General features: G+C 40.8%; 2 non-coding genes across 2 annotated transcripts; both read right to left on the bottom strand.

The window, feature by feature from the left end:
- Positions 1-22,259: 22,259 nt before the first annotated feature.
- Positions 22,260-22,422, bottom strand: LOC135045553 (U1 spliceosomal RNA). Its single transcript, XR_010237992.1, has one exon. It is a non-coding gene; the product is annotated as a U1 spliceosomal RNA (small nuclear RNA).
- Positions 22,423-22,574: 152 nt separating this feature from the next.
- LOC135045549 (U1 spliceosomal RNA) lies at positions 22,575-22,738 on the bottom strand. Its single transcript, XR_010237988.1, has one exon. It is a non-coding gene; the product is annotated as a U1 spliceosomal RNA (small nuclear RNA).
- Between the last annotated feature and the right edge of the window lie 30,562 nt (positions 22,739-53,300).

Here is a 53,300-nt window from a genome sequence, read left to right as displayed (position 1 = left end):
ATATTACATAGTGTCCAGTAATTCAGTATCAGACTAATTGATATAGTCAATTTGGATCAATAATAAAGACACAACACAGGTAGCGAACCTTGATATTAATAAATGTATTTCCATTTATTATATATGATAATTACATTATACAAACTTATTGTACTTTATTTCGTGTTTAGACAATTTTAACAAATTTATTAAAAGTTAATTTTTAAATCATCATTTGTGCGCCAGCAAAAGAGACATTCTTTTCTCTTCTCCTTTCCTGCATAACATTACTTGTCTCTGGTAGCACCCCCGAACGTCCTACAATTAATATTTAATATAACTGATGGACATTTATTGGGGCCTCTTCATACAAATATTTAGAATTTAATAGCTGGTGCAGAACACATCCCCTTCCCCCCATTACCTGTATATCTGGATTCACCAAGGAAATGCTGATGCTGACTCCAAGAAGAAAGGGAGTCTCTTCCCTATGAAGGTGAAGCCTTGTTTGGCGCCGGCCTAGTTAATTTGATCTCGGCAGCTCCCGCAGGTAAGTTAACCTTCTTGCACTATGTTCCCTCTCAACGGATAAAGACGCATCATTATCTGATGCAGTCATTTCGGCCCAATAGATATGCAAGAAGTTAAGATTCCCCTTTCTTTGCAGGTAGAGGAAGGAGAAGAGGGAAGAGGTCTGTAGCCTCTTCAAGATTGCAGGAGCAGAGATTGTCCTCTGCTTCTGCCAAATCCACTGCATGACGCTAGGGCTTTCTTGCAGGTGCCCGCACCAGTGGGGGCACGTCTAAAGCTCTTCAGTCAGTTCTGGATTCATTCGGACCTGGACTCATGGGTTTTACAAATAGTGTCCCAAGGGTACAAACTGGGGTTTCAAGACGTTCCCCCTCACCGATTGTTCAAATCAGCCTTAGTCAGCAGGGAGAAGGTTTTTATTCAAGCCTCTTCGTGGTCCCGAAGCCGGACGGCTCAATCAGACCAATCTGAAATCTGAAATCCCTCAATTTCTACCTAAAGAAATTCAATTTCAAGATGGAATCTCTCACGGTAGTGATCTCCAGTCCGGAGGAAGGAGATTTCATGGTTTTGGTAAACTTAAAGGATGCCTACTTACATGTTCCCATTTAGCCACTGCATCAAGCTACCTGAGGTTTGCAATTCAGGATTGTCATTACTAATTTCAGACGTTGCCATTTGGTCTGTCCACGGCTCCGAGGATTTTCACCAGGGTGATGGCGGAAATGATGGTTCTCCTTCGCAAACAAGGAGTCACAATTATCCCGTACTTGGATGTTCTCCTGATAAAGGCGAGATCCAGGGACCAGTTGGTGCAAAACATTGCACTCTCCCTGACAGTTCTTCAACAACATGGTTGGCTCCTAAACTTGCCAAAATCGCAGTTGGTCCCAATGACGCGGTTGTTGTTTTTGGGAGTGATACTGGACACAGAAGAGGTTTTCCTCCAGTGGAAAGGCTATGGAGATCCAGAGTCTGGTCAAACTAATTCTGAAACCAGCAAGAGTGTTAATCCATCAATGCATTCGGTTGCTGGGGAAGATGGTTGCGGCCTACGAGGCCATTCAGTTTGGCAGGTTCCATGCCAGAGTGTTCCAGTGGGACCTGTTGGACAAGTGGTCCGGATCCCACCTACACATGCACCGGAGGATAATCCTGTCTTCCAAGACCAGAATCTCACTCCATTGGTGGCTGCACAGTTCTCACCTCCTAGAGGGGCGATGGTTCGGGATCCAGGACTGGATCCTAGGGACCACGGATGCAACCCTTTCGAGGTGGGGAGCAGTCACACAGGGGGAAAACGTCCAAGGAAGATGGTCAAGTCAGGAAAGTTGTCTCCACATAAATATTCTGGAGTTAAGGGCCATTTAATAACAGCAGACACAGTACACACTGGGACGGGTGCCCAGCATCCTCTACGGACTAAGAGAAAAGGATTTACCGGTAGGTATTAAAATTCTAGTTTCTCTAATGTCCTAGAGTATGCTGGGGACTCCGTAAGGACCATGGGGATAGCAGGAGACATGGGCACTTTAAGAAAGACTCAAGTTCTGGGTGTGCACTGGCTCCTCCCTCTATGCCCCTCCTCCATACCTCAGTTTGATACTGTGCCCAGTGGAGACTGGGTGCTTTTCAGGAGCTCTCCTGAGCTTTCTGACAGAAAGTATTTTGTTAAGTTTTTAATTTTCAGGGAGCACTGCTGGCAACAGACTCCCTGCATCGAGGGACTGAGGGGAGAGAAGCAGCCCTACTCTCTGAGTTGCAAGGTCCTGCTTCTTAGGCTACTGGACACCATTAGCTCCAGAGGGATTGGTACGCAGGATCTCACCCTCGCCGTCCATCCCAGAGCCGCGCCGCCGTCCCCCTCGCAGATTCAGAAGATAGAAGCCGGGTGAGTATGAGAAGAAAAGAAGACTTCAGAGGCGGCAGAAGAGTTCATGATCTTCACTGAGGTAATGCACAGCACTGCAGCTGTGCACCATTGATCCCATACACCTCACATACTCCGGTCACTGTAAGGGTGCAGGGCGCAGGGGGGGCACCCTGGGCAGCAATATAAACCTCTTTTTGGCAAAAATATAACATATATACAGCTGGGCACTGTATATGTATGAGCCCCTGCCAATTTTACAGTTTAAGCGGGACAGAAGCCCGCAACCGAGGGGGCGGGGCTTCTCCCTCAGCACTCACCAGCGCCATTTTTTCTCCACAGCACCGCTGAGAGGAAGCTGCCCGGACTCTCCCCTGCTTATACCACGGTAGACAAGAGGGTTGAAAAGAGAGGGGGGGCACATGATTAGGCGCAAATTACATACAGCAGCGCTACTGGACAAACATTAAGTTACTGTGTTATTCCTGGGTTATATAGCGCTGGGGTGTGTGCTGGCATACTCTCTCTCTCTGTCTCTCCAATGGGCCTTGTGGGGAAACTGTCTTCAGAAAAAGCATTCCCTGTGTGTGTGGTGTGTCGGTACACGTGTGTCGACATGTCTGAGGAAGAAGGCTATATTAGAGAGGAGCAGGAGCAAATGAATGTGGTGTCTCCGCCGACACCTGATTGGATGGATATGTGGAATGTTTTAAATGCTAGTGTAAACTCATTGCACAAAAGATTAGACAAGGCTGAAGCTTTGGGACAGTCAGGGTCTCAACCCATGCCTGATCCTATGTCGCAGGGACTGTCAGGGTCTCATAAGCGCCCACTATCCCAGATTGTTGACACAGATACCGACACGGATTCTGACTCCAGTGTCGATTACGTTGATGCAAAGTTACAGCCAAAATTGGCAAAATCCATTCGATATAGGATTATGGCAATAAAAGATGTTTTGCACATCACAGAGGAACCCCCTGTCCCTGACAAGAGGGTACATATGTACAAGGGAAAGAAGCCTGAGGTAACCTTTCCCCCCTCACACGAGCTGAACGAGTTATGTGAAAAAGCTTGGGAATCTCCAGATAAAAGACTGCAGATTTCCAAAAAGATTCTTATGGCGTATCCTTTCCCATCAACGGATAGGTTACGATGGGAATCCTCCCCTAGGATGGACAAAGCATTAACACGCACAGCTACAGCTGGAAAATCAATTTTTTTACCTTATGTTCCCTCACAGCATAAGAAAGCTCCGCATTATCAAATGCAGTCCTTTCGGTCACAAAGAAACAAGAAAGTGCGAGGTGCGTCCTTTCTTGCCAGAGGTAGGGGCAGAGGAAAAAAGCTGCACAACACAGCTAGTTCCCAGGAACAGAAGTCCTCCCCGGCCTCTACAAAATCTACTGCATGTTGCTGGGGCTCCACTGGCGGAGTCCGGCCCATGTGATGTCATGCAGCCGCTCTGACCACGCCTCCTGTTTCTCCGTTGCCGACCCAATATTGAAACCCTGCCCCCGCACCTCTCCATCTCCGACTTGGAAATGGAGTGTTGTTGACCCCCCTCGCCCCCCCCCCCCCCTGCACCGATTGACAGGCAGAGGCGATCGCATTATCTGCAGGCGGATGCGTATGCTCTTAGCAAATTTTGCAGTTGGATTGCTTATTGCGATTGCAATCCAACCTGAATCATGCCCTATTACCTATCACAACGCACTGCGGGTAGTACAAAATGGGGTTAATATAGGAGAAAAACCCCCAGAGCCGTGCTCCTTAACTGTCCCTGGTGGCTAGTGGAGCAGCTGCCCAGTAATCAGTGTCCACGCCAGTGCGCACACGGCCCGCCCCCTACAGCCACGCTGGATCACGGTATAGTGTGGGCACAGAAGCCCCTTACCACCCTTTCATCAGCGGCCTCGTGATCCCGGAGGGCGGTGTGTGTGTGACTGACCTTAGGAAGAAACCGGAGCCTCCGCTGCAGTGACCCAGCAACCGGGGCACGGGAGTATACTGTGCCGCTGGGAGTGATGGAGCTGCTGTAAATATATCTATTAGACCTAGCCTGCTGCAGCCCTTGTAGATTCTTATTAAAAAAGTTCTTATTTTCTTGTCAAAACTAATAGCTAAGAATAGGATGCCTGAGGCAGCCCCCTGTTAAGTGGCCTGCTACTGAAGGCACCAACTACAAACTGAGCTCCCTGTTCATGGAAGCGAGGTTATAGAGGAGGGGGCGCTGAGTATCTTGGGAACAGTCAAAAGCTTTGAGCTTGTTGGTGCCTCAGATCAAGATCCTACTCTACACCCCAATGTGAATCCTTGTGGAGTCCAGTGTACCCCACAGAAGAAAAAAATGTGTCACAACCATTGGCAGCAACATTAGAATAGCTGCTGATGGGCACAATTGAGAAAGGAAGGGGAGAAAACATTTGAATCCAGCACATATATGTAATTCGAATATGTAATTTGTACCTTCCTACTTTAAAATGTAATGGATGAACCTCACCCTGTGAGAACTATCTTCATGATCAAGAGATCTCATATGCAAGATAAGTATGTGTTGGGATAGGGCTGTGGAGGGCGGCTGCTCGGGCACACCCCCGTCAAGTTAAGGAGATTCAACTGAGGAAGCACAAGGGAACTCTCATCTGGGGACAACAACTGCAGGGAGAACACATTTTCAGATGAATGTGGGAGGGCAGAAGGCTGCCTAATACTGAAGCACCCCCAAACAACAAACCAAATGCAACAACTAGTGCAAGCATTCCTGGGGGAAGGCCTGCAGCAGATGGATCCAGTAACAGCTCCAGAGTTGCTCTACAAGACAAGTAAAAGGGTGTGAGCCCTGCAGCACCACCTGTACTTTGCATACACACATATATAGGACAGCATCTCTTATATGCCCCAGGGTCAATAAAATAGTATCCTTATCTAGGGTATCAATCCCCTCAGATAAGGTATCCGTCCATGCTGCTACAACACTACACACCCAGGCCGACGCAATTGCCGGTCTGAGTAAGGTACCCGAATGTGTATAAATGGACTTCAGGGTTATCTCCTGTTTGCGGTCAGCAGACTCTTTGAGGGTAGCCGTATCCTGGGACGGGAGGGCTACCTTCTTGGATAAGCGTGTTAATGCTTTGTCCACCCTAGGGGAGGATTCCCATCTTAACCTATCCATTGATGGGAAAGGATACGCCATAAGAATCCTTTTGGAAATCTGCAGTCTTTTATCTGGAGATTCCCAAGCTTTTTCACATAACTCGTTCAGCTCGTGTGAGGGGGGAATGGTTACCTCAGGCTTCTTTCCCTTGTACATATGTACCCTCTTGTCAGGGACAGGGGGTTCCTCTGTGATGTGCAAAACATCTTTTATTGCCATAATCATATATCGAATGGATTTTGCCAATTTTGGCTGTAACTTTGCATCATCGTAATCGACACTGGAGTCAGAATCCGTGTCAGTATCTGTGTCAACAATCTGGGATAGTGGGCGCTTATGAGACCCTGACAGTCCCTGCGACATAGGATCAGGCATGGGTTGAGACCCTGACTGTCCCGAAGCTTCAGCCTTGTCTAATCTTTTGTGCAATGAGTTTACACTAGGGATGTGCACTTGAAATTTTTCAGATTTTGTGTTTTGGTTTTGGGTTCGGTTCCGCGGCCGTGTTTTGGGTTCGAACACGTTTTGGCAAAACCTCACCGAATTTTTTTTGTCGGATTCGGGTGTGTTTTGGATTCGGGTGTTTTTTTCAAAAAACCCTAAAAAACAGCTTAAATCATAGAATTTGGGGGTCATTTTGATCCCAAAGTATTATTAACCTCAAAAACCATAATTTCCACTCATTTTCAGTCTATTCTGAACACCTCACACCTCACAATATTATTTTTAGTCCTAAAATTTGCACCGAGGTCGCTGGATGACAAAGCTAAGCGACCCAAGTGGCCGACACAAACACCTGGCCCATCTAGGAGTGGCACTGCAGTGTCACGCAGGATGGCCCTTCCAAAAAACACTCCCCAAACAGCACATGACGCAAAGAAAAAAAGAGGCGCAATGAGGTAGCTGTGTGACTAAGCTCAATGACCCAAGTGGCCGACACAAACACCTGGCCCATCTAGGAGTGGCACTGCAGTGTCACGCAGGATGGCCCTTCCAAAAAACACCCCCCAAACATCACATGACGCAAAGAAAAAAGGAGGCGCAATGAGGTAGCTGTGTGAGTAAGCTAAGCGACCCTAGTGGCCGACACAAACACCTGGCCCATCTAGGAGTGGCACTGCAGTGTCACGCAGGCTGGCCCTTCAAAAAACTACTCCCCAAACAGCACATGACGCAAAGAAAAAAAGAGGCGCAATGAGGTAGCTGCGTGAGTAAGCTAAGCGACCCTAGTGGCCGACAAAAACACCTGGCCCATCTAGGAGTGGCACTGCAGTGTCACGCAGGATGGCCCTTCAAAAAACACTCCCCAAACAGCACATGACGCAAAGAAGAAAAAAAAGAGGCGCAATGAGGTAGCTGTGTGAGTAAGCTAAGCGACCCTAGTGGCCGACACAAAAACCTGGCCCATCTAGGAGTGGCACTGCAGTGTCACGCAGGATGGCCCTTCAAAACAATACTCCCCAAACAGCACATGACGCAAAGAAAAATTAAAGAAAAAAGAGGTGCAAGATGGAATTGTCCTTGGGGCCCTCCCACCCACCCTTATGTTGTATAAACAGGACATGCACACTTTAACCAACCCATCATTTCAGTGACAGGGTCTGCCACACGACTGTGACTGAAATGACGGGTTGGTTTGGACCCCCACCAAAAAAGAAGCAATTAATCTCTCCTTGCACAAACTGGCTCTACAGAGGCAAGATGTCCACCTCATCATCATCCTCCGATATATCACCGTGTACATCCCCCTCCTCACAGATTATCAATTCGTCCCCACTGGAATCCACCATCTCAGCTCCCTGTGTACTTTGTGGAGGCAATTGCTGCTGGTCAATGTCTCCACGGAGGAATTGATTATAATTCATTTTAATGAACATCATCTTCTCCACATTTTCTGGATGTAACCTCGTACGCCGATTGCTGACAAGGTGAGCGGCGGCACTAAACACTCTTTCGGAGTACACACTTGTGGGAGGGCAACTTAGGTAGAATAAAGCCAGTTTGTGCAAGGGCCTCCAAATTGCCTCTTTTTCCTGCCAGTATAAGTACGGACCGTCTGACGTGCCTACTTGGATGCGGTCACTCATATAATCCTCCACCATTCTTTCAATGGGGAGAGAATCATATGCAGTGCCAGTAGACGACATGTCCGTAATCGTTGGCAGGTCCTTCAGTCCGGACCAGATGTCAGCATCAGCAGTCGCTCCAGACTGCCCTGCATCACCGCCAGCAGGTGGGCTCGGAATTCTGAGCCTTTTCCTCGCACCCCCAGTTGCGGGAGAATGTGAAGGAGGAGATGTTGACAGGTCGCGTTCCGCTTGACTTGACAATTTTCTCACCAGCAGGTCTTTGAACCCCAGCAGACTTGTGTCTGCCGGAAAGAGAGATCCAAGGTAGGTTTTAAATCTAGGATCGAGCATGGTGGCCAAAATGTAGTGCTCTGATTTCAACAGATTGACCACCCGTGAATCCTTGTTAAGCGAATTAAGGGCTCCATCCACAAGTCCCACATGCCTAGTGGAATCGCTCTGTCTTAGCTCCTCCTTCAATGTCTCCAGCTTCTTCTGCAAAAGCCTGATGAGGGGAATGACCTGACTCAGGCTGGCAGTGTCTGAACTGACTTCACGTGTGGCAAGTTCAAAGGGCAGCAGAACCTTGCACAACGTTGAAATCATTCTCCACTGCGCTTGAGACAGGTGCATTCCACCTCCTATATCGTGCTCAATTGTATAGGCTTGAATGGCCTTTTGCTGCTCCTCCAACCTCTGAAGCATATAGAGGGTTGAATTCCACCTCGTTACCACTTCTTGCTTCAGATGATGGCAGGGCAGGTTCAGGCGTTTTTGGTGGTGCTCCAGTCTTCTGTACGTGGTGCCTGTACGCCGAAAGTGTCCCGCAATTCTTCTGGCCACCGACAGCATCTCTTGCACGCCCCTGTCGTTTTTTAAATAATTCTGCACCACCAAATTCAAGGTATGTGCAAAACATGGGACGTGCTGGAATTTGCCCAGATTTAATGCACACGCAATATTGCTGGCGTTGTCCGATGCCAAAAATCCACAGGAGAGTCCAATTGGGGTAAGCCATTCCGCGATGATCTTCCTCAGTTGCCTTAAGAGGTTTTCAGCTGTGTGCGTATTCTGGAAACCGGTGATACAAAGCGTAGCCTGCCTAGGAAAGAGTTGGCGTTTGCGAGATGCTGCTACTGGTGCCGCCGCTGCTGTTCTTGCGGCGGGAGTCCATACATCTACCCAGTGGGCTGTCACAGTCATATAGTCCTGACCCTGCCCTGCTCCACTTGTCCACATGTCCGTGGTTAAGTGGACATTGGGTACAGCTGCATTTTTTAGGACACTGGTGACTCTTTTTCTGAGGTCTGTGTACATTTTCGGTATCGCCTGCCTAGAGAAATGGAACCTAGATGGTATTTGGTACCGGGGACACAGTACCTCCAACAAGTCTCTAGTTGGCTCTGCAGTAATGATGGATACCGGAACCACGTTTCTCACCACCCAGGATGCCAAGGCCTCAGTTATCCGCTTTGCAGCAGGATGACTGCTGTGATATTTCATCTTCCTCGCAAAGGACTGTTGGACAGTCAATTGCTTGGTGGAAGTAGTAAAAGTGGTCTTACGACTTCCCCTCTGGGATGACCATCGACTCCCATCAGCAACAACAGCAGCGCCAGCAGCAGTAGGCGTTACACGCAAGGATGCATCGGAGGAATCCCAGGCAGGAGAGGACTCGTCAGAATTGCCAGTGACATGGCCTGCAGGACTATTGGCATTCCTGGGGAAGGAGGAAATTGACACTGAGGGAGTTGGTGGGGTGGTTTGCGTGAGCTTGGTTACAAGAGGAAGGGATTTACTGGTCAGTGGACTGCTTCCGCTGTCGCCCAAAGTTTTTGAACTTGTCACTGACTTATTATGAATGCGCTGCAGGTGACGTATAAGGGAGGATGTTCCGAGGTGGTTAACGTCCTTACCCCTACTTATTACAGCTTGACAAAGGCAACACACGGCTTGACAAATGTTGTCCGCATTTCTGTTGAAATACTTCCACACCGAAGAGCTGATTTTTTGGGTATTTTCACCAGGCATGTCAATGGCCATATTCCTCCCACGGACAACAGGTGTCTCCCCTGGTGCCTGACTTAAACAAACCACCTCACCATCAGAATCCTCCTTGTCAATTTCCTCCCCAGCGCCAGCAACACCCATATCCTCCTCATCCTGGTGTACTTCAACACTGACATCTTCAATCTGACTATCAGGAACTGGACTGCGGGTGCTCCTTCCAGCACTTGCAGGGGGCGTGCAAATGGTGGAAGGCACATGCTCTTCACGTCCAGTGTTGGGAAGGTCAGGCATCGCAACCGACACAATTGGACTCTCCTTGTGGATTTGGGATTTCGAAGAACGCACAGTTCTTTGCTGTGCTTTTGCCAGCTTGAGTCTTTTAATTTTTCTAGCGAGAGGCTGAGTGCTTCCATCCTCATGTGAAGCTGAACCACTAGCCATGAACATAGGCCAGGGCCTCAGCCGTTCCTTGCCACTCCATGTGGTAAATGGCATATTGGCAAGTTTACGCTTCTCCTCCGACAATTTTATTTTAGATTTTTGAGTCCTTTTTTTACTGATATTTGGTGTTTTGGATTTTACATGCTCTGTACTATGACATTGGGCATCGGCCTTGGCAGACGACGTCGATGGAATTTCATCGTCTCGGCCATGACTAGTGGCAGCAGCTTCAGCACGAGGTGGAAGTCGATCTTGATCTTTCCCTATTTTTGGAACCTCAACATTTTTGTTCTCCATATTTTAATAGGCACAACTAAAAGGCACCTCAGGTAAACAATGGAGATGGATGGATACTAGTATACTTATGGATGACGAGCGACTGCCGACACAGAGGTAGCTACAGCCGTGGACTACCGTACTGTGTCTGCTGCTAATATAGACTGGATGATAATGAGATAAAATTAAAATATATATATATATATCAGACTAGTACTGCAGCCGGACAGGTATATATTATGTAATGACGGACCTGCTGGACACTGTCTGTCAGCACTGCAGACTCCTAAAGTAAGCTACTAGTATCAAGAAGATAGGAAAAAAAAAAACCACGGGTAGGTGGTATACAATTATGGATGGATGAGCGACTGCCGACACAGAGGTAGCTACAGCCGTGGACTACCGTACTGTGTCTGCTGCTAATATAGACTGGATGATAATGAGATAAAATTAAAATATATATATATATATATCACACTAGTACTGCAGCCGGACAGGTATATATTATGTAATGACGGACCTGCTGGACACTGTCTGTCAGCACTGCAGACTCCTAAAGTAAGCTACTAGTATCAAGAAGATAGAAAAAAAAAAAACCACGGGTAGGTGGTATACAATTATGGATGGACGAGCGACTGCCGACACAGAGGTAGCTACAGCCGTGGACTACCGTACTGTGTCTGCTGCTAATATAGACTGGATGATAATGAGATAAAATTAATATATATATATATATATATATATCACACTAGTACTGCAGCCGGACAGGTATATATTATGTAATGACGGACCTGCTGGACACTGTCTGCAGAATGCGTTTATAAAAACACCACACGACGAGTGTTTAACTTTTTCAGGCAGACAATCACAATATACTGGTGGTCAGCAGACAATCACAATATACTGGTGGTCAGTGGTCACTGGTCAGTCAGACTGGCAGTGGCACTCTGGCAGCAAAAGTGTGCACTGTACTTAAAATATGTACTCCTGCTATAACTTCTCGCCAGTCTCCCCCACAATTAAGCTGTGTGAGCAGTGAGCACTCAGCACAGTCAGATAATGATATACAGTATTACATATGATGCAGCACACTGGGCTGAGCACAGATATGGTATGTGACTGTGTCACACTGTGTATCGTTTTTTTTCAGGCAGAGAACGGATTAATTAAACTGGTGGTGGTCACTGGTCACTGGTCACACTATCAGCAAGTAGTACTCCGTCCTAAGCAGGCAATCACAATATACTGGTGGTCAGTGTGGTCACTGGTCAGTCACACTGGCAGTGTGGCACTCTGGCAGCAAAAGTGTGCACTGTACTTAAAATATATTATTTATGTACTCCTGCTCTAACTGCTCCCCAGTCTCCCCCACAATTAAGCTGTGTGAGCAGTGAGCACTCAGCACAGTCAGATATACAGTACAGGTTGAGTATCCCATATCCATATATTCCGAAATACGGAATATTCCGAAATACGGACTTTTTTGAGTGAGACTGAGATAGTGAAATCTTTGTTTTTTGATGGCTCAATGTACACAAACTTTGTTTAATACACAAAGTTATTAATAATATTGTATTAAATGACCTTCAGGCTGTGTATATAAGGTGTATATGAAACATAAATGAATTGTGTGTATGTACACACACTTTGTTTAATGCACAAAGTTATAAAAAATATTGGCTAAAATTACCTTCAGGCTGTTTGTATAAGGTGTATATGATACATAAATGCATTCTGTGCTTAGATTTAGGTCCCATCACCATGATATCTCATTATGGTATCTAATTATTCCAAAATACGGAAAAATCCGATATCCAAAATACCTCTGGTCCCAAGCATTTTGGATAAGGGATACTCAACCTGTATTACATATGATGATGCAGCACACTGAGGCTGAGCACAGATATGGTATGTGACTGTGTCACACTGTGTATCGTTTTTTTTCAGGCAGAGAACGGATTAATTAAACTGGTGGTCAATGGTCACTGGTCACACTATCAGCAAGTAGTAGTACTCCAGTCCTAATATGCTCCCCAAAATTAGTAAATACTAAATAGTGTCTCTAACTCTCTACTCTCTTCTCTATAAACGGAGAGGACGCCAGCCACGTCCTCTCCCTATCAATCTCAATGCACGTGTGAAAATGGCGGCGACGTGCGGCTCCTTATATAGAATCCGAGTCTCGCGATAGAATCCGAGGCTCGCGAGAATCCGACAGCGGGATGATGACGTTCGGGCGCGCTCGGGTTAACCGAGCAAGGCGGGAGGATCCGAGCCTGCTCGGCCCCGTGTAAAAAAAGCTGAAGTTCGGCGGGTTCGGATTCCGAGAAACCGAACCCGCTCATCACTAGTTTACACTAGCATTTAAAACATTCCACATATCCATCCAATCAGCTGTCGGCGGAGACACCACATTAATTTGCTCCCGCTCCTATCTAATATAGCCTTCTTCCTCAGACATGTCGACACACGTGTACCGACACACCACACACACAGGGAATGCTTTTTCTGAAGACAGTTTCCCCACAAGGCCCTTTGGAGAGACAGAGAGAGAGAGTATGCCAGCACATGAGCACACACCCCAGCGCTATATAACCCAGGAATAACACAGTAACTTAATGTTTGCTCAGTGGTGCTGCTGTATGTAATTTGCGCCGAATTATGTGCCCCCCCCCCCTCTTTTCAACCCTCTTGTCTACCGTGGTTTCAGCAGGGGAGAGTCTGGGGAGCTTCCTCAGCGGTACTGTGGAGAAAAAATGGCGCTGGTGAGTACTGAGGGAGAAGCCCCGCCCCCTCGGCGGCGGGCTTCTGTCCCGCTTAAACTGTAAAATTGGCGGGGGCTCATACATATATACAGTGCCCAGCTGTATATTTGTTATATTTTTGGCAAAAAGAGGTTTATATTGCTGCCCAGGGCGCCCCCCCTGCGCCCTGCACCCTTACAGTGACCAGAGTATATGAGGTGTATGGGAGCAATGGCGCACAGCTGCAGTGCTGTGCGTTACTTCAGTGAAGATCATGAAATCTTCTGCCGCCGCTGAAGTCTTTCTTTTCTTCTCATACTCACCCGGCTTCTATCTTCCGGCTCTGCGAGGGGGACGGCGGCGCGGCTCTGGGACGGACGGCGAGGGTGAGATCCTGCGTACCAATCCCTCTGGAGCTAATGGTGTCCAGTAGCCTAAGAAGCAGGACCTTGCAACTCAGAGAGTAGGGCTGCTTCTCTCCCCTCAGTCCCTTGATGCAGGGTGTCTGTTGCCAGCAGTGCTCCCTGTAAATTAAAAACCTAACAAAATACTTTCTGTCAGAAAGCTCAGGAGAGCTCCTGAAAAGCACCCAGTTTCCACTGGGCACAGTATCAAACTGAGGTATGGAGAAGGGGCATAGAGGGAGGAGCCACTGCACACCCAGAACTAAAGTCTTTCTTAAAGTGCCCATGTCTCCTGCGGAGCCCGTCTATCCCCATGGTCCTTACGGAGTCCCCAGCATCCTCTAGGACGTTAGAGAAAATAGGATTTTAATACCTACCGGTAAATCCTTTTCTCTTAGTCCGTAGAAGATGCTGGGCACCCGTCCCAGTGCGTACTGTGTCTGCAGTTGTTAAATGGCCCTTAACTCCAGAACATTTATGTGAAGACAACTTTCCCGACTTGACATTCTTCCTTGGATGTTTTCCCCCTTTGTGACTGCTCCCCAGCCTCGGAGGGTTGCATCCGTGGTCCCTAGGATCCAGTCCTGGATCCCGAACCATCGCCCCTCTAGGAGGTGAGAACTGTGCAGCCGCCAATGGAGTGATATTCTGGTCTTGGAAGACAGGATTATCCTCCGGTGCATGTGTAGGTGGGATCCGGACCACTTGTCCAACAGGTCCCACTGGAACACTCTAGCATGGAACCTGCCAAACTGAATGGCCTCGTAGGCCGCAACCATCTTCCCCAGCAACCGAATGCATTGATGGATTAACACTCTTGCTGGTTTCAGAATTTGTTTGACCAGACTCTGGATCTCCATAGCCTTTCCACTGGAAGAAAACCTCTTCTGTGTCCAGTATCACTCCCAAAAACAACAACCGCGTCATTGGGACCAACTGCGATTTTGGCAAGTTTAGGAGCCAACCATGTTGTTGAAGAACTGTCAGGGAGAGTGCAATGTTTTGCAACAACTGGTCCCTGGATCTCGCCTTTATCAAGAGATCATCCAAGTACGGGATAAATGTGACTCCTTGCTTGCGAAGGAGAACCATCATTTCCGCCATCACCCTGGTGAAAATCCTCGGAGCCGTGGACAGACCAAACGGCAACGTCTGAAATTGGTAATGACAATCCTGAATTGCAAACCTCAGGTAGCTTGATGCAGTGGCTAAACGGGAACATGTAAGTAGGCATCCTTATGTTTACCAAAACCATGAAATCTCCTTCCTCCGGACTGGAGATCCCTACCCTGAGAGATTCCATCTTGAAATTGAATTTCTTTAGGTAGAAATTGAGGGATTTCAGATTTAAGATTGGTCTGACTGAGCCGTCCGGCTTCGGGACCGCGAAGAGGCTTGAATAAAAGCCTTCTCCCTGCTGACTAAGGCCGATTTGAACAATCGGTGAGGGGGAACGTCTTGAAACCCCAGTTTGTACCCTTGGGACACTATTTGTAAAACCCACGAGTCCAGGTCCAAATTAATCCAGAACTGACTGAAGTGTTTTAGACGTGCCCCCACTGGTGCGGGCTCCTGCAAGAGAGCCCCAGCGTCATGCAGTGGATTTGGCAGAAGCAGAGGACGATCTCTGCTCCTGCGATCTTGAAGAGGCTACAGACCTCTTCCCTCTTCTCCTTCCTCTACCTGCAAAGAAAGGAGAATCTTAACTTCTTGCATATCTATTGGGCCAAAATGACTGCGTTAGATAATGATGCGTCTTCATCCGTTGAGAGGGAACATAGGGCAAGAAGGTTGACTTACCTGCGGGAGCTGCCGAGATCAAATTAACTAGGCCGTCGCCAAACAAGGCTTCACCTTCATAGGGAAGAGACTCCCTTTCTTCTTGGAGTCAGCATCAGCATTCCCTTGGTGAATCCACAATGCCCTCCTATCCGAGACTGCCATGAAATTGGCCCGTGAACTCAAGAGTCCTATATCCCTTGCAGTCGTAAGTATGCTGCAGTGTCCTTGATATGATCCAACGTAAGGAGCATCCCATGTCTCCAGGATATCTATATCGGATGACAAGGTATTCGACCAATTCTTGAATACTACTACTCACCCATGCGCATGTAATGGCAGGTCTAAGTAATGTACCCGTGGTTACATAACTAGAAATAATGTAGCTTCCTGCATACGATCCGCTGGATTTGTGACAGGGCCCCGTGCAGAACAGGGGGTGACTCCCACTTTATTCTGTCCGCGGCAGGAAATGAATAAACAACCGGAAACCTTTTGGGGATTTGAAACCATCTTGTCGAGCTGGCCCAGACTTTCTCAAACAGAGATGGAGGAACGTTACATCAGCTTTCATTATATATCTATATATACATACATATAGACCCCTTTGTCAGGAACAGCAGGGTCCTCGGTGATGTTAATATGTCCTTAATATCCACAATCATGTACTGAATGCTCCTTGCCAATATTGGATCTAATCAGGAAATATTATGGTCGACATAGGAATCAGTATCCGAGTCAGTATCAGTGTGTAGTAACTGGGCAAAATAACATTTTTGCTGGGCCTGAGGGAAAAGAAGCATAGCCATGAACATCACATCTTTTCTCTACGTCTGTGTCTGGGACACAGATTTATCCAACCTCACTCTGATATTACTGAAACTTTCACCCAGTCAGTTATTGGTGGTGCCAACAGGGCCACCATCATATGTCTGCATTCCTAATATAGTTTCCTCTTGGGAAAAACATTCAGCCACCGACATGTTGACACACATGTACCAAGTACCCACAGACACATAGGCTTATGGGGGATAGACCTACAGTAAATCTGTCAGAGGGACAAATGGGATTTTTCAGCTCACAACCCAGCGTCAAAAGTACACAGTCTGGGAAATAATAAACTCTATAGTGATAGACTTGTAACGCTCTATAGATGTGCTGGTGAGGTGAGGAAGAAGCCCCGCCGCTGTAATGGCACGCTTCTGTCCCGCTCAGAAACAAATAATTAATTACGCTGGTGGGGTAAGGACAGTGCTCAGGTACTAATGTCCACTTTTGCCAGCCTTTTGTGAGGAATTTATGCTGCCCAGGGTGCCCCCCCCCACGCCCTGCACCCTGCAGTGCCTGTGTTTGTGTGGGAGCATGGCGCACAGCATTCCGCTCGCTGCGTGGTACCTCAGAATGCCATCTGTTCTTCTGCTACTCGCCTGTCTTCTGACTTCTGGCTCTGTAAGGGGGTGACGGCAGGCTACGGGAGTGGGCATCTAGGCGTACCCAGCGATCAGCACCCTCAGGAGCTAATGGTGTCCTGTCAGCCAGAAGTAGAGCCATTGAACTCACTAGAAGTTGGTCATACTTCTCTCCCCTAAGTCCCACGAAGCAGGGAGACTGTTGCCAGCAGCCTCCCTGAAAATAAGAAAAACTAACATAAGTCTTTTCAGAGAAACTCAGTAGAGCTCCCCTGTAGTGCATCCAGTCTCACTGGGCACAATTCTAAAACTGGAGTCTGGAGGAGGGGCATAGAGGGAGGAGACAGTTCACACCCTTTGAAAGTCTTAAAGTGCCCATGTCTCCTGCGGATCCCGTCTATACCCCATGGTTCTTAATGTGATCCCAGCATCCTCTAGGACGTATGAGAAAACAAATAACGCACACACGAGGAGGAGAGAACAAAGGAAGTAATAAGGAGGGGAGGGGAGGGGGGGGAGGTAAGGTAAGGTAGTAAAGGCATATTGGATAAACTACAACCTTATACATATTCATTAATGGCCCTCATTCCGAGTTGATCGCTCGCAAGGCGATTTTAGCAGAGTTACACACGCTAAGCCGCCGCCTACTGGGAGTGAATCTTAGCTTCTTAAAATTGCGAACGATGTATTCGCAATATTGCGATTACAAACTACTTAGCAGTTTCAGAGTAGCTTCAGACTTACTCGGCATCTGCGATCAGTTCAGTGCTTGTCGTTCCTGGTTTGACGTCACAAACACACCCAGCGTTCGCCCAGACACTCCCCCGTTTCTCCGGCCACTCCTGCGTTTTTTCCGGAAATGGTAGCGTTTTGATCCACACGCCCATAAAACGCTGTGTTTCCGCCCAGTAACACCCATTTCCTGTCAATCACACTACGATCGCCGGAGCGAAGAAAAAGCCGTGAGTAAAAATACTATCTTCATTGTTAAATTACTTGGCGCAGTCGCAGTGCGAATATTGCGCATGCGTACTAAGCGGAATTTCACTGCGATGCGATGAAAATTACCGAGCGATCAACTCGGAATGAGGGCCCATGTACCAGTAGTTAGAAGTAGAAGAGCTCTAACAGAAACCACAAAGCTTATCTAAAGCCACACCACACTGGATATGCCCAATCTCATTTGATCTTTGAAGCAAAGCAGTATTGGACTTTGTTACTACCAAGCAGTCTCCCATCCATGTATTATCAGATTCTTTAGGTGTTTTTAAACTACCAACACCCTTTTCTTGGTACATTTAATTTTTACACGTATTCTTTTATGTACCAGAAGTTAGAAGTAGAAAAGCTCTAACAGAAACCACCAGCTCATCTACAGCCACAGCACACTGGATTTGCCCAATCTCTCCTGATCATGGAAGCTGAGCAGTATTGGTCCTGGTTTTAGTACTTGGATGGGAGACCACCAGGAAATACCAGGAGCTGTGTGTATTTTTACAATACCAACACCGTTCTCTTGATGCATTCCATTTTGAAACATTGGGGCAGATCTATTAAGCCTGGTGAACTGATAAAGTGCAAGGTGATAAAGTACCAGCCAGTCAGCTCCTAACTGTCATTTTTCAAACCCAGCCTGTGACATGGCAATTAGGAGCTGATTGGCTGGTACTTTATCACCATGCAAATTATAATTTCACCGGGTTTAATAAATCGGCCGCTTATTCATTTATGTACTAGTAGTTAGAAGTAGAAGAACTCTAACAGAAACCACTAAGCTCATCTACAGCCACACCACACTGTATATGCCCAATATCACCTGATCTTAGGCCTGGTTTGTTCTTGGATGTGAGACCACCTAGGAATACCAGGTGCTGTAGGTAGTTTTATACTACCAACACCGTTCTCTTGATGCATTCTATTTTGAAACTTATTCATTGATGTAGAAGTTAGAAACAGCAAAAATCATCTACAGCCGCATCACACTGGATATGTCCAATCTCATCTGATGTTGGAAGCTAAGCAGTGTTGTGCCTGGTTAGTTTTTGGATTTCAGGTCCTGCCTTCTGGTTTGGCCACGGCACCTCAGAAATTCACCAAGGTCATGGCCGTGATGACGACCCTTCACCATCGGTGGACCAGGGAGGAATCTCTCCTCCCGATAAACATTCTGGAATTGTGGGCAGTGTTCAATTCATTGATACTGGCCCTGCCTCTAGTACAGAACAGGCCTGTTCAAGTACAATCGGACAACGCCACCACGGTAGTGTACACAAATCATCAAGTCGGCACTCGAAACTGCATGGCAAAGCTGGAAGTATCAAAAATCCTCAGTTGGGTAGAACGTCATCTGCCAGCAATATCGGCAGTGTTCATTCCCGGAGTCCTCAACTGGGAAGCGGATTTCCTCAGTCGTCAGGACGTTCACGCTGGAGAGTGGAGAGGCTGCAGCAGAAATATCTGCACTGGTGTCAGTAGGTGACTGAGGCAGGGATGACTGGGAGATAGTGGGTGACTGAAGCATGTATGAGTGGGAGATAGTGGGTGACTGAAGCCGGGGTGACTGGGAGATAGTGGGTGACTGATGCAGGGGTGACAGTGATAGTGGTTGACTGAGGCAGGGGTGACAGGGAGATAGTGGGTTACTGAGGGAGGGGTGATAGGAAGGGGTTGGGTAAGTATGGGAAGAAAGTGGGTGACAGGGATAATAAATGAATAAGGCAGGGATGATAGGGAGATAGTGGATGACTGTGGCAGGGGTGACAGGGACAGTAAGAGACTGAGGCAGGGTTGACAGGGATAGTGGGTGACTGAAGCAGGGGTGATAGGGTGACAGTGGGTGACTGAGGCAGGGGTGACAGGGATAGTGGGTGACTGAGGCAGGGGTCGCAGGTATAGTGGTTGACTGAGGCAGCGGTGACTGGGAGATAGTGGGTAACTGAGGCAGGGGTGACAGGGAAAGTGTGTGACTCAGGCAGGGGTGATAGGGAGATAGTGGGCAGCATATCTCTGCCTCACTGCAGCAGCACATTCCTGCTTCACTGACAGCAGCACATCCCTGCAACGTTGACAGCAACACATCCCTGCAACATTGACGGCAGCACATCCCTGCCTCATTGACGGCAGCACATCCCTGCCTCACTTATAGCAGCACATCCCTGCCTCGCTGACAGCAGCACATCACTGCCTCGCTGACAGCAGCACATCACTGCTTCACTGACATCAGCACATTACTGCTTCACTGACAGCTGTATATAGGGCCTAATTAAGACCTGATCCCTGCTGTGCATATTCACACAACAGGAGATCAGGTCTGAAGTGCGTGTGTGCTGGTGCCACAGTGCACCGGCACATGCCAGGATGCGATCAGCATCTCTGCCCTGTGAGCGCCTCTGCCTGATTGACAGGCAGAGGCGGTCACTGGACAGGAGGAGTCGGGCCAGCGGCGTTGTGCCGCCATTTTGGGGGCACAGTCAGGACAACGCAGACATGACCGGACCGTATGGGGGCGGGGCGTGACGGCTGTGTGACCCGGACAGCAACGGGCCTTATTTACTAAAATCTCAGATAAATTTTATGGCATTTATGTGCAGTCTAGTTTGCACAGTTGATAGAGTGTTGATCTTGCACTATCAATGTAAGCCTCACATAGGTTTGATACACATGTAAGTTTGTTTTTATTTTACTACATTGTGGTTTGTGGCTCTATACCATGTAATACATGTCTTTTAACAGTAGTCAAGTCTTCCAATGTGCTTGTTAGTGAAACCCAATACATAGCTTTATTTTATTTTGTTTCTTCAAATATTGAATGCATATGTCTTATAACTTTTTTTTTCAATATATAAACATTTTTATTATAAGATTTTCAATGACACAAGTACATCCAAGTTGCAGATTATGGGTTGTGAAGGACAAATCAACCATATAAACAATTTAAGCAATTTAAATTGCATGCAGGTAGTAGAATATCAAACTCCTTGGATGAGAGTTGGTCGTAATAAACTAGGATAGAAAAGAATAAAGTAGAAAATAAGATTTTAAACCTACGGTAAATCTTTTTCTCGTAGTCCGTAGAGGGTGCTGGGGACTCCGTAAGGACCATGGGGATAGACGGGCTCCGCAGGAGACATGGGCACTTTAAGAAAGACTTTAGTTCTGGGTGTGCACTGGCTCCTCCCTCTATGCGCCTCTATGCCACAGTTAGAGAAACTGTGCCCAGAGGAGACTGACAGTATGAGGAAAGGATTTTGTTAATCCAGGGCAAGATTCATACCAGCCACACCAATCACACCGTATAACTTGTGATAAACTACCCAGTTATAAGTACGAAAAAACAACATACTGCAGCATCAGTGCAGGACCGATGCAACTATAACATAACCCTTATTGAAGCAATAACTATATACAAGTATTGCAGAAGTAGTCCGCAGTTGGGACGGGCGCCCAGCATCCTCTACGGACTACGAGAAAAAGATTTACCGGTAGGTTTAAAATCTTATTTTCTCTAACGTCCTAGAGGATGCTGGGGACTCCGTAAGGAACATGGGGATTATACCAAAGCTCCAAAATGGGCGGGAGAGTGCGGATGACTCTGCAGCACCGATTGAGCAAACATGAGTTCCTCCTCAGCCAGGGTATCAAACTTATAGTATTTTGAAAAGGTGTTTGAACCTGACCAAGTAGCAGCTTGACACAGCTGTAGTGCCGAGACCCCTCGGGCAGCCGCCCAAGAAGAGCCCACTTTCCTCGTGGAATGGGCCTAGACCGATTTCGGTAACTGCAATCCAGCCATAGAATGCGCTTGCTGAATCGTGTTACAAATCCAGCGAGCAATAGCCTGCTTTGAAGCAGGGGCACCAATCTTGTTGGTTGCATACAGGACAAACAGCGCTTCAGTTTTCCTGACTCTAGCCGTCCTGGCCACGTAAATTTTCAAAGCCCTGACCACATCAAGTAACTCGGAATCCTCCAAGTCACGCGTAGCCAAAGGCACCACAATAGGTTGGTTCATATGAAAAGATGAGACCACTTTTGGTAGGAATTGAGGATGGGTCCGCAATTCCGCTCTATCCACATGGAACACCAAATATGGGCTTTTATGTGACAAAGCCGCTAATTCCGACACTCGCCTAGCCGAAGCCAAGGCTAATAACATGACCACCTTCCACGTGAGATATGTTAACTCCACCGTTTTAAGGCTGCTAAAAACTGCTAGCGAGCAATCAACTCAGAATGACCCCCATAGTGTATTGCAAGAAAATATCTGTAAATCCAATGGTACCGTAAGTGCGGTATATACTCGCACTTCTTTGCGGGGCGAGAACATCTCCCCTAAGTGAAGTCAGCCCTATGAATAGAGTTTGTGTGATCCCTGTGCAGCAGTCACAGAAAGGGTTCATCTCTGCAGTTTGTCACTCAAATTACATTGTTGCATTTTTTCTAGAAGTGGATCTGAGAGCTGTTACCCGCAGACCAGCTACAATAATTATCCTGGGATAGTGCACAAGGGCATAGAAGGGAGCGGCTCAAGAAAAGAGAAGTGGAAACAGACAGCAAACTAGGCTGGAGAGAGACCTGAGACAAAGAGATCTGAATTATACGAGAGCCGACCAGGGGAAACACAAATTATGCAGTCAAGTTTCCCACATTTGGGGAAATCGCAAGAGCAGCACACCCAGAGTGCAATGGGTGAGCCTTGCCCTGGGAGAAGCACCTTCATGATCATAGTATCTCACCTGGCAGGTAAGTAGGAGTTGGGCTAGAGCTGGGTAGGGTCGCTGCTCGGGCACTTCCCTGTCAAGTGAAGGAGATCCAACTGAGTCAGCACAAGGGAACTCTCGAAAGAAGAACAAGGCTAGAGGAAGATCTGAGACAAATAAATCTGACTTTTACCAGAGCTGACCAGAGGAAAGCACAAACACAGTCCCCCACTACCACAAATAATGAAGTCGAGTTTCCCACATTTGGGGAAATCACAGGGGTCAGCATACCCAGAATGCAATGAATGAACCTCACCCTGGGATAACAGTCTTCATTACCATGATATCTCCTATGCAAAATAAGTATGATTTGGGATAGGGCTAGGGAGGGCCGCTGCTCAGGCACATCTCTGTCAAGTAAAGAAGATTCAACTGAGGCAGCACAAGGGAACTCTCATCTGGGGACAACAACTGCAGGGAGAACACATATTTTCAGATGAACATGGGAGGGCAGAAGGCTGCCTAATACTGAAGCACCCCCAAACAACAAACCAAATGCAACAACTAGTGCAAGCATTCCTGGGGGAAGGCCTGCAGCAGATGGATTTGCATATGGTGATGTCATCCAAGCAGTGGGTCAAAGTTGGCTTCAACCCTCGTCTGCATATGAAAAGAGAAAAGGGGCATGCAGGGCATGGCGGCCTTTTGTGGCGCTTGGATGACCCCTAGTTCGCATTAAACACCTCCACCCTCCTTCGGTGTGGGGCTCATGTTGGCTATGCCCCAGCCCCTGAAGCATTCAAGCTGATTTCTTGCAGAAGCTGGGCACTGTAACAGCTCCAGAGCTGCTCTGTATGGCAAGTAAAAGGGTGTGGGCCCTGCAGCACTACCTGTAGTTCGCATTGTGCGTTGGAAGGCACAATGTAAGCAGATGGGAGAAGTCAGGATAGTGCGCAAGGGCATAGAAGGGAGCGGCTCAAGAAAAGAGAAGTGGAAACAGACAGCAAACTAGGCTGGAGAGCTCTTCTGTCTATATTTTGCAAACCTGCTCTTGTCCTCTCCAGCTGCTCCATGTAGATTTGACGTCTGGAAAGGTGCATAACCCACTGACAAGCAGGCACACTCCTGCATGAGTTTTCTCTCTCACTAGCTGGATGATACACAATCATTTGCATGTGCTCCACCTCCGACACACCACCCACCCAACCACCCAGTGACCAGAGCCACCCACAAGCCAACTGGCTCCGTGATTTAATTTGCACAGTGTAGTCATCCAGGCAGCATGTCCTTCTCAATGGAATACAATAATACAACAGTTAATAAGGCTATGGGTGTGGAGTGTAAGAGGGTGAGGGAATCACAAGCCCGAAGCTTTATTGAAAGATAGACACATATAAAGGGAGGATCAATAAATACAAAGATATCCTTTACTATAGAATGTAGTCCAATCCGGTCTTTCAACTCTTCCACAACTTAAAAACGGATAGTGTTCCCAAGCCTTCCATCCTGGAATATCTTCAGTCTCTCGCCAATGAAGAAAACAATCCCTCCAGCAGACTCTTCAACCACGATACAAGATCACAGCCAAAAGGGCGAGAAGCAACTACACTTGCGTTTAACCAAAATAGCTAAAACTTAGTGGAGGAAAGTGCAGTGCACCAAAACATAAGCTGACACAATCATGGAGAATGTGCCAGCATATATGCTCTTCTATCTATATTTTGCAAACCTGCTCTTGTCCCCTCCAGCTGCTCCATGTAGATTTGACGTCTGGCAAGGTGCATAACCCACTGACAAGCAGGCACACTCCTGCATGAGTTTTCACTCTCACTAGCTGGATGATACACATTCATTTGCATGTGCTCCACCTCCGACACACCGCCCACCCAACCACCCAGTCACCAGAGCCACCCACAAGCCAACTGGCTCCGTGACTTAATTTGCACAGTGCAGTCATCCAGGCAGCATGTCCTTCTCAATGGAATAATCTCTGGTTCCATGGAATCTTCCGCATTGGAATGCTGCGGAACAAAAAGGATTTAAACATTCAGCTTGCTAGCATTCAATGTACCTGCGGCTTGGCTCTAGCACATGGGTCTTCATCCTGTGGCCCTCCAGCTGCTGTGAAACTACACATCCCAGCATGCCCTGCCACAGTTTTGCTATTAAGGTATGCTAAAACTGAGGCAGGGCATGCTGGGATGTGTAGTTCCACAGCAGCTGGAGGGTCGCAGGTTGAAGACCCATGTTCTAGCATGCCTGTTCTATGATGCATGTTCCGTGATGTCACAATCAGCTTGGAATGGGGTATCTAGCAGGCATTTGCTGACAGTCACTTGAGGTAGACACACATCAGGAGATGCAGCATATCGGAGGTCTTCGATGCCTTTCCAGCAAATGCACACCACCTGCTGCTGGTCTGGACACAAAACAATGCCCACAATCGAAGTCCCAAAATGCCCAACTACAGGATTCATGTAAGTAGTGAATTTAGGAATGAATTTAGAAGTAGGAAATTAAGTTAGTTCACAAGTACATTCAAATTCAGATCTAAAGTCTAGGTAGGCCTCACGTCCTGGCAGACCCCAGCATTTAAAAATGCCTTGATTAGAGGTAGGGAATTAAATGTAGATAAGAAGTAGATGCAAAATAAGACTCCACAGAGCAGTTATCAGGTGTCTTTATCAATTGTTGCATTTAAAAAATCAAGCAATTAGGGAACACAATGTTGCAACAATTTAACCCTATTTGCAAAATAGTACTAAATAAGTTTGTCGATGTAAGACATTTGCAAAGGCGCAAACAAAACACGCTGGAAAATCTGATCACAAGGTCAATTACGTCCCTGGGTGGGATTGAACCACCAACCTTTTGGTTAATAGCCGAACACACTAACCGATTGCGCCACAGAGACACTTTGCAAAAAGTACATACTGACAAAGGCTAATAAGCATTTATCTAGAACGTTTCCTAGAAAAACTTTAAAAAGTCAATAATCTGGAGAGTTTTTGTAAGATGTTTCTTCCATCAACCAACGAAGAAACACATTGGTACTTTTCCATGATGAGTGAGTGCTTCAGGTTCTCTTGCACTTACATGTGCAGCAGAGTACTGCAATGGAAGCATGCTGGGCCCATAACCCAGAGGTAGGCAGATTGAAACTATCCTCTGCTATATGCATTTTTTTTTTGTTAATTAAAGTAATCCAAAACTGGGATTGATATTTTGGTTCTTTTATTTTTACTTAAAGTACAATAACTTTTACCATTTTAATTTGTTTTAATAGTATATTGACAGTATTGTTTTCTTTCAAAAATCCACTTAATTTTCTTTACCCTATTATTAAAATGGTAATTGACAAAAACAAACTACATTGTCACCAGAAGAGCAATACAAAATGTACACGTGATATATTAAAATCATCTTTCCAGCTTGAATTTCAATGATGCATTGGGGCAACGATTTTGTTAGCAACATCTTCACCCTTAAATAAAGATTTTCTTAATTCCTTACCTGTGTGCTAATTAGATATCACCTTGTTTTCACATTAAACAGACTTCCACATGAGAAAGCAGCAAGGATGCAGTGGCGTTAATGTTTCGTGGTGTCAACCCGTATTATTTCAGTAGACATTGAAATGAGGATGCATCTTGCTGCCTTTCCAATGAAGCAAATTTAATTTAGTAATAGGTGAAAAACCATCCCTACAAAGGTGTTAATCAGAGACTTGGCTTTGTGGACACTTTTCAGAGAACAAATTTGTTAGCATAAAAATAAAGCCAGAAAATGAAGAGCTGTTTAATCACTCAATTGGATTTTTTTGCCAGCATATTTCTTTTTCTCTGCAACCCACTGCTAAATTGTGCTACCTAGCTGTTTTTATAAAATCACTGAATCAAATCTGATTACATCAGAGAAGGCCAGGTACCCTACACCATAAGAGGGGGTTTGAAATTTTGACTTGTCTACTTAAAGATCACCAAAATCTGATAACAAGGTCAATTACATCCCTGGGTGGGATTGAACCACCAACCTTTTGGTTTATAGCCGTACACACTAACTGATTGCGCCACAGAGACACTTTGCAAAAGTACATACTGACAAAGGCTAATAAGCATTCATCTAAAACGTTTCCTAGAAAAACTTTAAAAAGTCAATAATCTGGAGAGTTTTTGTAAGATGTTTCTTCCATCCACCAACGAAGAAACACATTGGTACTTTCCCATGATGAGTGAGTGCTTCAGGATCTCTTGCACTTACATGTGCAGCAGAGTACTGCAATGGAAGCATGCTGGGCCCATAACCCAGAGGTAGGCAGATTGAAACTATCCTTTGCTATATGCATTTTTTTTTGTTAATTTAAGTAATCAAAACTGGGATTGATATTTTTGCTCTTTTATTTTTACTTAAAGTACAATAACTTTTACCATTTTAATTTGTTTTAATAGTATATTGACAGTATAGTTTTCTTTAAAAAATCCACTTAATTTTCTTTACCCTATTATTAAAAGGGTAATTGACAAAAACAAACTACATTGTCACCAGAAGAGCAATACAAAATGTACAAGTGATATATTAAAATCATCTTTCCAGCTTGAATTTCAATGATGCATTGGGGCAACGATTTTGTGAGAAACATCTTCACCCTTAAATAAAGATTTTCTTAATTCCTTACCTGTGTGCTAATTAGATATCACCTTGTTTTCACATTAAACAGACTTCCACATGAGAAAGCAGCAAGGATGCAGTGGCGTTAATGTTTCCTGGTGTCAACCTGTATTATTTCAGTAGACATTGAAATGAGGATGCATCTTGCTGCCTTTCCAATGAAGCAAGTTTAATTTAGTAATAGGTTAAAAACCATCCCTACAAAGGTGTTAATCAGAGACTTGGCTTTGTGGACACTTTTCAGAGAACAAATTTGTTAGCATAAAAATAAAGCCAGAAAATAAAGAGCTGTTTAATCTCCCAATTGGATTCTTTTGCCAGCATATTTCTTTTTCTCTTCAACCCACTGCTAAATTGTGCTTCCTAGCTGTTTTTATAAAATCACTGAATCAAATCTGATTACATCAGAGAAGGCCAGGTACCCTACACCATAAGAGGGGGTTTGAAATTTTGACTTGTCTACTTAAAGATCACCAAAATCTGATAACAAGGTCAATTACGTCCCTGGGTGGGATTGAACCACCAACCTTTTGGTTAATAGCCGTGCACACTAACTGATTGCGCCACAGAGACACTTTGCAAAAGTCCATACTGACAAAGGCTAATAAGCATTCATCTAAAACGTTTCCTAGAAAAACTTTAAAAAGTCAATAATCTGGAGAGTTTTTGTAAGATGTTTCTTCCATCCACCAACGAAGAAACACATTGGTACTTTCCCATGATGAGTGAGTGCTTCAGGATCTCTTGCACTTACATGTGCAGCAGAGTACAGCAATGGAAGCATGCTGGGCCCATAACCCAGCGGTAGGCAGATTGAAACTATCCTTTGCTATATGCATTTTTTTTTTGTTAATTAAAGTAATCCAAAACTGGGATTGATATTTCGGCTCTTTTATTTTTACTTAAAGTACAATAACTTTTACCATTTTAATTTGTTTTAATAGTATATTGACAGTATTGTTTTCTTTCAAAAATCCACTTAATTTTCTTTACCCTATTATTAAAATGGTAATTGACAAAAACAAACTACATTGTCACCAGAAGAGCAATACAAAATGTACAAGTGATATATTAAAATCATCTTTCCAGCTTGAATTTCAATGATGCATTGGGGCAACGATTTTGTGAGAAACATCTTCACCCTTAAATAAAGATTTTCTTAATTCCTTACCTGTGTGCTAATTAGATATCACCTTGTTTTCACATTAAACAGACTTCCACATGAGAAAGCAGCAAGGATGCAGTGGCGTTAATGTTTCCTGGTGTCAACCTGTGTTATTTCAGTAGACATTGAAATGAGGATGCATCTTGCTGCCTTTCCAATGAAGCAAGTTTAATTTAGTAATAGGTGAAAAACCATCCCTACAAAGGTGTTAATCAGAGACTTGGCTTTGTGGACACTTTTCAGAGAACAAATTTGTTAGCATAAAAATAAAGCCAGAAAATAAAGAGCTGTTTAATCACTCAATTGGATTTTTTTTGCCAGCATATTTATTTTTCTCTGCAACCCACTGCTAAATTGTGCTTCCTAGCTGTTTTTATAAAATAAATGAATCAAATCTAACTCTGATTATATCAGAGAAGGCCAGGTACCCTACACCATAACAGGGGGTTTGAAATTTTGACTTGTCTACTTAAAGATCACCAAAATCTGATAACAAGGTCAATTACGTCCCTGGGTGGGATTGAACCACCAACCTTTTGGTTAGTAGCTGGACACACTAACCGATTGCGCCACAGAGACACTTTGCAAAAAGTACCTACTGACAAAGGCATACATCTAGAACGTTTCCTAGAAAAACTTTAAAAAGTCAATAATCTGGAGAGTTGTTGTAAGATGTTTCTTCCATCAACCAACGAAGAAACACATTGGTACTTTCCCATGATGACTGAGTGCTTCAGGATCTCTTGCACTTACATGTGCAGCAGAGTACTGCAATGGAAGCATGCTGAGCCCATAACCCAGAGGTAGGCAGATTGAAACTATCCTTTGCTATATGCATTTTTTTTTGTTAATTTAAGTAATCAAAACTGGGATTGATATTTTGGCTCTTTTATTTTTACTTAAAGTACAATAACTTTTACCATTTTAATTTGTTTTAATAGTATATTGACAGTATAGTTTTCTTTAAAAAATCCACTTAATTTTCTTTACCCTATTATTAAAAGGGTAATTGACAAAAACAAACTACATTGTCACCAGAAGAGCAATACAAAATGTACAAGTGATATATTAAAATCATCTTTCCAGCTTGAATTTCAATGATGCATTGGGGCAACGATTTTGTGAGAAACATCTTCACCCTTAAATAAAGATTTTCTTAATTCCTTACCTGTGTGCTAATTAGATATCACCTTGTTTTCACATTAAACAGACTTCTACATGAGAAAGCAGCAAGGATGCAGTGGCGTTAATGTTTCCTGGTGTCAACCCGTATTATTTCAGTAGACATTGAAATGAGGATGCATCTTGCTGCCTTTCCAATGAAGCAAGTTTAATTTAGTAATAGGTTAAAAACCATCCCTACAAAGGTGTTAATCAGAGACTTGGCTTTGTGGACACTTTTCAGAGAACAAATTTGTTAGCATAAAAATAAAGCCAGAAAATAAAGAGCTGTTTAATCTCCCAATTGGATTCTTTTGCCAGCATATTTCTTTTTCTCTTCAACCCACTGCTAAATTGTGCTTCCTAGCTGTTTTTATAAAATCACTGAATCAAATCTGATTACATCAGAGAAGGCCAGGTACCCTACACCATAAGAGGGGGTTTGAAATTTTGACTTGTCTACTTAAAGATCACCAAAATCTGATAACAAGGTCAATTACGTCCCTGGGTGGGATTGAACCACCAACCTTTTGGTTAATAGCCGTGCACACTAACTGATTGCGCCACAGAGACACTTTGCAAAAGTCCATACTGACAAAGGCTAATAAGCATTCATCTAAAACGTTTCCTAGAAAAACTTTAAAAAGTCAATAATCTGGAGAGTTTTTGTAAGATGTTTCTTCCATCCACCAACGAAGAAACACATTGGTACTTTCCCATGATGAGTGAGTGCTTCAGGATCTCTTGCACTTACATGTGCAGCAGAGTACAGCAATGGAAGCATGCTGGGCCCATAACCCAGCGGTAGGCAGATTGAAACTATCCTTTGCTATATGCATTTTTTTTTTGTTAATTAAAGTAATCCAAAACTGGGATTGATATTTCGGCTCTTTTATTTTTACTTAAAGTACAATAACTTTTACCATTTTAATTTGTTTTAATAGTATATTGACAGTATTGTTTTCTTTCAAAAATCCACTTAATTTTCTTTACCCTATTATTAAAATGGTAATTGACAAAAACAAACTACATTGTCACCAGAAGAGCAATACAAAATGTACAAGTGATATATTAAAATCATCTTTCCAGCTTGAATTTCAATGATGCATTGGGGCAACGATTTTGTGAGAAACATCTTCACCCTTAAATAAAGATTTTCTTAATTCCTTACCTGTGTGCTAATTAGATATCACCTTGTTTTCACATTAAACAGACTTCCACATGAGAAAGCAGCAAGGATGCAGTGGCGTTAATGTTTCCTGGTGTCAACCTGTGTTATTTCAGTAGACATTGAAATGAGGATGCATCTTGCTGCCTTTCCAATGAAGCAAGTTTAATTTAGTAATAGGTGAAAAACCATCCCTACAAAGGTGTTAATCAGAGACTTGGCTTTGTGGACACTTTTCAGAGAACAAATTTGTTAGCATAAAAATAAAGCCAGAAAATAAAGAGCTGTTTAATCACTCAATTGGATTTTTTTTGCCAGCATATTTATTTTTCTCTGCAACCCACTGCTAAATTGTGCTTCCTAGCTGTTTTTATAAAATCAATGAATCAAATCTAACTCTGATTACATCAGAGAAGGCCAGGTACCCTACACCATAACAGGGGGTTTGAAATTTTGACTTGTCTACTTAAAGATCACCAAAATCTGATAACAAGGTCAATTACGTCCCTGGGTGGGATTGAACCACCAACCTTTTGGTTAGTAGCTGGACACACTAACCGATTGCGCCACAGAGACACTTTGCAAAAAGTACCTACTGACAAAGGCATACATCTAGAACGTTTCCTAGAAAAACTTTAAAAAGTCAATAATCTGGAGAGTTGTTGTAAGATGTTTCTTCCATCAACCAACGAAGAAACACATTGGTACTTTCCCATGATGACTGAGTGCTTCAGGATCTCTTGCACTTACATGTGCAGCAGAGTACTGCAATGGAAGCATGCTGAGCCCATAACCCAGAGGTAGGCAGATTGAAACTATCCTTTGCTATATGCATTTTTTTTTGTTAATTTAAGTAATCAAAACTGGGATTGATATTTTGGCTCTTTTATTTTTACTTAAAGTACAATAACTTTTACCATTTTAATTTGTTTTAATAGTATATTGACAGTATAGTTTTCTTTAAAAAATCCACTTAATTTTCTTTACCCTATTATTAAAAGGGTAATTGACAAAAACAAACTACATTGTCACCAGAAGAGCAATACAAAATGTACAAGTGATATATTAAAATCATCTTTCCAGCTTGAATTTCAATGATGCATTGGGGCAACGATTTTGTGAGAAACATCTTCACCCTTAAATAAAGATTTTCTTAATTCCTTACCTGTGTGCTAATTAGATATCACCTTGTTTTCACATTAAACAGACTTCTACATGAGAAAGCAGCAAGGATGCAGTGGCGTTAATGTTTCCTGGTGTCAACCCGTATTATTTCAGTAGACATTGAAATGAGGATGCATCTTGCTGCCTTTCCAATGAAGCAAATTTAATTTAGTAATAGGTGAAAAACCATCCCTACAAAGGTGTTAATCAGAGACTTGGCTTTGTGGACACTTTTCAAAGAACAAATTTGTTAGCATAAAAATAAAGCCAGAAAATGAAGAGCTGTTTAATCACTCAATTGGATTTTTTTTGGCAGCATATTTCTTTTTCTCGGCAGCATATTTCTTTTTCTCTGCAACCCACTGCTAAATTGTGCTTCCTAGCTGTTTTTATAAAATCACTGAATCAAATCTTACTCTGATTACATCAGAGAAGGCCAGGTACCCTACACCATAACAGGGGGTTTGAAATTTTGACTTGTCTACTTAAAGATCACCAAAATCTGATAACAAGGTCAATTACGTCCCTGGTTGGGATTGAACCACCAACCTTTTGGTTAGTAGCCGGACACACTAACCGATTGCGCCACAGAGACACTTTGCAAAAAGTACATACTGACAAAGTCTAATAAGCATACATCTAGAACGTTTCCTAGAAAAACTTTAAAAAGTCAATAATCTGGAGAGTTTTTGTAAGATGTTTCTTCCATCAACCAATGAAGAAACACATTGGTACTTTCCCATGATGAGTGAGTGCTTCAGGATCTCTTGCACTTACATGTGCAGCAGAGTACTGCAATGGAAGCATGCTGGGCCCATAACCCAGAGGTAGGCAGATTGAAACTATCCTTTGCTATATGCATTTTTTTTGTTAATTTAAGTAATCAAAACTGGGATTGATATTTTTGCTCTTTTATTATTACTTAAAGTACAATAACTTTTACCATTTTAATTTGTTTTAATAGTATATTGACAGTATAGTTTTCTTTAAAAAATCCACTTAATTTTCTTTACCCTATTATTAAAAGGGTAATTGACAAAAACAAACTACATTGTCACCAGAAGAGCAATACAAAATGTACAAGTGATATATTAAAATCATATTTCCAGCTTGAATTTCAATGATGCATTGGGGCAACGATTTTGTGAGAAACATCTTCACCCTTAAATAAAGATTTTCTTAATTCCTTACCTGTGTGCTAATTAGATATCACCTTGTTTTCACATTAAACAGACTTCTACATGAGAAAGCAGCAAGGATGCAGTGGCGTTAATGTTTCCTGGTGTCAACCTGTATTATTTCAGTAGACATTGAAATGAGGATGCATCTTGCTGCCTTTCCAATGAAGCAAGTTTAATTTAGTAATAGGTGAAAAACCATCCCTACAAAGGTGTTAATCAGAGACTTGGCTTTGTGGACACTTTTCAGAGAACAAATTTGTTAGCATAAAAATAAAGCCAGAAAATGAAGAGCTGTTTAATCACTCAATTGGATTTTTTTTGCCAGCATATTTCTTTTTCTCTGCAACCCACTGCTAAATTGTGCTTCCTAGCTGTTTTTATAAAATCACTGAATCAAATCTTACTCTGATTACATCAGAGAAGGCCAGGTACCCTACACCATAACAGGGGGTTTGAAATTTTGACTTGTCTACTTAAAGATCACCAAAATCTGATAACAAGGTCAATTACGTCCCTGGTTGGGATTGAACCACCAACCTTTTGGTTAGTAGCCGGACACACTAACCGATTGCGCCACAGAGACACTTTGCAAAAAGTACATACTGACAAAGTCTAATAAGCATACATCTAGAACGTTTCCTAGAAAAACTTTAAAAAGTCAATAATCTGGAGAGTTTTTGTAAGATGTTTCTTCCATCAACCAATGAAGAAACACATTGGTACTTTCCCATGATGAGTGAGTGCTTCAGGATCTCTTGCACTTACATGTGCAGCAGAGTACTGCAATGGAAGCATGCTGGGCCCATAACCCAGAGGTAGGCAGATTGAAACTATCCTTTGCTATATGCATTTTTTTTGTTAATTTAAGTAATCAAAACTGGGATTGATATTTTTGCTCTTTTATTATTACTTAAAGTACAATAACTTTTACCATTTTAATTTGTTTTAATAGTATATTGACAGTATAGTTTTCTTTAAAAAATCCACTTAATTTTCTTTACCCTATTATTAAAAGGGTAATTGACAAAAACAAACTACATTGTCACCAGAAGAGCAATACAAAATGTACAAGTGATATATTAAAATCATATTTCCAGCTTGAATTTCAATGATGCATTGGGGCAACGATTTTGTGAGAAACATCTTCACCCTTAAATAAAGATTTTCTTAATTCCTTACCTGTGTGCTAATTAGATATCACCTTGTTTTCACATTAAACAGACTTCTACATGAGAAAGCAGCAAGGATGCAGTGGCGTTAATGTTTCCTGGTGTCAACCTGTATTATTTCAGTAGACATTGAAATGAGGATGCATCTTGCTGCCTTTCCAATGAAGCAAGTTTAATTTAGTAATAGGTGAAAAACCATCCCTACAAAGGTGTTAATCAGAGACTTGGCTTTGTGGACACTTTTCAGAGAACAAATTTGTTAGCATAAAAATAAAGCCAGAAAATGAAGAGCTGTTTAATCACTCAATTGGATTTTTTTTGCCAGCATATTTCTTTTTCTCTGCAACCCACTGCTAAATTGTGCTTCCTAGCTGTTTTTATAAAATCACTGAATCAATTCTAACTCTGATTACATCAGAGAAGGCCAGGTACCCTACATCATAACAGGGGGTTTGAAATTTTGACTTGTCTACTTAAAGATCACCAAAATCTGATAAGGTCAATTACGTCCCTGGTTGGGATTGAACCACCAACCTTTTGGTTAGTAGCCGGACACACTAACCGATTGCGCCACAGAGACACTTCGCAAAAAGTACATACTGACAAAGGCTAATAAGCATACATCTAGAACGTTTCCTAGAAAAACTTTAAAAAGTCAATAATCTGGAGAGTTTTTGTAAAATGTTTCTTCCATCAACCAACGAAGAAACACATTGGTACTTTCCCATGATGAGTGAGTGCTTCAGGATCTCTTGCACTTACATGTGCAGCAGAGTACTGCAATGGAAGCATGCTGGGCCCATAACCCAGAGGTAGGCAGATTGAAACTATCCTTTGCTATATGCATTTTTTTTGTTAATTTAAGTAATCAAAACTGGGATTGATATTTTTGCTCTTTTATTTTTACTTGAAGTACAATAACTTTTACCATTTTAATTTGTTTGAATAGTATATTGACAGTATAGTTTTCTTTAAAAAAATCCACTTAATTTTCTTTACCCTTTTATTAAAAGGGTAATTGACAAAAACAAACTACATTGTCACCAGAAGAGCAATACAAAATGTACAAGTGATATATTAAAATCATCTTTCCAGCTTGAATTTCAATGATGCATTGGGGCAACGATTTTGTGAGAAACATCTTCACCCTTAAATAAAGATTTTCTTAATTCCTTACCTGTGTGCTAATTAGATATCACCTTGTTTTCACATTAAACAGACTTCCACATGAGAAAGCAGCAAGGATGCAGTGGCGTTAATGTTTCCTGGTGTCAACCTGTGTTATTTCAGTAGACATTGAAATGAGGATGCATCTTGCTGCCTTTCCAATGAAGCAAGTTTAATTTAGTAATAGGTGAAAAACCATCCCTACAAAGGTGTTAATCAGAGACTTGGCTTTGTGGACACTTTTCAGAGAACAAATTTGTTAGCATAAAAATAAAGCCAGAAAATAAAGAGCTGTTTAATCACTCAATTGGATTTTTTTTGCCAGCATATTTATTTTTCTCTGCAACCCACTGCTAAATTGTGCTTCCTAGCTGTTTTTATAAAATCAATTAATCAAATCTAACTCTGATTACATCAGAGAAGGCCAGGTACCCTACACCATAACAAGGGGTTTGAAATTTTGACTTGTCTACTTAAAGATCACCAAAATCTGATAACAAGGTCAATTACGTCCCTGGGTGGGATTGAACCACCAACCTTTTGGTTAGTAGCTGGACACACTAACCGATTGCGCCACAGAGACACTTTGCAAAAAGTACCTACTGACAAAGGCATACATCTAGAACGTTTCCTAGAAAAACTTTAAAAAGTCAATAATCTGGAGAGTTGTTGTAAGATGTTTCTTCCATCAACCAACGAAGAAACACATTGGTACTTTCCCATGATGACTGAGTGCTTCAGGATCTCTTGCACTTACATGTGCAGCAGAGTACTGCAATGGAAGCATGCTGAGCCCATAACCCAGAGGTAGGCAGATTGAAACTATCCTTTGCTATATGCATTTTTTTTTGTTAATTTAAGTAATCAAAACTGGGATTGATATTTTGGCTCTTTTATTTTTACTTAAAGTACAATAACTTTTACCATTTTAATTTGTTTTAATAGTATATTGACAGTATAGTTTTCTTTCAAAAATCCACTTAATTTTCTTTACCCTATTATTAAAAGGGTAATTGACAAAAACAAACTACATTGTCACCAGAAGAGCAATACAAAATGTACAAGTGATATATTAAAATCATCTTTCCAGCTTGAATTTCAATGATGCATTGGGGCAACGATTTTGTGAGAAACATCTTCACCCTTAAATAAAGATTTTCTTAATTCCTTACCTGTGTGCTAATTAGATATCACCTTGTTTTCACATTAAACAGACTTCTACATGAGAAAGCAGCAAGGATGCAGTGGCGTTAATGTTTCCTGGTGTCAACCCGTATTATTTCAGTAGACATTGAAATGAGGATGCATCTTGCTGCCTTTCCAATGAAGCAAATTTAATTTAGTAATAGGTGAAAAACCATCCCTACAAAGGTGTTAATCAGAGACTTGGCTTTGTGGACACTTTTCAAAGAACAAATTTGTTAGCATAAAAATAAAGCCAGAAAATGAAGAGCTGTTTAATCACTCAATTGGATTTTTTTGCCAGCATATTTCTTTTTCTCTGCAACCCACTGCTAAATTGTGCTTCCTAGCTGTTTTTATAAAATCACTGAATCAAATCTAACTCTGATTACATCAGAGAAGGCCAGGTACCCTACACCATAAGAGGGGGTTTGAAATTTTGACTTGTCTACTTAAAGATCACCAAAATCTGATAACAAGGTCAATTACGTCCCTGGGTGGGATTGACCCACCAACCTTTTGGTTAGTAGCCATACACATTAACTGATTGCGCCACAGAGACACTTTGCAAAAGTACATACTGACAAAGGCTAATAAGCATTCATCTAAAACGTTTCCTAGAAAAACTTTAAAAAGTCAATAATCTGGAGAGTTTTTGTAAGATGTTTCTTCCATCAACCAACGAAGAAACACATTGGTACTTTCCCATGATGAGTGAGTGCTTCAGGATCTCTTGCACTTACATGTGCAGCAGAGTACAGCAATGGAAGCATGCTGGGCCCATAACCCAGCGGTAGGCAGATTGAAACTATCCTCTGCTATATGCATTTTTTTTTGTTAATTAAAGTAATCCAAAACTGGGATTGATATTTTGGCTCTTTTATTTTTACTTAAAGTACAATAACTTTTACCATTTTAATTTGTTTTAATAGTATATTGACAGTATTGTTTTCTTTCAAAAATCCACTTAATTTTCTTTACCCTATTATTAAAATGGTAATTGACAAAAACAAACTACATTGTCACCAGAAGAGCAATACAAAATGTACAAGTGATATATTAAAATCATCTTTCCAGCTTGAATTTCAATGATGCATTGGGGCAACGATTTTGTGAGAAACATCTTCACCCTTAAATAAAGATTTTCTTAATTCCTTACCTGTGTGCTAATTAGATAACACCTTGTTTTCACATTAAACAGACTTCTACATGAGAAAGCAGCAAGGATGCAGTGGTGTTAATGTTTCCTGGTGTCAACCTGTATTATTTCAGTAGACATTGAAATGAGGATGCATCTTGCTGCCTTTCCAATGAAGCAAGTTTAATTTAGTAATAGGTGAAAAACCATCCCTACAAAGGTGTTAATCAGAGACTTGGCTTTGTGGACACTTTTCAGAGAACAAATTTGTTAGCATAAAAATAAAGCCAGAAAATAAGGAGCTGTTTAATCACTCAATTGGATTTTTTTTGCCAGCATATTTCTTTTTCTCTGCAACCCACTGCTAAATTGTGCTTCCTAGCTGTTTTTATTAAATCACTGAATCAAATCTAACTCTGATTACATCAGAAAAGGCCAGGTACCCTACACCATAACAGGGGGTTTGAAATTTTGACTTGTCTACTTAAAGATCACCAAAATCTGATAACAAGGTCAATTACGTCCCTGGGTGGGATTGAACCACCAACCTTTTGGTTAGTAGCCGGACACACTAACCGATTGCACCACAGAGACACTTCGCAAAAAGGACATACTGACAAAGGCTAATAAGCATACATCTAGAACGTTTCCTAGAAAAACTTTAAAAAGTCAATAATCTGGAGAGTTTTTGTAAAATGTTTCTTCCATCAACCAACGAGAAACACATTGGTACTTTCCCATGATGAGTGAGTGCTTCAGGATCTCTTGCACTTACATGTGCAGCAGAGTACAGCAATGGAAGCATGCTGGGCCCATAACCCAGCGGTAGGCAGATTGAAACTATCCTCTGCTATATGCATTTTTTTTTGTTAATTAAAGTAATCCAAAACTGGGATTGATATTTTGGCTCTTTTATTTTTACTTAAAGTACAATAACTTTTACCATTTTAATTTGTTTTAATAGTATATTGACAGTATTGTTTTCTTTCAAAAATCCACTTAATTTTCTTTACCCTATTATTAAAATGGTAATTGACAAAAACAAACTACATTGTCACCAGAAGAGCAATACAAAATGTACAAGTGATATATTAAAATCATCTTTCCAGCTTGAATTTCAATGATGCATTGGGGCAACGATTTTGTGAGAAACATCTTCACCCTTAAATAAAGATTTTCTTAATTCCTTACCTGTGTGCTAATTAGATATCACCTTGTTTTCACATTAAACAGACTTCTACATGAGAAAGCAGCAAGGATGCAGTGGCGTTAATGTTTCCTTGTGTCAACCCGTATTATTTCAGTAGACATTGAAATGAGGATGCATCTTGCTGCCTTTCCAATGAAGCAAATTTAATTTAGTAATAGGTGAAAAACCATCCCTACAAAGGTGTTAATCAGAGACTTGGCTTTGTGGACACTTTTCAAAGAACAAATTTGTTAGCATAAAAATAAAGCCAGAAAATGAAGAGCTGTTTAATCACTCAATTGGATTTTTTTGCCAGCATATTTCTTTTTCTCTGCAACCCACTGCTAAATTGTGCTTCCTAGCTGTTTTTATAAAATCACTGAATCAAATCTAACTCTGATTACATCAGAGAAGGCCAGGTACCCTACACCATAAGAGGGGGTTTGAAATTTTGACTTGTCTACTTAAAGATCACCAAAATCTGATAACAAGGTCAATTACGTCCCTGGGTGGGATTGAACCACCAACCTTTTGGTTTATAGCCGTACACACTAACTGATTGCGCCACAGAGACACTTTGCAAAAGTACATACTGACAAAGGCTAATAAGCATTCATCTAAAACGTTTCCTAGAAAAACTTTAAAAAGTCAATAATCTGGAGAGTTTTTGTAAGATGTTTCTTCCATCCACCAACGAAGAAACACATTGGTACTTTCCCATGATGACTGAGTGCTTCAGGATCTCTTGCACTTACATGTGCAGCAGAGTACTGCAATGGAAGCATGCTGGGCCCATAACCCAGAGGTAGGCAGATTAAAACTATCCTCTGCTATATGCATTTTTTTTGTTAATTAAAGTAATCCAAAACTGGGATTGATATTTTTGCTCTTTTATTTTTCATTAAAGTACAATAACTTTTACCATTTTAATTTGTTTTAATAGTATATTGAAAGTATTGTTTTCTTTTAAAAATCCACTTAATTTTCTTTACCCTATTATTAAAATGGTAATTGACAAAAACAAACTACATTGTCACCAGAAGAGCAATACAAAATGTACAAGTGATATATTAAAATCATCTTTCCAGCTTGAATTTCAATGATGCATTGGGGCAACGATTTTGTGAGAAACATTTTCACCCTTAAATAAAGATTTTCTTAATTCCTTACCTGTGTGCTAATTAGATATCACCTTGTTTTCACATTAAACAGACTTCCACATGAGAAAGCAGCAAGGATGCAGTGGCGTTAATGTTTCCTGGTGTCAACCTGTATTATTTCAGTAGACATTGAAATGAGGATGCATCTTGCTGCCTTTCCAATGAAGCAAGTTTAATTTAGTAATAGGTGAAAAACCATCCTTACAAAGGTGTTAATCAGAGACTTGGCTTTGTGGACACTTTTCAGAGAACAAATTTGTTAGCATAAAAATAAAGCCAGAAAATGAAGAGCTGTTTAATCACTCAATTGGATTTTTTTGCCAGCATATTTCTTTTTCTCTGCAACCCACTGCTAAATTGTGCTTCCTAGCTGTTTTTATAAAATCACTGAATCAAATCTAACTCTGATTACATCAGAGAAGGCCAGGTACCCTACACCATAAGAGGGGGTTTGAAATTTTGACTTGTCTACTTAAAGATCACCAAAATCTGATAACAAGGTCAATTACGTCCCTGGGTGGGATTGAACCACCAACCTTTTGGTTAATAGCCATATACACTAACTGATTGCGCCACAGAGACACTTAGCAAAAGTACATACTGACAAAGGCTAATAAGCATTCATCTAAAACGTTTCCTAGAAAAACTTTAAAAAGTCAATAATCTGGAGAGTTTTTGTAAGATGTTTCTTCCATCAACCAACGAAGAAACACATTGGTACTTTCCCATGATGACTGAGTGCTTCAGGATCTCTTGCACTTACATGTGCAGCAGAGTACTGCAATGGAAGCATGCTGGGCCCATAACCCAGAGGTAGGCAGATTAAAACTATCCTCTGCTATATGCATTTTTTTTGTTAATTAAAGTAATCCAAAACTGGGATTGATATTTTTGCTCTTTTATTTTTCATTAAAGTACAATAACTTTTACCATTTTAATTTGTTTTAATAGTATATTGAAAGTATTGTTTTCTTTTAAAAATCCACTTAATTTTCTTTACCCTATTATTAAAATGGTAATTGACAAAAACAAACTACATTGTCACCAGAAGAGCAATACAAAATGTACAAGTGATATATTAAAATCATCTTTCCAGCTTGACTTTCAATGATGCATTGGGGCAACGATTTTGTGAGAAACATTTTCACCCTTAAATAAAGATTTTCTTAATTCCTTACCTGTGTGCTAATTAGATATCACCTTGTTTTCACATTAAACAGACTTCCACATGAGAAAGCAGCAAGGATGCAGTGGCGTTAATGTTTCCTGGTGTCAACCTGTATTATTTCAGTAGACATTGAAATGAGGATGCATCTTGCTGCCTTTCCAATGAAGCAAGTTTAATTTAGTAATAGGTGAAAAACCATCCTTACAAAGGTGTTAATCAGAGACTTGGCTTTGTGGACACTTTTCAGAGAACAAATTTGTTAGCATAAAAATAAAGCCAGAAAATGAAGAGCTGTTTAATCACTCAATTGGATTTTTTTGCCAGCATATTTCTTTTTCTCTGAAACCCACTGCTAAATTGTGCTTCCTAGCTGTTTTTATAAAATCACTGAATCAAATCTAACTCTGATTACATCAGAGAAGGCCAGGTACCCTACACCATAAGAGGGGGTTTGAAATTTTGACTTGTCTACTTAAAGATCACCAAAATCTGATAACAAGGTCAATTACGTCCCTGGGTGGGATTGAACCACCAACCTTTTGGTTAATAGCCATATACACTAACTGATTGCGCCACAGAGACACTTAGCAAAAGTACATACTGACAAAGGCTAATAAGCATTCATCTAAAACGTTTCCTAGAAAAACTTTAAAAAGTCAATAATCTGGAGAGTTTTTGTAAGATGTTTCTTCCATCAACCAACGAAGAAACACATTGGTACTTTCCCATGATGACTGAGTGCTTCAGGATCTCTTGCACTTACATGTGCAGCAGAGTACTGCAATGGAAGCATGCTGGGCCCATAACCCAGAGGTAGGCAGATTAAAACTATCCTCTGCTATATGCATTTTTTTTGTTAATTAAAGTAATCCAAAACTGGGATTGATATTTTTGCTCTTTTATTTTTCATTAAAGTACAATAACTTTTACCATTTTAATTTGTTTTAATAGTATATTGAAAGTATTGTTTTCTTTTAAAAATCCACTTAATTTTCTTTACCCTATTATTAAAATGGTAATTGACAAAAACAAACTACATTGTCACCAGAAGAGCAATACAAAATGTACAAGTGATATATTAAAATCATCTTTCCAGCTTGAATTTCAATGATGCATTGGGGCAACGATTTTGTGAGAAACATTTTCACCCTTAAATAAAGATTTTCTTAATTCCTTACCTGTGTGCTAATTAGATATCACCTTGTTTTCACATTAAACAGACTTCCACATGAGAAAGCAGCAAGGATGCAGTGGCGTTAATGTTTCCTGGTGTCAACCTGTATTATTTCAGTAGACATTGAAATGAGGATGCATCTTGCTGCCTTTCCAATGAAGCAAGTTTAATTTAGTAATAGGTGAAAAACCATCCTTACAAAGGTGTTAATCAGAGACTTGGCTTTGTGGACACTTTTCAGAGAACAAATTTGTTAGCATAAAAATAAAGCCAGAAAATGAAGAGCTGTTTAATCACTCAATTGGATTTTTTTGCCAGCATATTTCTTTTTCTCTGCAACCCACTGCTAAATTGTGCTTCCTAGCTGTTTTTATAAAATCACTGAATCAAATCTTATGGGCCCTACTCACTGGCCGAGGTGCCCGACGGCCGATACGGCCGACGAGCGACCCGGCGGCAGGGGGGGCAGTGACGGGGGGAGTGAAGCTTCTTCACTCCCCCCGTCACCCGGCTCCATAGACGTGCAGGCAAATATGGACGAGATCGTCCATATTGGCCTGCATGCACAGCCGACAGGAGACCAGCGATGAACGAGCGCGGGGACGCGCATCGTTCATCGCTTAAGTCTCCACACTGAAAGATATGAACGAGATCTCGTTCATTTATGAACGAGATCGTTCATATCTTTCAAAATATCGGCCAGTGTGTAGGGCCCATAACTCTGATTACATCAGAGAAGGCCAGGTACCCTACACCATAAGAGGGGGTTTGAAATTTTGACTTGTCTACTTAAAGATCACCAAAATCTGATAACAAGGTCAATTACGTCCCTGGGTGGGATTGAACCACCAACCTTTTGGTTAATAGCCATATACACTAACTGATTGCGCCACAGAGACACTTAGCAAAAGTACATACTGACAAAGGCTAATAAGCATTCATCTAAAACGTTTCCTAGAAAAACTTTAAAAAGTCAATAATCTGGAGAGTTTTTGTAAGATTTTTCTTCCATCAACCAACGAAGAAACACATTGGTACTTTCCCATGATGACTGAGTGCTTCAGGATCTCTTGCACTTACATGTGCAGCAGAGTACTGCAATGGAAGCATGCTGGGCCCATAACCCTGAGGTAAGCAGATTGAAACTATCCTTTGCTATATGCATTTTTTTTTGTTAATTTAAGTAATCAAAACTGGGATTGATATTTTTGCTCTTTTATTTTTACTTAAAGTACAATAACTTTTACCATTTTAATTTGTTTTAATAGTATATTGACATTATAGTTTTCTTTAAAAAATCCACTTAATTTTCTTTACCCTATTATTAAAAGGGTAATTGACAAAAACAAACTACATTGTCACCAGAAGAGCAATACAAAATGTACAAGTGATAAATTAAAATCATCTTTCCAGCTTGAATTTCAATGATGCATTGGGGCAACGATTTTGTGAGAAACATCTTCACCCTTAAATAAAGATATTCTTAATTCCTTACCTGTGTGCTAATTAGATATCACCTTGTTTTCACATTAAACAGACTTCCACATGAGAAAGCAGCAAGGATGCAGTGGCGTTAATGTTTCCTTGTGTCAACCCGTATTATTTCAGTAGACATTGAAATGAGGATGCATCTTGCTGCCTTTCCAATGAAGCAAATTTAATTTAGTAATAGGTTAAAAACTATCCCTACAAAGGTGTTAATCAGAGACTTGGCTTTGTGGACACTTTTAAAAGAACAAATTTGTTAGCATAAAAATAAATCCAGAAAATTAAGAGCTGTTTAATCACTCAATTGGATTTTTTTTGCCAGCATATTTCTTTTTCTCTGCAACCCACTGCTAAATTGTGCTTCCTAGCTGTTTTTATAAAATCACTGAATCAAATCTAACTCTGATTACATCAGAGAAGGCCAGGTACCCTACACCATAAGAGGGGGTTTGAAATTTTGACTTGTCTACTTAAAGATCACCAAAATCTGATAACAAGGTCAATTACGTCCCTGGGTGGGATTGAACCACCAACCTTTTGGTTTATAGCCGTACACACTAACTGATTGCACCACAGAGACACTTTGCAAAAGTACATACTGACAAAGGCTAATAAGCATTCATCTAAAACGTTTCCTAGAAAAACTTTAAAAAGTCAATAATCTGGAGAGTTTTTGTAAGATGTTTCTTCCATCCACCAACGAAGAAACACATTGGTACTTTCCCATGATGAGTGAGTGCTTCAGGATCTCTTGCACTTACATGTGCAGCAGAGTACTGCAATGGAAGCATGCTGGGCCCATAACCCAGAGGTAGGCAGATTAAAACTATCCTCTGCTATATGCATTTTTTTTGTTAATTAAAGTAATCCAAAACTGGGATTGATATTTTTGCTCTTTTATTTTTCATTAAAGTACAATAACTTTTACCATTTTAATTTGTTTTAATAGTATATTGAAAGTATTGTTTTCTTTTAAAAATCCACTTAATTTTCTTTACCCTATTATTAAAATGGTAATTGACAAAAACAAACTACATTGTCATCAGAAGAGCAATACAAAATGTACAAGTGATATATTAAAATCATCTTTCCAGCTTGAATTTCAATGATGCATTGGGGCAACGATTTTGTGAGAAACATTTTCACCCTTAAATAAAGATTTTCTTAATTCCTTACCTGTGTGCTAATTAGATATCACCTTGTTTTCACATTAAACAGACTTCCACATGAGAAAGCAGCAAGGATGCAGTGGCGTTAATGTTTCCTGGTGTCAACCTGTATTATTTCAGTAGACATTGAAATGAGGATGCATCTTGTTGCCTTTCCAATGAAGCAAGTTTAATTTAGTAATAGGTGAAAAACCATCCTTACAAAGGTGTTAATCAGAGACTTGGCTTTGTGGACACTTTTCAGAGAACAAATTTGTTAGCATAAAAATAAAGCCAGAAAATGAAGAGCTGTTTAATCACTCAATTGGATTTTTTTGCCAGCATATTTCTTTTTCTCTGCAACCCACTGCTAAACTGTGCTTCCTAGCTGTTTTTATAAAATCACTGAATCAAATCTAACTCTGATTACATCAGAGAAGGCCAGGTACCCTACACCATAAGAGGGGGTTTGAAATTTTGACTTGTCTACTTAAAGATCACCAAAATCTGATAACAAGGTCAATTACGTCCCTGGGTGGGATTGAACCACCAACCTTTTGGTTAATAGCCATATACACTAACTGATTGCGCCACAGAGACACTTTGCAAAAGTACATACTGACAAAGGCTAATAAGCATTCATCTAAAACGTTTCCTAGAAAAACTTTAAAAAGTCAATAATCTGGAGAGTTTTTGTAAGATGTTTCTTCCATCAACCAACGAAGAAACACATTGGTACTTTCCCATGATGACTGAGTGCTTCAGGATCTCTTGCACTTACATGTGCAGCAGAGTACTGCAATGGAAGCATGCTGGGCCCATAACCCAGAGGTAGGCAGAATGAAACTATCCTTTGCTATATGCATATTTTTTTGTTAATTTAAGTAATCAAAACTGGGATTGATATTTTTGCTCTTTTATTTTTACTTAAAGTACAATAACTTTTACCATTTTAATTTGTTTTAATAGTATATTGACAGTATAGTTTTCTTTAAAAAATCCACTTAATTTTCTTTACCCTATTATTAAAAGGGTAATTGACAAAAACAAACTACATTGTCACCAGAAGAGCAATACAAAATGTACAAGTGATATATTAAAATCATCTTTCCAGCTTGACTTTCAATGATGCATTGGGGCAACGATTTTGTGAGAAACATCTTCACCCTTAAATAAAGATTTTCTTAATTCCTTACCTGTGTGCTAATTAGATATCACCTTGTTTTCACATTAAACAGACTTCCACATGAGAAAGCAGCAAGGATGCAGTGGCGTTAATGTTTCCTTGTGTCAACCCGTATTATTTCAGTAGACATTGAAATGAGGATGCATCTTGCTGCCTTTCCAATGAAGCAAATTTAATTTAGTAATAGGTTAAAAACCATCCCTACAAAGGTGTTAATCAGAGACTTGGCTTTGTGGACACTTTTCAAAGAACAAATTTGTTAGCATAAAAATAAAGCCAGAAAATGAAGAGCTGTTTAATCACTCAATTGGATTTTTTTGCCAGCATATTTCTTTTTCTCTGCAACCCACTGCTAAATTGTGCTTCCTAGATGTTTTTATAAAATCACTGAATCAAATCTAACTCTGATTACATCAGAGAAGGCCAGGTACCCTACACCATAAGAGGGGGTTTGAAATTTTGACTTGTCTACTTAAAGATCACCAAAATCTGATAACAAGGTCAATTACGTCCCTGGGTGGGATTGAACCACCAACCTTTTGGTTAATAGCCATATACACTAACTGATTGCGCCACAGAGACACTTAGCAAAAGTACATACTGACAAAGGCTAATAAGCATTCATCTAAAACGTTTCCTAGAAAAACTTTAAAAAGTCAATAATCTGGAGAGTTTTTGTAAGATGTTTCTTCCATCAACCAACGAAGAAACACATTGGTACTTTCCCATGATGACTGAGTGCTTCAGGATCTCTTGCACTTACATGTGCAGCAGAGTACTGCAATGGAAGCATGCTGGGCCCATAACCCAGAGGTAGGCAGATTAAAACTATCCTCTGCTATATGCATTTTTTTTGTTAATTAAAGTAATCCAAAACTGGGATTGATATTTTTGCTCTTTTATTTTTCATTAAAGTACAATAACTTTTACCATTTTAATTTGTTTTAATAGTATATTGAAAGTATTGTTTTCTTTTAAAAATCCACTTAATTTTCTTTACCCTATTATTAAAATGGTAATTGACAAAAACAAACTACATTGTCACCAGAAGAGCAATACAAAATGTACAAGTGATATATTAAAATCATCTTTCCAGCTTGACTTTCAATGATGCATTGGGGCAACGATTTTGTGAGAAACATTTTCACCCTTAAATAAAGATTTTCTTTCCACATGAGAAAGCAGCAAGGATGCAGTGGCGTTAATGTTTCCTGGTGTCAACCTGTATTATTTCAGTAGACATTGAAATGAGGATGCATCTTGCTGCCTTTCCAATGAAGCAAGTTTAATTTAGTAATAGGTGAAAAACCATCCTTACAAAGGTGTTAATCAGAGACTTGGCTTTGTGGACACTTTTCAGAGAACAAATTTGTTAGCATAAAAATAAAGCCAGAAAATGAAGAGCTGTTTAATCACTCAATTGGATTTTTTTGCCAGCATATTTCTTTTTCTCTGCAACCAACTGCTAAATTGTGCTTCCTAGCTGTTTTTATAAAATCACTGAATCAAATCTAACTCTGATTACATCAGAGAAGGCCAGGTACCCTACACCATAAGAGGGGGTTTGAAATTTTGACTTGTCTACTTAAAGATCACCAAAATCTGATAACAAGGTCAATTACGTCCCTGGGTGGGATTGAACCACCAACCTTTTGGTTAATAGCCATATACACTAACTGATTGCGCCACAGAGACACTTAGCAAAAGTACATACTGACAAAGGCTAATAAGCATTCATCTAAAACGTTTCCTAGAAAAACTTTAAAAAGTCAATAATCTGGAGAGTTTTTGTAAGATTTTTCTTCCATCAACCAACGAAGAAACACATTGGTACTTTCCCATGATGACTGAGTGCTTCAGGATCTCTTGCACTTACATGTGCAGCAGAGTACTGCAATGGAAGCATGCTGGGCCCATAACCCAGAGGTAGGCAGATTGAAACTATCCTTTGCTATATGCATTTTTTTTTGTTAATTTAAGTAATCAAAACTGGGATTGATATTTTTGCTCTTTTATTTTTACTTAAAGTACAATAACTTTTACCATTTTAATTTGTTTTAATAGTATATTGACAGTATAGTTTTCTTTAAAAAATCCACTTAATTTTCTTTACCCTATTATTAAAAGGGTAATTGACAAAAACAAACTACATTGTCACCAGAAGAGCAATACAAAATGTACAAGTGATAAATTAAAATCATCTTTCCAGCTTGAATTTCAATGATGCATTGGGGCAACGATTTTGTGAGAAACATCTTCACCCTTAAATAAAGATATTCTTAATTCCTTACCTGTGTGCTAATTAGATATCACCTTGTTTTCACATTAAACAGACTTCCACATGAGAAAGCAGCAAGGATGCAGTGGCGTTAATGTTTCCTTGTGTCAACCCGTATTATTTCAGTAGACATTGAAATGAGGATGCATCTTGCTGCCTTTCCAATGAAGCAAATTTAATTTAGTAATAGGTTAAAAACCATCCCTACAAAGGTGTTAATCAGAGACTTGGCTTTGTGGACACTTTTAAAAGAACAAATTTGTTAGCATAAAAATAAATCCAGAAAATTAAGAGCTGTTTAATCACTCAATTGGATTTTTTTTGCCAGCATATTTCTTTTTCTCTGCAACCCACTGCTAAATTGTGCTTCCTAGCTGTTTTTATAAAATCACTGAATCAAATCTAACTCTGATTACATCAGAGAAGGCCAGGTACCCTACACCATAAGAGGGGGTTTGAAATTTTGACTTGTCTACTTAAAGATCACCAAAATCTGATAACAAGGTCAATTACGTCCCTGGGTGGGATTGAACCACCAACCTTTTGGTTTATAGCCGTACACACTAACTGATTGCACCACAGAGACACTTTGCAAAAGTACATACTGACAAAGGCTAATAAGCATTCATCTAAAACGTTTCCTAGAAAAACTTTAAAAAGTCAATAATCTGGAGAGTTTTTGTAAGATGTTTCTTCCATCCACCAACGAAGAAACACATTGGTACTTTCCCATGATGAGTGAGTGCTTCAGGATCTCTTGCACTTACATGTGCAGCAGAGTACTGCAATGGAAGCATGCTGGGCCCATAACCCAGAGGTAGGCAGATTAAAACTATCCTCTGCTATATGCATTTTTTTTGTTAATTAAAGTAATCCAAAACTGGGATTGATATTTTTGCTCTTTTATTTTTCATTAAAGTACAATAACTTTTACCATTTTAATTTGTTTTAATAGTATATTGAAAGTATTGTTTTCTTTTAAAAATCCACTTAATTTTCTTTACCCTATTATTAAAATGGTAATTGACAAAAACAAACTACATTGTCATCAGAAGAGCAATACAAAATGTACAAGTGATATATTAAAATCATCTTTCCAGCTTGAATTTCAATGATGCATTGGGGCAACGATTTTGTGAGAAACATTTTCACCCTTAAATAAAGATTTTCTTAATTCCTTACCTGTGTGCTAATTAGATATCACCTTGTTTTCACATTAAACAGACTTCCACATGAGAAAGCAGCAAGGATGCAGTGGCGTTAATGTTTCCTGGTGTCAACCTGTATTATTTCAGTAGACATTGAAATGAGGATGCATCTTGCTGCCTTTCCAATGAAGCAAGTTTAATTTAGTAATAGGTGAAAAACCATCCTTACAAAGGTGTTAATCAGAGACTTGGCTTTGTGGACACTTTTCAGAGAACAAATTTGTTAGCATAAAAATAAAGCCAGAAAATGAAGAGCTGTTTAATCACTCAATTGGATTTTTTTGCCAGCATATTTCTTTTTCTCTGCAACCCACTGCTAAACTGTGCTTCCTAGCTGTTTTTATAAAATCACTGAATCAAATCTAACTCTGATTACATCAGAGAAGGCCAGGTACCCTACACCATAAGAGGGGGTTTGAAATTTTGACTTGTCTACTTAAAGATCACCAAAATCTGATAACAAGGTCAATTACGTCCCTGGGTGGGATTGAACCACCAACCTTTTGGTTAATAGCCATATACACTAACTGATTGCGCCACAGAGACACTTTGCAAAAGTACATACTGACAAAGGCTAATAAGCATTCATCTAAAACGTTTCCTAGAAAAACTTTAAAAAGTCAATAATCTGGAGAGTTTTTGTAAGATGTTTCTTCCATCAACCAACGAAGAAACACATTGGTACTTTCCCATGATGACTGAGTGCTTCAGGATCTCTTGCACTTACATGTGCAGCAGAGTACTGCAATGGAAGCATGCTGGGCCCATAACCCAGAGGTAGGCAGAATGAAACTATCCTTTGCTATATGCATATTTTTTTGTTAATTTAAGTAATCAAAACTGGGATTGATATTTTTGCTCTTTTATTTTTACTTAAAGTACAATAACTTTTACCATTTTAATTTGTTTTAATAGTATATTGACAGTATAGTTTTCTTTAAAAAATCCACTTAATTTTCTTTACCCTATTATTAAAAGGGTAATTGACAAAAACAAACTACATTGTCACCAGAAGAGCAATACAAAATGTACAAGTGATATATTAAAATCATCTTTCCAGCTTGACTTTCAATGATGCATTGGGGCAACGATTTTGTGAGAAACATCTTCACCCTTAAATAAAGATTTTCTTAATTCCTTACCTGTGTGCTAATTAGATATCACCTTGTTTTCACATTAAACAGACTTCCACATGAGAAAGCAGCAAGGATGCAGTGGCGTTAATGTTTCCTTGTGTCAACCCGTATTATTTCAGTAGACATTGAAATGAGGATGCATCTTGCTGCCTTTCCAATGAAGCAAATTTAATTTAGTAATAGGTTAAAAACCATCCCTACAAAGGTGTTAATCAGAGACTTGGCTTTGTGGACACTTTTCAAAGAACAAATTTGTTAGCATAAAAATAAATCCAGAAAATTAAGAGCTGTTTAATCACTCAATTGGATTTTTTTTGCCAGCATATTTCTTTTTCTCTGCAACCCACTGCTAAATTGTGCTTCCTAGCTGTTTTTATAAAATCACTGAATCAAATCTAACTCTGATTACATCAGAGAAGGCCAGGTACCCTACACCATAAGAGGGGGTTTGAAATTTTGACTTGTCTACTTAAAGATCACCAAAATCTGATAACAAGGTCAATTACGTCCCTGGGTGGGATTGAACCACCAACCTTTTGGTTTATAGCCGTACACACTAACTGATTGCGCCACAGAGACACTTTGCAAAAGTGCATACTGACAAAGGCTAATAAGCATTCATCTAAAACGTTTCCTAGAAAAACTTTAAAAAGTCAATAATCTGGAGAGTTTTTGTAAGATGTTTCTTCCATCCACCAACGAAGAAACACATTGGTACTTTCCCATGATGAGTGAGTGCTTCAGGATCTCTTGCACTTACATGTGCAGCAGAGTACTGCAATGGAAGCATGCTGGGCCCATAACCCAGAGGTAGGCAGATTAAAACTATCCTCTGCTATATGCATTTTTTTTGTTAATTAAAGTAATCCAAAACTGGGATTGATATTTTTGCTCTTTTATTTTTCATTAAAGTACAATAACTTTTACCATTTTAATTTGTTTTAATAGTATATTGAAAGTATTGTTTTCTTTTAAAAATCCACTTAATTTTCTTTACCCTATTATTAAAATGGTAATTGACAAAAACAAACTACATTGTCATCAGAAGAGCAATACAAAATGTACAAGTGATATATTAAAATCATCTTTCCAGCTTGAATTTCAATGATGCATTGGGGCAACGATTTTGTGAGAAACATTTTCACCCTTAAATAAAGATTTTCTTAATTCCTTACCTGTGTGCTAATTAGATATCACCTTGTTTTCACATTAAACAGACTTCCACATGAGAAAGCAGCAAGGATGCAGTGGCGTTAATGTTTCCTGGTGTCAACCTGTATTATTTCAGTAGACATTGAAATGAGGATGCATCTTGCTGCCTTTCCAATGAAGCAAGTTTAATTTAGTAATAGGTGAAAAACCATCCTTACAAAGGTGTTAATCAGAGACTTGGCTTTGTGGACACTTTTCAGAGAACAAATTTGTTAGCATAAAAATAAAGCCAGAAAATGAAGAGCTGTTTAATCACTCAATTGGATTTTTTTGCCAGCATATTTCTTTTTCTCTGCAACCCACTGCTAAATTGTGCTTCCTAGCTGTTTTTATAAAATCACTGAATCAAATCTAACTCTGATTACATCAGAGAAGGCCAGGTACCCTACACCATAAGAGGGGGTTTGAAATTTTGACTTGTCTACTTAAAGATCACCAAAATCTGATAACAAGGTCAATTACGTCCCTGGGTGGGATTGAACCACCAACCTTTTGGTTAATAGCCATATACACTAACTGATTGCGCCACAGAGACACTTTGCAAAAGTACATACTGACAAAGGCTAATAAGCATTCATCTAAAACGTTTCCTAGAAAAACTTTAAAAAGTCAATAATCTGGAGAGTTTTTGTAAGATGTTTCTTCCATCAACCAACGAAGAAACACATTGGTACTTTCCCATGATGATTGAGTGCTTCAGGATCTCTTGCACTTACATGTGCAGCAGAGTACTGCAATGGAAGCATGCTGGGCCCATAACCCAGAGGTAGGCAGAATGAAACTATCCTTTGCTATATGCATATTTTTTTGTTAATTTAAGTAATCAAAACTGGGATTGATATTTTTGCTCTTTTATTTTTACTTAAAGTACAATAACTTTTACCATTTTAATTTGTTTTAATAGTATATTGACAGTATAGTTTTCTTTAAAAAATCCTCTTAATTTTCTTTACCCTATTATTAAAAGGGTAATTGACAAAAACAAACTACATTGTCACCAGAAGAGCAATACAAAATGTACAAGTGATATATTAAAATCATCTTTCCAGCTTGACTTTCAATGATGCATTGGGGCAACGATTTTGTGAGAAACATCTTCACCCTTAAATAAAGATTTTCTTAATTCCTTACCTGTGTGCTAATTAGATATCACCTTGTTTTCACATTAAACAGACTTCCACATGAGAAAGCAGCAAGGATGCAGTGGCGTTAATGTTTCCTTGTGTCAACCCGTATTATTTCAGTAGACATTGAAATGAGGATGCATCTTGCTGCCTTTCCAATGAAGCAAATTTAATTTAGTAATAGGTTAAAAACCATCCCTACAAAGGTGTTAATCAGAGACTTGGCTTTGTGGACACTTTTCAAAGAACAAATTTGTTAGCATAAAAATAAAGCCAGAAAATTAAGAGCTGTTTA

This window comes from Pseudophryne corroboree, unplaced genomic scaffold (assembly GCF_028390025.1).
Source record: "Pseudophryne corroboree isolate aPseCor3 unplaced genomic scaffold, aPseCor3.hap2 scaffold_910, whole genome shotgun sequence".
Taxonomy (NCBI): domain Eukaryota; kingdom Metazoa; phylum Chordata; class Amphibia; order Anura; family Myobatrachidae; genus Pseudophryne; species Pseudophryne corroboree.
This window is presented reverse-complemented; position numbering and strand designations above follow the sequence as displayed.